The 72,089-nt window shown below is 37.3% G+C and overlaps 2 protein-coding genes across 4 annotated transcripts; one reads left to right on the top strand and one right to left on the bottom strand.

Moving 5' to 3' along the window:
* The first annotated feature begins 33,569 nt into the window (after positions 1 to 33,569).
* LOC105034058 (uncharacterized) lies at positions 33,570 to 50,572 on the top strand. Its single transcript, XM_073256692.1, has 3 exons — positions 33,570 to 33,757; positions 49,058 to 49,209; positions 50,328 to 50,572. The coding sequence occupies exons 1-3, from the start codon at positions 33,633 to 33,635 to the stop codon at positions 50,405 to 50,407; spliced, it is 357 nt and encodes a 118-aa protein (XP_073112793.1). The 5' UTR covers positions 33,570 to 33,632; the 3' UTR covers positions 50,408 to 50,572.
* Positions 50,573 to 52,032: 1,460 nt separating this feature from the next.
* LOC105034059 (putative E3 ubiquitin-protein ligase LIN-1) lies at positions 52,033 to 59,714 on the bottom strand. 3 transcript variants are annotated; one of them, XM_073256690.1, is made up of 9 exons: positions 59,467 to 59,714; positions 57,940 to 59,401; positions 57,297 to 57,497; positions 57,019 to 57,116; positions 56,192 to 56,845; positions 55,471 to 55,615; positions 54,046 to 54,264; positions 52,750 to 53,056; positions 52,033 to 52,350 (listed from the first exon to the last, which is right to left on the bottom strand). In XM_073256690.1, the coding sequence occupies exons 1-9, from the start codon at positions 59,496 to 59,498 to the stop codon at positions 52,238 to 52,240; spliced, it is 3,231 nt and encodes a 1,076-aa protein (XP_073112791.1). In that variant the 5' UTR covers positions 59,499 to 59,714; the 3' UTR covers positions 52,033 to 52,237. The 3 variants fall into 3 exon arrangements, with proteins under 3 accessions (XP_073112791.1, XP_019702422.3, XP_073112792.1); XM_019846863.3 differs by having other exon boundaries at positions 57,940 to 59,714; XM_073256691.1 differs by lacking the exon at positions 52,033 to 52,350 and having other exon boundaries at positions 52,888 to 53,070; positions 57,940 to 59,714.
* Positions 59,715 to 72,089: the final 12,375 nt, after the last annotated feature.

Raw genomic sequence — 72,089 nt, forward strand, 5'->3', positions numbered from 1 at the left:
TAATATTTTCAATCTAGAAAAAAAAAGGACCAATTCGTTGATGTAAATCTGATTCAGGATGAGATCTATGAGACTATTGACCTAGGAGAAGAAGATTTTGACTGTAATCTCTGGTCAGATTAAAAAATTGAAATAGCTTATGAAATATCTCCATCTAGTAATCAGAGAGTTCATCCACAATGGCAACCACCTGTCGAACCACTTGTGAGGATGGATGAACCTATACACAAATCATCGATTGAGGAAGCACCTAAACTAGAACTCAAAATACTCCCTCAGCATCTCAAATACACATATCTAGGTCCATCAGCAACCCTACCCGTAATTATCGCATCAGACCTAGATCAAACTCAAGAAGAGAAACTTTTAGCTGTCCTCAAAGAAAATAAGGAAGCCATAGGCTGGACCATGGCTGACATCAAAGGGATCAGTCCTTCAATTGTCCAACATCGAATTTATTTAGAGGAAGCCAAGCCAATTAGAGACCCCCAAAGAAGACTTAACCCAGCTATGAAGGAGGTAGTGAAGAAAGAAATTCTCAAGTTACTAGACAATGGAATTATCTATCCTATTTCAGATAGTTCATGGGTTAGCCCAATTCAAGTAGTGCCTAAAAAGTCTGGGATAACAGTGGTCCAAAATGAAGCAAATGAGTTAGTACGACTAGAGTCTAAACTGGATGGAGAGTTTGTATTGATTACAGAAAATTAAATGCGGCCACAAGAAAGGACCATTTTCTCCTACCATTCATTGATCAAATGTTTGAAAGGTTAGCTAGACATGAGTTCTATTATTTTCTTGATGGATATTCCAGCTATAATCAGATTCTTATAGCACCAGAGGATCAAGAGAAGACCACATTTACCTGTCCATTTGGAACTTTTGCCTATAGATGTATGCCCTTTGGTTTATGTAATGCTCCATCTACTTTTCAAAGGTGCATGGTCAGCATCTTTTCTGATATGATTGAAAGATTTCTAAAATATTCATGGACGATTTTTTTATCTTTGGCTCTACCTTCTCTGAGTGTCTACATCACTTAAGATTAGTCTTAGAAAGGTGTAAGGAGAAACACTTAGTGCTTAATTGGGAAAAATATCAATTTATGGTCAAAGAAGGGTAGTACTTGGCCATGTTATCTCAAAGAAGGGAATTGAAGTAGATAAAGCCAAAGTAGATTTGATTGCAAATCTGTCACCACCCAAATCAGTCAAAGAAATTCGCTCATTCTTAGGACATGCTGGCTTCTATAGGAGGTTCATCAAAAATTTTAGTAAAATAGCTCGACCATGACCAATCTTCTTGCTAAAGACATCAAATTTAATTTCACTTTTGAGTGCCTCGAGTCTTTTGAGCATCTTAAAAAGGCACTGACATCTGCACCCATCATTCATCCACCTGATTGGACTCAACCCTTTGAACTCATGTGTGATGCATCAGATCATGCCATTGGAGCTATTTTAGGATAAAGAATTGATAAACTACCATGAGTTATTTATTATGCTAGTAGAATCCTTAATGATGCGCAGCTTAACTATTCAACCACTGAAAAAGAGTTTTTGGCTATTGTCTTTGCTCTAGAAAAGTTTAGATCTTATTTGGTTGGGTCACATGTCATTATATACACGGATCACTCAGTCATTAGATATCTCTTGATAAAGAAAGATGCAAAAGCACGTTTGATCTGATGGATTTTACTTCTTCAAGAATTTGATCTAGAAATCAGGGATAAGAAAGGAACCGAAAATGTAGTGGCTGATCACCTGTCCCGATTGACTGATGCACCCTCTAATGAACCATCAATAGAAAATCTTTTTCTGATGAACAACTCATATCCGTGACCAAAGAACCATGGTATGCTGATATTGTCAATTACTTGGCCACTGGTAGGATTCCTTCTTATTGGAACACTCAGGACAAACACAAATTCTTTGCCCAAGTATCTTATTTGGGATGATCCATATCTGTTTAAACAATGTCCTGATCAAATCATTAGAAGATGTGTCCCAGACCATGAGATCAACAGTATCTTATCTTTTTGTCATGACCAAGCCTGTGGTGGCCACTTTGGAGCCAAGAAAACTACTGCAAAAATTCTTCAATATGGATTTTACTGGCCCAATTTGTTTAAAGATGCACATGAGTACTGTAAAAGTTGCACTAGATGTCAACAAGTAGGATGGATCATAAAAAGAGATATATGCCATTAAATCCGATCTTAGTTGTTGAGATTTTTGATGTATGGGGAATCGATTTTATGAGACCACTTCCAAATTCTTTCGAAAATGAATATATCTTAGTGGCTGTCGATTATGTGTCCAAATGGGTAGAAGCTATGCCATGTAGATCGAATGATAGCAAAATTATTATCAAATTTTTAAAAGAAAATATTCTCTCTCATTTTGGAATTTCTAGAGCCATTATAAGTGATCAGGGAACATATTTTTGTAATCGAACCTTTGCAACCCTGATGAAGAAATACAACATCACCCATAAATTGGCCACACCCTATCACCCCCAGACCAGTGGACAAGTTGAAGTTTCTAATCGTCAAATCAAACAAATCCTAGAGAAGACTGTAAGCACCAATAGAAAAGATTGGTCATTGAAGCTAGTAGATGCTCTTTGGGCATATCACACTGCCTTCAAAACCAACTTAGGAATGTCTCCTTACAGGCTTGTGTTTGGTAAAGCATGTCACTTGTCAGTAGAGCTTGAACATAGAGCTATGTGGGCCATCAAAAAGCTAAACATGGATCTAGATGAGGCTGGACAACATAGGAAGTTATAAATTGATGAACTTGAGAAAATCAGGAATGAGGCATACGACAATGCTAAGATATACAAAGAACGAACTAAGGTATTTCATGATCGAGCAATCCTTAGAAAATCATTCTCATCTGGTCAAAAAGTTCTTTTGTATAACTCTAGGCTACATTTATTTCCTGAAAAACTTAGATCTAGATGGACAGGGCCCTATATTGTAAAAGAGGTTTTTTCTCATGGAGATGTAGAAATCAAAATCCCAAGCAATGGTGCTACTTTTAAAGTAAATGGACAACGATTGAAACCATTCTTGGAATTGCCTACTAAAATTGAGGAGGCCATGGTTCTCCATGAGCCTATTTATTCTAATTGATTCTGTATCTCAGGTTCAGTCTGGCTGAAGACTTAAAACTTAGCACTTTCTGGGAGGCAACCAGTTTTTAGTTTTTGCTTTTACTTTCTTTTGCATTATGTTCAGGTTAATCAAGGCTTGCTTTGTATGGATTTGAAGGTAATATTGGCTAAAATAGGGGAAGCACCAATTTTGAAAAAAACTTCTGGATCTGGTGACATCCTCCTTTTTCTTTCTCTTTTTATGCACCTTTCATTTTTCCTACTCCATTGAGGACAATGTCGATTAAGTTGGAAGAAAAAAATATTTTTAAAATATTTTAAAAATATATATATATATATATTCAAAAGTCCTCAAGTAAGTTAGTATTTAGTATTTAAGCACCAGATTATATTTAAGAATTAAGTTAAACCAAGCATATTTTAAAAAAAATTGATGTACAGACTAGAGAGTTGTGAGATATCGAGGGATCAAGTATTAAGAAAACTCAATAAAGAGTTAAGTTTAGAACTTAAATAGTTTTCTTTGAGCATTTCTAAATTTTTCTACCAGCATCAAAGAAGAGTTAACTTCTTATGGACTTATGTAGGATAACTATATATTTCTTCATATATTTAAAAAAAAAAAAAGTTTGTTGTAAAGTTAGTTTTAACTCGTAGCCTATTTGATTCGAGCAAGTAGGTCCGAGGGGTATTCTATATCTAGTGCCCTAAAATCATCTGATTTGGGAGTCATTGGTTGAAAACTCGCTACATGGGTCAAACAGAAAGCTTAAGAAGTTTAAACATTCAATAGCGGTACAATATTAAAAAAAAGAAAAAAAAATATAATTAATAAATGAAAGACAGAAGTAACAATATACTTGTCCAGATGAAGGTTAACAATTTGGAGATTAAAGTAGCGATAATTTAGAAAAGTTCAGAAAAGATTTAGTGCTCTTAGTTTAACTCTCATATTGACTAGTATTAATACTCCAATAACATACCTCACTCATGTTCTATTGTAAATCAATGTCCTTTTTAAAATTGTTTGGTGAAACTTGAAATTTTAAGTTAAATGATACTTAAATCTAAATTCTTTCTTTACTCGAGGACGAGCAAAGTTCAAGTTGGAGAGTGTGATAAGTAGTATATTTTTATATTTATTGAAGGTATTTTTGATAATTTATGATGCTAACATCTTCTTAAAAACCCTAATTTCATGAATTTATTGAATTTTTCTAAAAAAATAAGTAATTTTGAAAAAATATAAAATTAGATATATTTATAAAAAAATAGATGTTAATTTAATTGAGCAATTTAAGCACCAAAATGAAGAAAAATTTTTGAGAAATTTAATGTATATTTTTTTAATTTTTTAGGTAAAAATCAAAGTAAAAATAGAGCTAAAATATCCTAAAAAAATAAAAAATATTACCTCCGATGCACGATGGACCGATCGATCGGTCCACAGAGCTAGGGTGCGATCCACAGGAATAGTTACGCAGTCCACAAGCATGGCTCACAGCGAGAGAAAGATCCTGGGTACGATCCAACGATTGAGATTTAATCCGATCCAGATTCGATGGTTCAGACTCATTACCGACTTTAAATAGGACTCGTTTGCACGATCCGACGGTCCAGAAGTAATCCATCATGCGATCCAACGGCTATTATCGCTCTCGACTGTGTTAAGGACTCTTTTGCACGATCCGACGGCTAGAACTTCATCAGAACCCAGATCAGATGGCTGACATTTGATCCGACCCTGATAAGGATTATAACTCTGATTTTTGAACTGATCTGGGTGGTCCAAGCTTAATCCGACGGCCAAAAAATTCCTAGAAGATTAATATGTTTTCTAAGGGTTTTAGGACTCCTTTTGTGATCAAAAAAATATGAAAAAATTACTTATAAATAGGGGGTCTAGGAATAAGTTTGAAAGAGAAAAAAATCAAAGAAAAAGCAAGAAAAAAATAGAGAAAAAATTTAAAGAGCTTTAGAGATCAAATATTAGGAGATTATGGAGCTAGAGAGCTTGATGCGTGGCTAAATCCCTTCAATTGAGGAATATGATGAAGCCTGTAAATAGATTTTTATTTTCTTCTTTTTGTATTTAATTTTTATGTAATAAAATTATGCTTTTATTTCATATCTTTTTACTGATATATTGATCCAGTCTACACGGCTTATACCCTCTATTGACATGTCGTGATCCGTGGATACGGTACATGCTTTGAAGAGATAGATCGTGGTATGTTAGATTGAATCTTAGATCTTGTAATTAAATTTAGATAGTTTATACTTCAATAGGATGAGTTGTGATCTACTGATACAGTTCGTATCCCTTAGAGATAAACTATACTAATACCATAATTACAAGAATTAAATATTATAATATAGAAAAAAAAAATAAATCTCTTTGCATGGTGGATTCAGAATTTTTGAATTATTTTTTTAAATTATTTTTTTCATAATTTAATTTACACTTTTGATTTTTTTTTGCTATTCTATTTCTTGTTAATCCTTCTACAATCAATTCTTTTTTTTATTTCTTCTTAAAAGAAAAAGATAATCACCCTAGATCTCTGTGGAAACGATCCCTACTCACCCTATCTATATAGTTTGAGTTGGTTTTTATTCTTGACCGCCTACGACAGCGATCAGGCAGCCTTGAAAAGAGTGGAGGACAAGGAGAAGAGAGGGTAAGGAGAAAGGGGAGGAAGAAGGATAGGTTGCCATGAGAAGATGTGAAGGTGGAGAGGGCCACCATAGAGGGGTAGGGCTCAAAAACGGGCGAAGGAGAAAGAGTAGGAGGAGGAGAAGTAGGTGAGGAGGAAGAGGAAGAGAGAAGGGATGGCTCATGGGTGGCTTGGAGGAGGAAGAGGATGAGGAAGAGAAATGAATGAGGAAGGAGAGGGGGATGTATGGGTCACCAACAAAGAATGATTGGAGGTGGAGGGAGCCATATGGAGGGAAGGGCTCATAGACAAGCTTGAAGGAGGAGAAGGAGGAGGATGAGGAGAAGTAGTGGGTGAGGAGGAAAGAGAGAAGGGAGAAAAGAGGTCATCGATGAAGAATAGATGGAGGTGGAGAGAGTTGCCATGGAGGAGAAAAAATAGATGAGGAAGGAAAGGAGAAAGGGAGAAGGAAAAAGAGAAACGTCGGTAATGGAGGAAGAGAGGATAAATCAGAAAAGAGGGAAGAAGGCGGAGGAAGAAAGTAGAGATAAGAATATTTTTATCATTTTATAAAATAATGATATCATGTGATGGTCATGTGACATCATTTTGTTAATGGAGATAGATAGCTCGACCGTATTCAAATATATAGATAACTAAAAGAGTTAGTTTGACACTTTTTAAAGTATATAGGGTGTGATTGGAATTGAATTAAAATTAAGGGATATTCTTATATTTTTAATTCTTTTTAAATAGGATGAGGATGGCTCATGATTATTTTATATTAGTTACAAACAGAGAGGGCTGTAAATATAGATAAAGGATAATATAAAAAATGTCACTAATACACATATTTTTAATAATATATTAGTACATTTAATTTTTAAATATTTAAAAAATTATAAATATTTTTACTTATAATTTGTTTCAACTGGTTGATACAACGGTCAGCTCACTAGCTTGGTTAGCTGATCCCTCGACTAGATTTGTAGTTCTAATTCAATGTTATAGCTTGTTATGCCTGTGGATTGTAAGTTAAATTTATTTGAAATTTTCTAAAATTTACATGAAATTTGAAGGTTAGTTAGAGTAAGGGAGGAGCATGTGAGTTTGTTTGGCTCACATGTCTTACCTAGAGGTAGGAATAAGGCCCTTATAATGCACCATTGTATAAAAAAAGAAGAGGATCCATGAAATGAGAACTGATTCTTTTCTCACCTCTCAGATCACCTTTCTTCTTCTCATTCTTTCTAATCTTCTCTCCTCATCTCCTCTCTTCTTTTACTATTTTGTTGATTTTTGCATCCTAAATTCTAATCGAGGATTCCTATCTGCAAGGGATCCATCTATGTGAGAAGCTATTGATTGTAGATCAGCTGTTCGATCCAATTTTGGGATCAATTATCACTATCATAGGCATCAAAAATAAATCACTAACTCAAAATTATATAGATAATAGTGAGTTAGGGTCGAATCTATAGGGATCAATGGGGTTATGTTCACTTTTAAGTAAAAATCTTAAGAATTTAAATTAGATTGCAAATAAGAAAGAATGAAAATTTGGTTAAAAGAAAGTAAAACTTCAAATTAAACAAAAATTGTAATTAACAAGCAAGTAATTAAGAAATGTATCTTAAGGTTTCAATTCAGTTTCTTTTAAAATATAAATTAATTCTTTATCATGTAATTATTAAAAGTATGATTGATCTTCGATCATAATCAATCTCGCTGAGTATAGATCGTAGTACCTTGATTTATCCCTACGTAGTCAAAGATTATTCTAAGTATCCAATCATAAAAATAAATAAAATATCCTATAATCAGATTTCGATCATAGTCTATCTCGCTGAGCATGAATCGTATCCTTAAATCATGACTCATCTCAACATAGTCATAGCCTATTCAAAGATCTAAATTATAGTTTAAACTAAAAGCATAATTCTTGAAGTAATAAAAAAAAATTATTCATGAAGAAAAGTCATTACAATCAAGCTTAATTACATAATAAAAAAATTAAAATATAAATATTAAAAGAAAACCTCATCTACTCTCCTGGAGACTCAAAGTTTAGCCGTGCATGGTGTTTGCAAGCATCATCTTCACGAAAGAAAGAAGAGGAAGAACCCTGACAACTACCCTCTTTTTCTCTCTCAAAAACCCCTCACAAAAACTTTAAAATAAAAAAAAATAAAAAAGTTGAAGATGGATGCTCTTTGCTGTCTGTTTGCTACTGCTCTCGTTTTTCTTAAATTCTTCATGGCCTCTTGGTTTTATAGATGAAAACTGGACTAAATTTGAGTAAGAATCAGACTTTTAATCATTGTCAAACTTGTAGACCCCTACCAGCCATTAGATCAGCATCAAACGGTCAACATCTCACGTAAAATGCTCCCAGATCCAGTCGGCATCACTCCCAACTATCAGATCAAACCGTAGATTGAATCCTGACCATTGATCAATGCATAGGAAGGCTTTAGAACTCTTCTAATAGTCAAAATCATCCTCAGCCATTGGATCTCTCTTGAAACCTACTGCTAGCTATTAGATCACGCTAATCTATGGGCCACCACTGCTAGATATGGTTAGGAAGAACCACAGCCATCTGATCGCATGTAAACTTCCCTCTCAACCATCCGATCACATCCAAACCTTCCACCCTCTCATGCACTGTGACGTGGACTGCAATAAAATTTTATGGACCGCATGCTTACACCTGTGGACCGATCGGTCGATCTACTGTGCATCGAATGCTATATTGGGCTTGGGTTCAGGCCAATTTGACTTGATTTTGGATTGATTTTGAGCCCAATTTGGTTTGAAATTGAGCTTGCCTTTGAGTCTCTAACTGGGATCTATTTTGAGTCTGATTTGCTCCAAATTTGAATCATTCTAATCTTTGAATCGAGCTTTTTACATTGACAACCATCTTTCCTGCAAAAGATCAATAGAAGCATCAATTCCTAAAAATAAAGATGAATTAATTAATAAATTGATGCTTTTATTAACTGTTTAATGTACTTATCATCAATCAGTTCTAATCCAAGTTTGACAAGTTGGTATCAAAGCCAGATGCTTCTACAAGGAATTATCCATAGCTGATGGCACTCAAATGAAGACTATGGAGGCATAGATCAAAGGGCAAGAGCAGGGCCTATTGCAACCATAGGAGTAGGTATAGACTCTTCTCCATGACATAATTGAGGTTAAGTAGTAATTATCAGAGCTAACTAGAATTCGACAGTGGTTCTTAGTATTTCTCAAATACTTAAGGATAGTTTTTACAACCTTCTAGTAGTTCTCCTTCGGATCAGACTGATACCTGCTCACTACCCCTAGTGAGTAGGAAACATCGATCTTGTATATGCCATGACGTACATGATGGATCCCACTGTCGAAGTATATGGAATCCTACTTATATGCTCTCTTTCTTGAGGGGTTGTCAGATAATTTCTCTTCGAAAGAAAAATTTTATGGTCTATTGGAAGATAGTCTTTCTTGAAATTCTCCATGCTGAACCTCTTCAGCACAGTATCGATGTACGTAGACTGGGATAATCCAAGCAACTTCTTCGATCTATCTCTATAGATCTTTATCCCAAGGATGTAGGATGCTTCTCTCAAGTCCTTCATAGAGAATTGAGATGATAACCAAACTTTTATTCTCTGTAATGCAGGGATAACTTTTTTGATTAAGAGAATATCATCCATATACAAAACAAGAAACACAACTATAGAATCATTTACCTACTTGTAGATATAGGGTTTTTTCTGTTCCTAATGAAGCCATATGTTTTGATTACCTTATCAAAATACATGTTCCAACTCTTGGATGTCTGCTTCAATCCATAAATGGTCTCTGAAGCTTGCACACCTTAGATTCATCTATGCATGTGAATCCTTTAGGTTGTATCATATATATCTCTTCTTCCAGCTCTTCATTCAAGAAAGCTAATTTCATATCCATTTACCAGATTTTATAATCCAGATATGCCGCTATCGCAAGCATAATTCAAATGAATTTGAGCATTATCAGGGAAAAACATCTTGTCATAGTCAATATCATAATGTTGACGATATCCTTTGGCAACCAAACAGACTTTATAGGTCTTCACCTTTCCATCTGCGCCCCTCTTTCTCTTAAAGATCCACTTATACCCTATAAATTTTTTTATTCAGGTGGGTCAACTAATATCCACACATCATTGACCTTCATAGACTCCATTTCGAACTTATGGCTTCAAGCTATTTATCGGATCGAGTCTCTGCATTGCATCCATGTAGGTGATCAAATCCTCATTGTTCTCATCGAGTTCAATAGGATCGCCATTTTGAACCATGAAATCATATTATCTGTCTGACTGATGCGGTACTCTATCAAAACTCCTCCATGGTGCATCTACAATGGGCTTAGGGTTTGATCCAATCAAATCCTGTTATGTAGGTTCACTAGATTGTGTCATTTCATCTATATGTCGAACTTCATCAAGTTCAATTTTAGAGACATTAGTTCCTTCACCAAGGAACTTCTTTTTTAAAAAAATTTTTAAAGCTGACGAACATCTTTTGTTTATTAGCAAGGTAGAAATAATATCCTTTAGTTTCTTTTAGGTACCATATGAAAATATACTTGTTAGATCTAGATTCAAACTTATTTATTATTAAATGCTTGACATAAGCTGGACACCCTCAGATCCTAAGGTATGAGAGAATCAACTTACGTCCTGTCCATATCTTATATGATGTTTTGCTCACAGACTTACTTAGAATCTTATTAAGTACATAGCAAGCTGACTCGAGTGCATATCCTTAAAAGAAGATCGACAGATAAGCAAAGCCCATCATGGACCGAATTATGTCTAATATGATTCGACTCCTCCTTTTAGACACACTATTATACTGTGATGTCCCAAAGGAATCTATTACGAGAGAATCCTATTCTCTTTTAGATATGCTAAAAACTTGTTGGAGAGGTATTCACCTCCTCGATCAGACCAAAGAGGTTTAATACTCTTTTAGTTTATTTCTCTACCTCATTATGAAATCGTTTGAATATTTCAAACGATTCTGACTTGTATTTCATTAAGTAGATATATCCATACCTAGATAGATTATTTGTGAACATAATAAAATAGTAATCTCATCTCTTGTACTAGTATTCATAGATCGACACACATCAATATATATTAGACCTAGAACATCACTGGCTCGTTCACCTTTTTCAATAAAAGATGATTTAGTCATCTTCCCAAGAAGACAAGACTCACAGATAGGCAATGATTTGCAATCATTGACTTCGAGGATTCTCTCCTGAGTCAACATGTTCATCCTGTTCTTATTAATATGATCTAGCCTATAATACCAAAGATAGGCATCCATGATATCATCTATCTTAGGGTGTTTATTTGATGTGTATATTATATTAGGCCATGATACAATATAAATACTATTATTTAATTATCTATTCATCACACTAACACCATTCAAAATGACATTACAAGAACTATTCTTTATTGAAATCTCATAATTTTTCTAAGCTAAAAGGTCTACAAAAATTACATTCAATAGAAATGAAGGACAAAAATGACAATCACAAAGAACAACAACATAAGAATTGAATACAAACTTGATAATTTCTAAAGTTAGAAATGGAACTGATCTTCTATCTCCAACATTCAGAAATCTCTCGCCATCCTCAAATCTCCTACTAATATGAACTTCCTACAATGAATTATAAATATTAATAGGACTACCAATATCTAATACCCAGATCATAATATCATAAATAAAAAGTTGCAAGGTGCTATCATATAATTATCTTGCTCAGCAACCACTCGCTTCTTCTTATTCGACCTCTTCAGGTCAAGAAAAGCTATGTATTGAGGACAGCTCCTCTTTCAATATCCTACTTCTTATAGTAGAAGTACTCTGCCTAACTCTGATCGGACTTGGACTTCTTGATCTGACCTCCAGCATATTGTACCTTTTTATTTTATTTATTTATTTTTTCTTAAAGGGATGATACCCCATCGAGGATCCTCCCACTATATTCAATGTCTCCTTGTGGAGCTAGTGATCATTCTCAACAATCTATAGCAACCCCAGCAAATCATGGTAATTACTATAGGCTTTGTCGTTCTATAATGATTAAGAAACGGTAGATAGAATTTTGGCAAGAAATTTAGAATCACATCTTTTTTAAGCTGTTCATGCAATGAAAAGCCAACTTTGCTTAGATCCTCGATCTGTTCGATCATGTACAATATGTGATCGATGACTGACACCCCTTTCCTCATCCGGGCATTGAACATAGCACAATTAGTCTTATGTTGCTCAATGTCATCGAGAGTGTCAAAAGACTCATTCAACACTTGAAGCATGTCCTCAACTGAGCATTCTCAAACTTGTGACTGAACTGGTCGTTCATCACAGCACGCATAATACAATTCACCATGATGCAGTCATTGAGCCACTTCTGATAAGTTTCTTATATCACACCACATGCATTCAGGGTAGGCTCCTCTAATACCAGATCTGTCAACATGTACAAGATCCACTCGTGTTTCAAGATGATTTTCATTTTTGATATCAGCTATCGAAGTTAGATCCCGTCAATTTGTCACTATCCAATAGTGATCAAAATGACAAGATGGTGGCCATAACTGTGGAAAAGAAAAACTAAAAAATCTAATCAGTATATAAATTGTTAAGCCTAAAGACATGGCTTTAGTCTAAAGGTTCTCCCATTATTTTTATTGAATTGGTGGCCTCTACTCCGATTCAAAGAATTACACTATTTTTTAGCAGGTACTAGATCTATACAGACTACATACAAGTCTGACTTTGGCCAGCCCACCCATGTGCATCTATGGATAAGTTTTAATCAATTATTTTTTCAAATAATTTTTAATAATTAATTTTATCTGAGAACCTAATCAATAGGCTTTGGCCTTCATCGTAAGATTCTAGTTAGGTTCATCATTAACATGACCACTCTCAGGAATCTAACTAACAAATGATTAGGTCCGACTTTGATCGGCCAACCTAACCACCCATCAGAGAGACTTGACTGAGCCATCATATTATGAATGATAATTCTAATAGCTGATAAGCACCAGACCTTTAGGCCTCTAATGATTATTAAACTAATGGACCCATAATCATCCAACTTAATGAGAGGCTATGATCTAATTATCATCATAACTATCTCATTTTTAGGATCTAATAATTTAGAAGATTTGGTTGACACAATTTAAGAGAAGAAAGAAAGTTGATCAGTTAAACATAATCCTCCCACTGACTTCATCAAGTCAAATCAAAGAAGACTAGATTCAAACCAGTCCTGATGCCTAAATCAGTCATACTAATCAACCTATGCAGCATGGGTTAGCACAAACTAATGAGAAATCAAATCAAAAGCTGATTAACCATATTGGTCAGGTAAGTGAGATTAGTGGGAGGGATATGTCATTAACTTGTCATAGACTTAATCTATGCAAGTAGCTTCCAATTAATGACCACTGATCAAAACTGTCAAACTTATCTTAGACACCAATTGGTTCATCAATTTCAATTTGATTTATCTAAAGACTCTAGCTCGACCACTGAGCCATGATCGAGGTCCATCTTGATCTAATCAAAGACATGGGCTGACCAACTATAACTATTGTATTGGTTCTAGAGAAATCTTGATTTAATCTAGTTTAACTTTGGATTAGATTTAATCAATTTCTCTACTAAGTCCATTTGATTCTAATCTTAAGTCTAACCCAATTAAGAGAACCTAATCAAGCTAACCCATAGATCCATATTTTATGTGCATATCATTAGATCTTTAATTCATAATTCTAGATCTAATTGATTCAACTTAATTCTCAATTAAGTGTATGATTTACAAGGATTGGCTGTTTAGATTTGAAACATTTTTAATTTTGTAAATAATTTATAACTGATTTATGCAAAAATTTTCTATTATGAAACTGGATCGGCTCATTTCTGGACTGAGTCGCTAACATCAGTGGGTCGATCAAGTCTGCTACTTGATCGGTTAACTGATAATAAACAGTAACTATTACTGTTCATCCTGCCACAATTGGATCAGCTTAGTTAGTACTAAGTTGACTAAATCAGAGGACTGGGTTGGCCCAATTTGCATGCCAGCAAATTTTTCAGAGTTTCAGCACTTAAAAATTTTGCATAATCCATAATAAGATTAATCAAAAAATGAGTTTTTAGATCTTATCTAAATATTTTATGATTTTAAATTTTATTTTTATAATTAAAATAATTTTAATCACATAGATTAGATAATTTTATTTTTTTTAAAAATAATTATATACATACAATAAATCTTAGGATCTAGGATTTTGCAGAAAAATAAATTTTCTTTCTTTCATATTTCATCTTCATGAACAAATAGCACTCTTACACGCCATAAGAGATCCTATGGAATGGGAAGAGAAGGTCATGAAATCTTACTTTCTCCAATGATCGACGGCCAAAAAGGTTCAATCTAATTATCTAATCTAATCTAATCATGTCACATATGATAAAATTTAGATCTAATCTAAATCATATTAGATCTAATCAAAATTAGATCATAAGCATAAATATTATTCAAATCTAATCTAAATAATAGAAAATTAGTTCTATCATGCACATATAATCATGTTATATCGAATCTAGGCTATAATACCATTGTAGAAAAATCGACAGATGCATAGCATATATTTTTAAAAATTTTACGCAATAGAAATATGATATTAAACAATTTAATCTATAAAACATACTTAAGATATTATCTTAATGCCTGCCTAGGATCTATAACATATCATATATGCATACAAAGATCTACAAATATATTCAGCATGCAAGATCACATCTAGACATGCCCTAGTAGATCACATCTACAATATACATTATATGTATATCAAGTATGAGTTCAAAACTCATTATCTTAGTGCGGATAGTAGATCTTCGCATCTGACTCTCATGGACTTGAGGGTTGCTTGTAGCCGCATAGGGTGACTGGCCTCTACGGTTGATCTACTCGAAGCCCTATGCTGATCTATTTCTCCAGAGTATTAGCTTGCATAGAAACTACTGTATATGGCAGATCTGCTACTTTCTTTGGATCCCTCAGACTCCTCCAAACCAAAGAAAGATAAGAAAGATCTAATGATAGAAGGAAGGAAGAAGACTCTCTTCTCACTTTTGTTTTCCTCACCCAAAAGCTCTAGATCTGATCTAGGTATCTCACTAAAGAGGAGAAGGTTCTCCTCTACACTCACACACCTAAGATGGCCGCCCAACCCCAAGACCTCACACCCAAACCCTAGTCTTATGCAGGAGAACTCTCACAAAAATCTAATTTTTGTCACACAAAAATTAGGATCTTTCATAGATGGTGTGGATGGAGAGATAAAGATTAAGTTCGAATCAAATTCAAACTCAGATAAGATTCAGGTTCAAAGTTAAACTCAATCCAAATTAAATTCAACCAAATCAGAACTTATCTCATCCTCTTGAGATGGGGCGACAAAGATCCTTTTGGCATGGAGAACCCTCATGCAAATCTCATATTTGCATTGGGATGTGGGTGGCAACATAAGGGTGGTTGGCTACTAGGAGAATCCAAGCTGGTTTGGACTCTTAGGATTTATCCAAGAACTCTCCAACCTAATCAAATTAGGTTAGATCCAATTGAATAACTTGAATCCAATTCAATTAGGTTTCAAATCTGATTAAATCAAAATTTAATTAGTCCCAATTTTTGATCAAATTAGAAATTAATCATTCTTAACAATTAGGTCAATCTAATCAAATCTAATTCAATCAGACTTGAACCAATATTACATTGCTCAATCAAATTGAGCTTATTAGCAATCCAATTGCTTATCAATCCTCCTTTAATTCACTAACTATTAGTGAATTAATTTATTATAATTTTTGTATGGATTAATCATCAATCGAATTGACGATTAAACCTTAGAATGATTCTCAATCATTAATCAGCCACTTGATCAGACAGAAATTTTTTTTGAGTGTGATCCCATAGATTCGAACCTAAATCGATAGCACAGGAATAACTTTCTAAACTAATCGATATAACCATCTAGCAATGAGATTCGACATTCAGATAGATCGAATGATTGCAAAGCAACATTTAAAAACCTACTGACATATAGTTACCATATAATTCATTCTTTTGATCCTAATGCTCAATGTGACCTAGGGTTTAACTATCAATCCTGTATAGTTAACCATATTATATTTTAACCTTTCAAATCTATCATATGGATTATCCTGATCAAAATTTTACTAAATTAAAATATGATGCATTAACTCCTACTTATTCAGAGGGGTCAATCCCATCTTGACTCACACATCGACTTAATAAGTACTTGACTATATCCAAAAATCTTTCATTACTGAATTAAAAATTCAGGTAGTCTGACATCAAAATACAGTGAGTTGCTTGCAAGTCACTATGGTGATCTCAGGTTGGAGAGACACTTATATGCATATCCTTCGCAAGCTACTCTTGACAGTAAAGTACTCCACAATTGGTCACCTTCAGTGCAAGTGTACTCCTATACTTCATCTGCATGCCATACTAGTGTCTCCATATTCTTTAATTAAGAGGATAACCAACCCATATGGCACTCAACGACCTATACTTGATATCGCTATCATCTTATAAATAACGTATCGTTTGGTCGCAAACAGATTTAAAAATTAAATGATAAATACTTCTTTATCTATTTTAAATAGTTCTAAAGACTTCATCACAATAAAAGAGTTCATATAGAAGATGTACAAAAATTTTATGATAAAAAAGCTAAATAATTTTTATTATTTAAAATTTATATATAATTATAAAATGAACACAATCGTCAACAGACTGATGATTAACTTTGAGACACAATTCTTAAAAAGTATCCAACTGGGTAAAAGAAGTAAGTAGTCATATCTCCAAGATGAACAGCTGTTGGAGCTCATTAGTGCTCTTTCCTTTGATAAAACAGTCCATCCAGAGTACTCCTACAAGCATTATGGGCCCTTTCCAATGATACAAAGGATAGGTCTGGTGGCTTACGAGGTTCAACTACCACCAAATAGTTCCATTCGTCCTGTGTTTCATGTGTCCCTATTGAAGAAGGTGGGAAACAACGTAAGGGCTTCAACTACATTACCAACCGCAGACATAGAGGGCACCCTCAGAGTGGAACCTCAAGTGATACTGGATAGAAGAGTGAAGAGGTAGGACAACTCAGCTGTGACTGAAGTACTCATTCAGTGGACCAATCTGCCACCTGAGCTAAGCACCTGGGAAGACTGCTGGTTGCTGAAGCAAAAGTTTCCAAATTTCGATCCTTGAGGACAAGGATCACCTTCAAGGGGGAGGTATTATTATGCCCATGGATTGTAAGTCAAATTTACCTGAAATTTCCTGAAATTTTCTAAAATTCACATGAAATTTGAAGGTTGGTTAGAGTAGGGGAGAAGCACGTGAGTTTGTTTGGCTCACATGTCTTACCTAGAGGTGGAAATAAGGCCTTTATAAGGTGCCATCGTATTAAAAAAAAAGAGGAGGATCCATGAAATGAGAATTGATTCCTTTTCCACGGTCGAGATCCCCTTTCTTCTTCTCATCCCTTCTAATCTTCTCTCCTTATCTTCCCTTTTTTTTTTACTATTCAATTGAATTCTGCATCCTAAATCCTAATTGAGAATTTCTATCTGTGAGGGATACATCTAGGGCTGGAAGTTGGCTCGGGCCGGTCTAGGCCCATTGGGCTAGGCCGAGTTTCAGGCTCTACCCAAATCAATCAGATCGAGCTTAGGCCAAAAAAAATATCCATTTTATTTTCGGGCTGGGCTCGAGCCTACCTTTGGCCCGGCCCGGACTCGGCTCGAGCCTAAGCCTGAAAGTTTAGCCCAATTATGAGCCCAAATATCAAGGGCTTCATTCTATCTTTCTCCCTTCCAAGTCTGAGTCCTGATTTTTGCCATCGAGGTGCCCTGGATCCGTCCATCGACTATTGCTGTCCTCACTCCTGATTCTCCCTGCTCTCCCACCGACCGTCGTGTTGGAAATAGTGTCCCAAAACCAATCGTCAGTCTATTGACGGTTGTGCTCCTTTTGTATTAGTACATGAATTATAAATAAATAAAAGTTATTTTGATATTTTTTTATCACAAATATTTCATCTTCTAATGAACTCCTGTGTTGTGGTGAAGTCCTTAGGACTATTTAGACTCGACAAAGGAGGATTTGTCGCTTAGTCCTTAAACCTGTTCGTGACTAAATGATACGTTGTTACCAAGGATGACAACGTTTATCGAGCATAGGTCGTTGTGTGCCATATGGGTTGGTTGTCCTCATAACCAAGGAGTGTGGAGATACTGGTATGGCATACAGGTGAGATGTAATGGTACATCTGCACTGAACGTGACTGACTCCGAGCTATTTCTGCTGTCAAGATTTGCTCCGATGGGATATGGGTATAAATATCCCTCTGACCTGAGACCGTCACGGTGACTTACAAGCAACTCACTGCACTTAGGCACTGGACTACCTGAATTTCTAATTCAGTGACGAAGGCTGCTGGGTGTAGTCAAGTACTTGACTTGTCGGTGCGTGTGTCAAGATGGGATTGACCACTCCAGTTTAGGAGCTGTGTACAGTCGTGTTTCAATTTAGCAAAACCTTGGCCAGGGTAGTCCTAGTGAGGAGTCACAGGACTAATTGAGTTGAGCACGATTCGGATGATCTCATCAGGGTTGACAGTTTAACCCTAAGTCATCCTAAACACAGGGGTCAAAAGGGATGAATTATACGGTAACCATATTCACGTAGATTTGAATGTTGCGATTGTGACTATTCGACCTATCCGATCGTCAGGTACCATTGCTAGATGGTCACTTCGATTAGTACAGAAATTGATTCCTGTGCTACCGGCTTAGGTTCGAACCTGTGGGGTCACACACATTAGAGGTTTCTTTCTGATCTGATGGCTGATTATGAGTCTTATGTGTCTGAGACTCTATGATTGAGAATTATGATTCTCTGATCATGAGTTCCACACATTTTGGGTACCGGGTCAAAATTTTGAATTTCAAATTTTGAATTTGAAATTTGAACTCTTTGATCAGGGTTTCATATCGATGGTCTCTGATGCCTAATTGCCCATCGGATTTGGACTCAATATTTATGAGAGATTTAATTAGTGATTTGATCGCTAATTAACTCAATTTAATTGAGTAATTATTTTTAGATCAAGTCCAATTGATTTAGATTCAGTTTGGATTGACCCGATTAGGTTAAGTGTTGATCTAATCGCTAAGGTGGTTTAGTCCCTGATTTGATCAGGGGTTATGCTTAGTTAATTCTTAATTTGATTAAGATTTTATTGAGCCTAATTAACCTAATTGTGTTGGATTTAATCTGGTCTAATTGTGCTTAACCTATTTTAATTAGGTTGGCTCAATTTGAATCAAACCATCTTGTTTTAAATTTCCTGCGCCACCCAACTTCCTTGCGCCCATTTGAATTCACGAGAAAAAATTTTCTCATGAATTTTCTCCCACGCAAAGCTCTCTCACGCCCATGTTTCTGTGCGTCAATTATTTGGATTAACTTGGTTTGTTACCCATCCAAATTCAAAGGGGTTTTGAATTTGAATGGATAACCAAATAACCATGCGCCAGCTTATCCTCTTTTGTGCGCCCCATATTCCACACGAGAAATAGTTTCTCGTGAAAGTCTCCATGCACAAAAAAAGAAAAAAAAAAGGCCATGCCATCTTTTCTTTCTCGCACAAATGGATGAGGATAAGATTGGTTGACACTTGAATTCAAATTTGATTTGAATTTAAGTGAGCAACCACCTCTTCTTATCCACTCACACGCTTTCAACATCTCTTGCGATGTTTTATAAAATGAGAAAGGGAGGGGGCATGGGCAATGAAAAGAAAGAAGAGATAAGGGGTGTGGAGAGGTTCTGAAAAAATTTTGAAGTGCTCAAAATCTACCGAGAGGAGAGAAAAAGGAGAGAGAAGTGGGCGTAGGGTTTTTGGTGTGTACCCTAGAGTTTCTACCTAGGGTTCGGGAAGTGAGATTGGTGTGCCACGAGTATGTGAGTCCACCAATTCAAAAAAGATCCATCAGCCTCTCAACCAACCGTGTAGATGATCTGGAGCATCCGAGAGTTGGCACACATCGATCGAAGGAGTTCGATCAACATCAGCCATCAAAAGGGTGAAATCACAACTAACATTCGTGAGGAGCCGATCAGACGGGAGCTTCGTGTGGATGATCTGCAGAGGTAGACACTAGTGTAGCTGTGACGTGATGATCAGAGCCTCCGACGGTGATCAGATTGCGGTGATCGGCTACCCGCAAAAGGTGATGTGTTCTGAACACAGTACAGTAAAAAATTTACTGTTTCAAATTTGAATTTCAAATTTAAATGCATGCTGTTGTATCATATTTAGATCCTAGTGTAGGGTTAATTAGTATTAATTAATGAGATTAATTAATAATTTCGCTGTAAAATAGTAATTTTGAAAAAATTTTAAAATTACCATTTTACCCCTGCACTGAATTTTTGCTTCAAATGGTATCAGAGCATGGTTCTAGAATATGATATACATATGCATGCGTAGATTAAGGTGTAATCTATAAGTTTAAATTTGAAATTCAAAATTCCAAAATTGAAATTCAAAATTCAAAATTTAAAATTCAAAGATTGAAAATTCAAATTGAAATTTGGTTGAAATCTTAAATTTAAAATTTAAAATTTGAAATTTAAAATTTAAAATTCAAAATTTAAATTTTAAAATTGTATATTTAGATATACTTGATCCAAGTAGCAAGTAATCTAATTGGGTTGGTTGCCATGGCCGTCCGGTCATAGGAGAAAAGTAGGATTTAAAGGCCCTCTCTTCCCATTAGATGGGGTCTCCTATGACGGTAGGGGTGCCGATGCAATTATATCCCATGCCGATGAAGCAGTGAAAGGACTTAATTATAAAATTTATCATGAATGTGTTAGATTAGATCTAATAAAAATTTATGATTTATTTTGAGTTATTTTCTGTTATGAAATGAGTAATAGGATTGCTGTTTATGAATTGTGCTGACCCATTTGTGAAATGAGTTAACACATTTGGTGAACAGAAAATAAAATCTTTCAAAATTTAAAAATTATTTTCAAAATGCCAAACCCTGACCCATCAGCCCAAGTACTTAATTAAAAGAATTAAGTGTTGTCTAGTAGGTCTAGAATTGTGAATTAAGATCTAAGACAATTGCATAAACTTGTGGGTCAATGGGTTAGATGAATTAGGTCTATAATTGGGTTAGACCTAAGGTTAGTTTAAAAATAGACTAAACAGTAATTGGTCAAATCTAATCAAAAGTTAAATTAGATTAGGTCAAGGATATTCTAGAATCAACTTCAATAGTTATAGTTGAATGGGTCCATGTCTTTAACTAGACCAAGATGGACTTAATTCATGGCTACGCGGTGGAGCCCTATTTACTAAGTTGATCAAAATTAAAACTAATGAACCGGTTGGTGTCTAAGGTAAGTTGGCAGTTTTGACCAGTGGTTCTTAAGCGGGAGCTACTCGCATTGATTCGATCATTGACGAGTTAATGGCAAATCCCACCACTGATCTCACTTACCTGGCCAATCTGGTAAGTTAGATTTTGATTAGATCACTTGGTGATTAGAGCTCACCCATGTCATTAGGTAAATCAGTGTGACTGATTTAGATGCTCCTAATGCCAGCTTTAATTAAATCTTTTTTAATCTGACTTGGTGAAGTCAGTGGGAGGATTGAAATTGGCTGGATGATTTCTTCTCTACTATCCTTTAATAAAATCCTCAAAAATTATTAGATCCCTAAAATGATTAAGTTATAATGATAACTAAGTCAATGCCTCCCATTAAGTGAGTGATAATGAGTCCATTAGTTCAATGATCATTGGAGGCCCAAAGGCCTGGTGCTCATTGGCTAATGGAATTATCATTCATAATATGATAATTTGGTTGAGTCTTTCTGATGGTGGTTAGGTTGGCCGGCCAAAGTCGGGCCTGATCATTTATTGGTCTGATTCACCAAATTAAGTCATGTTAATGGTTGGACCTAACCAGATCTTTTCAGTGGAGGCCAAAGCCTACTGATTAGGTTTTGGGGCAAAATCAATTATTAGAAGTTGTTTAGAGAAACAACTGGTTAAGAACCTATCCATAGATGCACATGGGTTGACCAACCAAAGTTGGGCTCGTGTGTAGTCTGTGTGGATTCTAGTACCCATTAAGAATTAAAGTAATTCCTCGAATTGGAGGTTGAGGCTACCAGTTCGTAAAAATATTGAGAAAAATTTAGACTAAAGTCCAAGTCTTTAGTATTAATTTATGTACTAATAGAGGTCTGGTTTTCTTTTATACTGCTATGGCCACTACCCTGTCGCTCCTGTCATTATTAGATAATGACAAGCTTATGGAACCTAATTTCGATAGCTGGTATCGAAAATTGAAAATCGTCCTTGAGCATGAGTGGATCCTTTATGTAGTAACGGATCCTGCACCTGAGGAGCCAGCTCCGACGCTAGTAAGGCGATCCGAGACACTTACCAGAAGTGGCTCAATGACCGCACCACCGTCCGATGTATTATGCTGGTAGCAATGAATGACGAGTTAAGCCGTAGGTTTGAGAATGTCCAGCCACAGAGATGCTTCAAATGTTGAATGACTCCTTTGACACGCCTGACGACGTTGAAAGGCACAAAACTAGTTGTGCATTTTCAATGCTCGGATGAGGGATGGGCCTCAGTCACTGATCATGTACTGTACATGATCGAGATGACTGAGCGCCTAAGCAAATTGGGTTTTTCTCTGCACGAGCAGCTCGGTGAGGATGCGATCCTTAATTCCTTGCCCAAGTCCTTCCTCCCATTCCTTACTCATTTTCGAATGACAAAGCCTGTAGTAAACTACCATGGGTTGTTGAGGTTGTTGCAGAACTTTGAGAAGGATCACCAGCTCCATAAGGAGTCGGTGAATGTAGTGGGAGGGTCTTCTTCTCGTCGTCGACCCTTTGGAAGGGGAAGAAGAACAAGAAGAAGAAGAACAAGAAGGTGCAGCCTCATGCTGGGATGATTGCATAGGGTCAGACCAAGAAGCGTAAGCCCGACCAGAGCCAGGCGGAGTACTTCTTTTGCAAGAAGCAGGGGCATTGGAAGAGGAACTGTCCTCAATACATTGCCTCCCTGGACCCGAACAGGCCGAAGAAGAAGCAAGGTAATTATATGATAACTCTTTGGAACTTTTTCGATTTGTGATACTACTGCCTGGGTATGGATACCGGAAGCCCTTATCATATTTGTAATTCGATGCAGGGTCTGCAGGTCAGTAGGAGATTTGATGAAGGCGAGAGGTTCCTGAATGTTGGAGATGGAAGCAAAGTTTCAGTTATAGCTTTAGGAATCATGAGTCTTGTAATCAATTCTCATAATATAATTCTGAGTGAATGTCACTATTGTCCAAGCTTTTTATTAAATATTATTTTTGTAGGCCTTTTGGCCATGTACGGTTATGATTTTTTAATAAAAAAAATATTTGCAATATCATTTTGAATGATGTTACAATGTTTGTTGGATAATTAAATAATGGAATTTACTTACTATCACAGCCTGTTAATGTGGTTCAAAACTTCGGTAAACGCCCTAGAATAGATAATGTGTCAGAAGTCTACCTTTGGCACTGTAGGCTAGGTCATATCAATAAGAACAGGATAAACAGGTTGGCTCAAGAAGAATTCTTGAACTTGGTGATTGTGAATCACTTCCAACCTGTGAGTCTTGTCTTCTTAGAAAGATAACCAAGTCACCTTTTACTGAAAAAGGTGAGCGAGCCAGTGAACTCTTGGGTCTGGTACATTCTGATGTATGTGGACCTATGAGCTCAAGTGCAAGAGGTGGATATTTCTACTTCATAACCTTCACAGACGACCTATCGAGGTATGGGTATGTCTACTTAATGAAGCATAAGTCGGAGTCGTTTGAAATGTTCAAACTATTTCGAATGAGGTAGAAAAATAAACTGAAAGTGTATTAAAATTCTTCAATCTGATCGAGGAGGTGGATACCTTTCTAATGAGTTTCTGACGTATCTAGGGGAGAATGGGATTCTCTCTCAGTGGACTCATCCTGGAATACCACAGCATAATGGTGTGTCTGAAAGGAGGAATCGGACCTTATTGGACATGGTTCGATCCATGATGGGGTTTGCTGGTCTGCCAATCTCCTCTGGAGATATGCGCTCGAATCGGCTTGTTACCTTCTAAATAGAGTTCCGAGTAAGTCTGTAGCCAAAATACCATATGAGATATGGATAGGACGTAAGCCAGTACTCTCGCACCTTAGGGTTTGGGGGTGTCCGGCTTATGTTAAACGTTTAATTACAGATAAGCTTGGACCTAGGTCTGACAAGTGTAATTTTATAGGGTACCCAAAAGAGACCAAAAGGTATTATTTCTACCTTGCTGATGAGCAAAAGGTGTTTGTCAGCCTTAAGGCAATTTTTTTAGAAAAGGAGTTCCTTAGTGAAAAAATTGTTGTCTCTAAGGTCGAACTTGACGAAGTTCGACAGGTGGAAAAACCAACACATGTTACTGAACCTGAACCGGATTTGATTAGATCAGATCCGGAGCCCATTGATTATGCACCCTTAAGGCGGTCTGGTAGAGTACCACATCAACCGGACAGATACTATGGTTTCTTGGTCTGGGATGGTGATCCTGTCGAACTTGATGAAAACGATGAGGATCCGATCACCTACATGGATGCAATGCAGAGACCTGACTTTGAGAAATGGCTAGAGCCATGAAATCCGAAATGGAGTCCATGAAGGTCAACGATGTGTGGACATTGGTTGACCCACCCGAAGGAGTAAAACCCATAGGGTGTAAGTGGGTCTTCAAAAGGAAGAGGGGCGCAGACGGAAAGGTGGAGACCTATAAAGCCCGTCTGGTTGCCAAGGGATATCATCAACGTTATGGTATAGACTATGATGAGATATTTTCTCCTGTGGTAATGCTCAAATCCATTCGGATTATGCTTGCGATAGCTGCCCATCTGGACTATGAAATCTGGCAGATGGATGTGAAGACAGCTTTCCTAAACGGAGAGCTGGACGAAGAGGTGTATATGATACAACCTGAAGGGTTCACATCCACAGATGAGTCTAAGGTGTGCAAGCTACAGAGGTCCATTTATGGACTTAAGCAGGCATCTCGGAGTTGGAACATACGTTTTGATAGGACGATCAAAATGTATGGCTTCGTTAAGAATGGAGAAGAGCCCTGCATTTATAAGTGGGCTAATGGTCCAGTAGTAGTATTTCTTGTATTGTATGTGGATGACATTCTCTTAATCGGGAATGATGTCCCTGCATTACAGGGAATAAAGATTTGGCTATCGTCACAGTTCTCCATGAAGGATCTGGGAGAAGCTTCCTACATCCTAGGGATGAGGATCTATAGAGATAGATCCAAAAAGTTGCTTGGCTTATCTCAGTCCACGTACATTGATACTATGCTGAAAAGGTTCAGCATGGAAAATTCCAAGAAAGGCTATCTACCGATAGGCCATGGAATTTCTCTCTCGAAGAGGGATTGTCCGACAACACCTCAAGAGAGAGAGCGTATGGGTAGAATTCCATATGCTTCGACAGTGGGATCTATCATGTACGCCATGACATGTACACGATCAGATGTGGCATACTCACTAGGGGTAGTGAGTAGATACCAATCTGATCAGGGGAGAATCACTGGAAGGTTGTTAAAACAATCCTGAAGTATTTAAGAAATACTAAAGACCAGTGGCTTGTATATGGTGAATCGGACTTGAGACTTATAGGGTTTACAGACTCTAGTTTCTAGTCTGATCGCGATGACAGCAAGAGTGTGTCAGGATTTATTTTTACCTTTAATGGTGGGGCTGTCTGCTGGAAGAGTTTCAAGCAGCATACTGTGACTGATTCAGTATACGAGGTGGAGTATATTGCTGCATCAGATGCTGCCAAAGAAGCGGTGTGGCTGAGAAAATTCATCATCGAGCTCGGAGTAGCACCCTCCCTTGTTGGTTAAGTTTTGCTCTACTGTGACAGCTTTGGAGCCATTGCTCAAGCGAAGGAACCGAAGGCACACCAGCGGACGAAGCATATTCTGCGCCGCTACCATCTCATCCGGAAGATCGTGGATCGAGGTGACGTCGACCATCAGAAGATCGACAGGAAGGAGAACCTGGCCGACCCATTCACTAAAGCCATTGCGATGAAGGAGTTCAACGACTACAAGTCAAAGATGGGTATTAGATACTGCACTGACTGGCTTTAAGCCAAGTGAAAGATTGTTGGGAATAGTATCCCAAAGCCAATCGTCAGCCTGTTGACGGTTGTGCTCCTTTTGTATTAGTACATGAATTATAAATAAATAAAAGTTATTTTGATATTTTTTCATCACAAATGTTTCATCTTCTAATGAACTCCTGTGTTATGGTGAAGTCCTTAGGACTATTTAGACTCGACAAAGGAGGATTTGTCGCTTAGTCCTTAAACCTGTTCGCGATCAAATGATACGTTGTTACCAAGGATGACAACGTTTATCGAGCATAGGTCGTTGTGTGCCATATGGGTTGGTTGTCCTCATAACCAAGGAGTGTGGAGACACTGGTATGGCATACAGGTGAGATGTAATGGTACATCTGCACTGAATGTGACCGACTCCGGAGCTATTTCTACTGTCAAGATTTGCTCCGATGGGATATGGGTATAAATGTCCCTCCGACCTGAGACCGCCACGGTGACTTGCAAGCAACTCACTGCACTTAGGTACTGGACTATCTGAATTTCTAATTCAGTGACGGAAGGCTGCTGGGTGTAGTCAAGTACTTGACTTGTCGGTGCGTGTGTCAAGATGGGATTGACCACTCCAGTTTAGGAGCTGTGTACAGTCATGTTTCAATTTAGCAAAACTTTGGCCAGGGTAGTCCTAGTGAGGAGTCACAAGACTAATTGAGTTGAGCACGATTCGGATGATCTCATCAGGGTTGATAGTTTAACCCTGAGTCATCCTAAACACGGGGTCAAAAGGGATGAATTATACGGTAACCATATTCATGTAGGTTCTGAATGTTACGATTGCGACTATTCGATCTATCCGGTTGTCGGGTACTATTGCTAGATGGTCACTTCGATTAGTACAGGAATTGGTTCCTGTGCTACCGGCTTAGGTTCGAACCTGCGGGGTCACACACATTAGAGGTTCCTTTCTGATCTGATGGCTGATTATGAGTCTTATGTGTCTGAAACTCTATAATTGAGAATTAAGATTCTCTGATCATGAGTTCCACACATTTTGGGTATCGGGGTCAAAATTTTGAATTTCAAATTTTGAATTTGAAATTTGAACTCTTTGATCAGGATTTCATATTGATGGTCTCTGATGCCTAATTGCCTATCGAATTTGGACTCAATATTTATGAGAGATTTAATTAGTGATTTGATCGCTAATTAACTCAATTTGATTGAGTAATTATTTTTAGATCAAGTCCAATTGAATTGGATTCAGTTTGGATTGACCCGATTAGGTTAAGTGTTGATCTAATCGCTAAGGTGGTTTAGTCCTTGATTTGATCAGGGGTTAGACTTAGTTAATTCCTGATTTGATTAGGATTTTATTGAGCCTAATTAAGTCTAATTGTGTTGGGTTTAATCTGGTCTAATTGTGCTTAACCTATTTTAATTAGGTTGGCTCAATTTGAATCAAACCATCTTGTTTTAAATTCCCTGCGCCACCCAACTTCCTTGCGCCCATTTGAATTCATGAGAAGAAATTTTCTCATGAATTTTCTCCCACACAAAGCTCTCTCACGCCCATATTTCTGTGTGCCAATTATTTGGATCAACTTGGTTTGTTACCCATCCAAATTCAAAGGGATTTTGAATTTGAATGGATAACCAAATAACCATGCGCCAGCTTATCCTCTTTTGTGCACCCCATATTCCACACGAGAAATAGTTTCTCGTGAAAGTCTCCACGCACAAAAAAGAAAAAAAAAGGCTACGCCATCTCTTCTTTCTCGCATAAATGGATGAGGATAAGATTGGTTGACACTTGAATTCAAATTTGATTGGTTGACCTTTTCTTATCCACTCACACGCTTTCAACATCTCTTGCGATGTTTTATAAAATGAGAAAGGGAGGGGGCGTGGGCAATGAAAAAAAAGAAGAGATAAAGGGCGTGGGGAGGTTCTGAAAAAATTTTGAAGTGTTCAAAATTTACCGAGAGGAGAGAAAAAGGAGAGAGAAGTGGGCACAGGATTTTTGGTGTGTACCTTAGGGTTTCTACCTAGGGTTCGGAAAGTGAGATTGGTGTGCCACGAGTGTCGTGAGTCCACCAAATTTTAGGAAGAGATCCATCAGCCTCTCAATCAATCGTGCAGACGATCCGGAGCATCCGAAGAGTCGGCACACATCGATCGAAGGAGTTCGATCAACATCAGCCATCAAAAGAGTAAAATCACGAACTATCATTCGTAAGGAGCCAATCAGACGGAAGCTTTGTGTGGACGATCGGGAGAGGCCAGACACTAGTGTGGCTGCGACGTGACGATCAGAGCCCCCCGACGATGATCAGATTGTAGTGATCGACTACCCGCAAAAGGTGATGTGTTCTGAACACAGTACAGTAAAAAGTTTACTGTTTCAAATTTGAATTTCAAATTTAAATGCATGTTGTTGTATCATATTTAGATCCTAGTGTAGGATTAATTAATATTAATTAATGAGATTAATTAATAATTCCACTGTAAAATAATAATTTTAAAAAAGTTTTAAAATTATCATTTTGCCCCTGCATTGAATTTTCGCTTCACGTCGGTCTCCGCCGTCGCTCTCCTCCCATTCTTCAGTGGCATTGGGCTCCCCTCTCCAATCTTCCGCAAGTGCTCTCCTTTCCACACGTCTGCTTTCGTCGCACCCATTCTCCCTGGATCGCCGCTCCCTCGAGCCTCGACTGTCACTCCCAAGCTCCTGTCTCCCTCCGACCACTACTCCCAAACCCTCGTCTCCATTCGATTGCCGCTCTCTCGAGCCTCGACTGTAGCTCCTAAACCCCCATCTCCCTCCGACCGTCGCTCCCAAGTCCCACTGCCCAATGTACCTCGACCACCTCAACCTCTCTCAGAGAATCCGACAAGCTCTTAGACGGTGTCGGCAAGGTCTGCGGCCGGTCTCGCCACCTACGCCAGTCTCGACTGTAATCGCTGCCACCTGGCTCCTCACCGCCCATGCCCATGCCCATGCCCTTGAGATGGGCGTCATCTTCATTGAAATTGATGGCACCACCCATGCCAAGCTCGAGCTCCACGAGCCAGGAGATCGTCGTCGTCACCAAAGACCTTGCGGGCTTCGTCATTGTCGTGACTAGCCATCGAAATGGGTTAGGGCTTATAGGGCTTTAGCCTTTTTTTTTTTATTTTTAATAAGAATCAGGAGTGATGTTGGCGATGGGCTAGCCTGATCTGTTCGGGCCGGGCTCAAGCCCGAACTCGAATCGGGCTCGAGCTTGGGTCTTTTAAAAATTTTCGAGCCTAAATCGATCGGAAGCTCGATAAAAATTTCGGGCTGGGGTCCGGCCCGATCTGGCCTGGCCCACTTCTAGCACTAAACACATCTACGTAAGGAGTTGATTGTAGATCAGCTATTGGATCCAATTTCAGGATCCACCGATTTAGATCCAGATTTGACACAGTGCATGTCTTCAGAGCAAAACACGTGCCAGTTAGTATTTGGGAATTTTTTTTTATTATTTTTTATTTATTTTTAAAAATACCCTCTTTTCTAACTTATTTTCAAAACTACCATCCACACGTGAAATCGCCACTTCAAGTGGCCATTTCACAGCCACCTTAGCCCACCTCGAGCCCAGCTGGCTAGATGAGGTGGACAAAATTAAAATCGTCGCTTGGACCCATGATTTCACTGAAATTGCTGCTTGGGCTAGTGATTTCAATGAAATCACCGCTTTGGCCTGCGATTTCAGGCCAGCCCCCATTTCTCTTCTCTCCTCTACAATTTCACACATCGGGTGCACACCGAGGGGCCGCAAGGGCAGCACGGGCGGCCGGTGGGTGGTGTGGATGGCCAGGGGATAGTGCAGGGGGCCATGGGGTGGTGGGGTGTGGGGGACCGAGGGGGTGGGTGAGGACGACAGTGCGGGTGGGTTAGGATGGCGATAGAGGTTGCTGCGGAGGATGCGGGGTGCGGGTTCACTGAAGGGCTAGGAGGTAGTGCAGGGGTTGGCACATGCGGTCGGGGGGCAGCTCGGGGGGCCGTGGGGGGTGGGGTGCAGAGGACCGAAGGGGTGGGTGAGGGTGGCTACGCGTGTGGGTGAGGGTGGCGATGGAGGCCGCTACAGAGGGTGCGGGGTGCGAGTTTGCCGGAGGGCCGGGATTGGTGTAGGGGTTGGCACGGATGGTCGGGGGGCCAGAGGACGGTTCAAGAGAGGCGACAAGCGTGGTGCCGTGGAGAGTAGGGTGTGCAGAGCAGGGGGATGTAGCTTACGGGAGAAGAAGAAAGAAGGAACAAATAATAAAAATAATAATAAAAAATAAAAAATATTAAATAATAATAATAATAAATTATTAAAAAATATTTAAAAATAAAATTTTAAAATAATGATAAAATATTATTTTAAAATTTTTAAAAAATAATTAAAAAATATTAATTTTAAAAGATAATTTTGAAAAATACGTGGAAGGGAGGAACAAGGAAGATTTTTAAAAAATAATAAAATTTTATTTTTAGAATTGCCTAACCAAAAGAGAAATTAGAAAATCAATAGTTAATTTATATATTTAATTTAAACTTTTATATTTTATTATAATTATTATTGGGTATAAAATACCCACAGCCGAAGTCCTCAGCAGAGTCGACTCCAGGAGAACTCCGCCCGGACTCCTACGGGAGCCGGGCTTCGTCGCCAACGTCAAGATCCGCCTGGACTCCTACGGGAGCCGGGCTCCGTCGCCGACGTCAAGCTCCACCCGGGCTTCGTTGCCAACGTCAAGATCCGCCCGGACTCCTACGGGAGCCGGGCTCCTTCGCCGACGTCAAGATCCGCCCGGACTCCTACGGGAGCCGGGCTCCGTCGCCGACGTCAAGCTCCGCCCGGACTCCTACGGGAGCCGGGCTCCGTCGCCGACGTCAAGCTCCGCCCGGACTCCTACGGGAGCCGGGCTCCTTCGCCGACGTCAAGCTCCGCCCGGACTCCTACGGGAGCCGGGCTCCGTCGCCGACGTCAAGCTCCGCCCGGACTCCTACGGGAGCCGGGCTCCGTCGCCGACGTCAAGATCCGCCCGGACTCCTACGGGAGCTGGGCTCCATCGCCGACGTCAAGCTCCGCCCGGACTCCTACGGGAGCCGGGCTTCTTCGCCAACTTCAACCGTTAGTAAGATTTGTCCGGACTCCTACGGGGGCCGGACTTCGCCTTTGACTTTAATTGCAAGAAGATTCTCCCCGGACTCCTACAGGGGCCGAGCTCCGTCACCAACTCCAACCGGACAGGCTGTAGTAACGGCCATGATTCTGCCCCACTCTCTGCGGCCATTACTCCCTGACAGGCTGTAATAACGGCCATGATTCTGCTCCACTCCCTACGGCGGAGCTTGTGCGATTCCGCCACTCCCGGATAAGTAATGACAGCAGATACTGCTCCACTCCCGTAACTGATCCCATGTAGCGAGCCACGGCGACAGCCATGACCCCACTCCACTACTCTACGCAATAAATTTCTCCTGACTCTGAGCGGTCCACGACCAGACGGTTACAGATGTCGCTATCAGGCTACCGCTCCCTCCGCCTATAAAAGGGGGTCCCAGATACGTTATTCATAAGCTCTAATCTTTCATCTAAAAACTCTGCTAAATTCTCCGTTCGAGCACTCCATTCTTGTTGAGGCAGAGAACTGACTTGAGTGTCGGAGGGTCTTGCCGGAGCAACCCCACCTCCGGTTTAGACTTCCTTTGCAGGTCCCGGCGGCGACCGCGACTTCTCCGACTCTAGATTCTCCGGCGCAAGCGGATTTTTGCACCAACAATTATTATCATATAAATTAAAATAATAAAATTATGTATATTTCATTTTTTATAACAAAGTCATATAAATATAAATTTTTATTCAAAAAAATATAATAATAATAATAATAATAATAATAAATTATTAAAAATATTTAAAAATAAAATATTTTTTTGTAAAAAAATAAATTTTTAAATAATAATAAAATATTATTTTTATCACTGGCACATCGGTGGTCCCTCCCCAACCCATTAATGGTAGATGCTGTTACTATTAGTGAGGAGCTGATGTCACATAGGAGTTGATTTTTCTCTTTTAATTTATGTTTATTAATTTTTAATAATAAATATATATTAAAATAATATTAATAATCAAATAATAATAATAATTTATTATTAATCAAATAACAAAAATAATAAAATAAATAAATAAAAATAAAAATAATAATAAATTATTAAAAACTTAACAATAGAAGGTTATTTTAATAAAAATAAAGTTTTGAAATAATGATAATTTTTTTAAAAAAAATAATTATAACTAAAAGATAATTTTGAAAAATACGTAGAAGGAAGAAAGAAAGAAGATTTTTAAAAAATAATAAATTTTATTTTTAAAATTACCTAACCAAAGGAGTGCAGGAAGAGAAGAAATTTTTTTTTAAAGTATTATTTTAAAAATAAATTATTTTTAAAAATAATTTAAAAAAATTATTTTTAAGAAGAATTATTTTTTAAGAATTATTTTTTTAAATTAATAATTTATTATTATTTTAAAAATCTATTTTGAAATAAAAGATAAGGAAGAAAAAAATAGATTTTTAAAATAATAATAAAATATTACTTTTAAAAAATAATATTGAAAAAATGATTAAAAATAAAAAAAATATGAAAAATTAAATAATAAAATTAAAAATTAAAAATAATAAAATAAAAGAAAATAAAATTTTTAAAAATAAATTATTTTATGTAATGAAAAAAATAGGTTTTCAAAATAATGATAAAATAAATTTTAAAAATTAATTTATTATTTTTAAAATAAATTAATATTTATTATTATTATTGTTCTTTTTCTTTTTTTTTTTCTCCCTCATTTCTTCCTTCCCTTCCTCCCACCCCTCCGGTCGACCTTTCTTTGCCGGCGACCGACCCGCACCCACTCCCCTCCAATGCGCCACCCACCTTCCCACCCCGCGGCTGTCCTCCGCGCAGTCCGCCATGGGCCCACCCCCGGTCCGCCCCGCTGCCATGCCCCGGCACCACCCGCAGCTCGTCTGCCTGCCGCGCCTCCCCCTGCACCGTCCCCTCTCCCCCGCCGTCGGCTCTTCTGCCCGCTGCCTACAGCGCCTCCCACCTGTGCCGCCCCCCCTCTCCCCTGCCGCCATCCCGCGACTTCTCCGTGCCACCCCCCGTCGACCCCCAAACCCCACCTCCGCCCCTCGGGTTGGGTTCTCCGCCGCCCCTTCATTCGCCCAAAAAAAAAAAAAAAAAAAAACACGTCAGGACCAACGTGCCCGTGAAATTTTCAGTCGATGGTAATTTGGAAAATAAGTTGGAGAAAGGGGTATTTTTGGCAATAAAAAATAAAAAAAACAATGAAAAAAAATCCAATGTTCTCCATTATTATATAATTTCAATTTAATCTTAATTATCTCTATTATATCATTTCTAGTGGCGTTCCTCTCCCCTCTTTACGCCCTGTGGCTACAATGTTCTCCATTTCCCCCACCTTTGCTTTAGGGCCTCGACGCCCTGGCAGCCTCCGGAGCGAATTTTCCGTCACCGCTCCTCTCTGGTCTCCCGCGACCGCTCGTCCTATTGGCCTCGGCTTCAGGTACTCCCCTCAGTCTCATCAAATCTGTTAATCTTCTATAAGTTTTTGCCCTTTAAAATCCCTGGATACCAGCTTTGAAATGTTTTCAAATGTCTGAAATAATAGAAAATTACAATAGCATCTAAGAATTCCGTGACGCTGAGTTTCTTGAAAGCCATTGAATAGGATCCAAAGGGAATGGAGTTGGCTCTCAATAGGTAAATCTGTTAGTAATATGATTTTATGTAGAATGGTTAATATTTGTTTCTGTCAGATTTTTTATGTCAATTTTTTTACCGAAACATCTAAATTTACTTGGAAAACTGTCCAAAAGGAATACAACTAAGAAAACCTAAAACTAGTAAGATACATTATATGTGAATATTATCAAGTTTCAAATATGTGTTTGTGTTATATCAAGCCCATGAAATCTAAGTTCTAATTTAGTAAATCAAAGACAAAACAAGAACGCCAAATTCTTGTCATTTATTAGTTCTTGGAGCAATATTCAAGATTCTTCCAAGCAGTAGATTGAGTAATTTAAATGCAATCTGTTGATAGTAAAAGAAAGTGCCCTATAAGCCAATCGCAAGTATGTTGCGATGGGACTTTCTTTACAATTTTTCAACTCATGAAATGATATTTATTATTATTTGAGGTATTGATTCATCGTATTAGCTGCATCTTATTATGTCTCAGATTATGATGAACTCCAAAGATTAGGGTAATGATTTTAGGAGACATGAATTAGTCATGCTAGTGAGACCTAAAATCCTAAAATCCTAATATGGAATATTCCTGGTCGTAGGAGCATTGAATTGGAGATCAATGTTCCGGAGAGACTGGTACATTCTATGTATACTCAATGGAGAGGGTGGCAGATCTCACTAGTCACTTGTGTGAGACACTAATACAAGGATGTAGGTGCTCATTTGAGAAATGAGTCCACTGAATTGACTCGACGAAAGAGAACATCTTATGGAAGTCTTATTCGCATGTCAAAGATGGTTCTCTAAGTGGGAGTTGTATAAGTGATCTTTAGATCTGAGACCATCATGGAATCTTGTGCACATGAATTCATATTTTGGTTTATATCCAGGCATGGCATTAAGACATGTACGGGGTGTTTTGGATATGGTGGAGTGTGTATGGAGGTTGTGAGTAGGTCAATATGAAATCAATCACTCCTAATAAGAGGAGATCGTATCCTGTGTATTCTCAATCCTAGATGACTCGAGAAAAATCTTTTGGTCAAAAGCAGGAAGGAGATTAGAAAGAGTTTCTAATGCTTCTTCATTGGAGTCATCATTGGTTAATTGAGAATCGATATGAATATGTGTTTGAGTTTGACATAATTCCATATTCATGAACATATTTAGGGTGCAAGGATGATCGAAGGATTTAATTGCACGATAATTTGCCACTGAAGGGTATATTTGGTATTTTCACCAAATTTCACATCTTCTGGATAGTCATAATACATTGTTAGATGTCAATCTTGACTTGTAGATTTTTGATTGAATTAAAGAGTTTAATTCGATTGCCAATTAGAAAGGATTCTAATTGTTGAGCTCGGGTTAGCTTGATTGGAGCTAAATTGATTAGATTGAAATCTAATCAAATTTGATCAATTTATATCCAGACCTACTGCCGGCTAGATGTGGAACCCAATGGGTCACACACATATAGAAATTGGCCAAAGATCCTTTTGAAAAAGGTTGATTGAAATTTTGGATTCAATCAGGGTTTTGGTAAGCATGCTAGCACGTATGGAAACCCTTGCTCCTTTGGAGACCAATTTGGTCCCATCCCTTGCTAATTAGCTAGTCCAATTTGGTAGACATTTGGGTCAGGTCGTGATACCTGGAAGCAGTCCAAATTGGAGCACCACATCTCATGTTAACGCCAATTATGAACAGTCTAAGTTGTGGTGGACTCTTGGTGCAAAACAGATTCTGCCTACAAGTGTTGGCGTCGGCAGAAGAAAAAAATTATTTTTCCATGGGATTAAAATATGTGTCATAGCCCACATCATTCTCCATCCTCTGGCACACATCTCGAAGCATGATATATATTTTTTCTGGAATTTTTGGGGAAGAGAAAAAATTGGAAAAAGAAGGATGTCTCGCGCGCGCAGAAGCGTCGCGTCTCTCCGCGATTTGGAGAGTCCTTCTCTCAATCAAATTCTTTTAGATTGGAACAATTTTTGGTGATGACGTTCTACATTTGATAATTTTTCTAGAATTTTTTGTAGACTTATCTGGATGCCAAACGTACGTCATAAATTCGTCCTAATGTCTGCACGTGCAGAGATTAGCACTCGCGTGAAGAGGTGCGAGAATAGCATCCTTCCGTGAGAATTTTATCACCATTTTTAATTTTCTAGAATCTAGATTGAATCCCCTATCCATGTGGATTTTTGAGGATTTTTCTAATTTGAGAAGGGACGTGAAAACATTCCTTCTTTGGTTGCACGCGCGCATACCAGGGTGCTGATCGACGTATCATGGATAAAAGTCCTTCTGCTTAAAGGAACTCTTATCTCTGATAATCAGATCAGATATGCCTTTTGGATAAGGCATGTTTCTCTCTTTTGGCATCCCTCTGGTGGCTATAAATAGGTCGGGGCACTGGGTATCCGATGAATCTAAGAGGGATTTCCAATTTCTCTTCTGTTGCTCTCCTTTCTTTCTTACAACCTATCTTAGTTTTAGGACAAGGCTTTGGGATTTAAGATAAAGCCTTATCTGGTCCTAACAAGGGTTGTAAGAGTCCTAAAGAAGGAGAATCAGAAGTCCAGAGGAGGTTCTAAGAGGACGAGGTTAGGTTCTTGAAGAAACTTGACCGGTACGAGGCTAGTCGAGTTCTAGGGGCTAGAACTCTTGAAGCAAGGTGAAGAAGGAGCGCTGTCTTTGGTTCAATTTCCGTGTGGATCACTATTGGAGGGTGGACACTTGGACGCCTTGTGAAAATTGAGATTAGCGCTACAGGTATTCTTCTTATCCTAATTTATATTTATTATGCTTTGATTATTATAGTCAAGAGTTTCTGGATATTAGGGCTTCCGGTGCATTGGGTGTTTTGAATGAAAATTTTAAACACCTAACCCTTTTGCTGTGCCATCGGAACCCAATAGATAGATGAGTTTGTTATTTATTTATTTAATTTTATTCTTTGGGTTTAACCTAATATAGAGAAACACCTACTATAAGGAATTCAAAATTTCTGTCCTCTGGAGAGTTGCACTCTTATTCTTGGAGGAACTTTCAAGCATCTTCTAAGCACCTACAAGAGTAACTGGTAATGTATCATAGGTTTAATGAGGTTTGCATTTTTTTAATTGTTTGTGGGGCTAATTTTCAGTCTTTAGCTTTCTTTGTACAGTTTTGATTTTTAATTTTATTTAATGTATTTAATTATCTCTTTTTTAGAGGATTTGTGGTGACTTTAGGGGTTTTAGATGGGTTATTTTGATAAAAACAGGCATCTGATTGATAAAAAGCTGACCTCGAGTTTAGATGGTCTTGATTCATAGTATTTATCCATTTTTTAACATGTGGGTGCTAAATTGTACCAGTCTAATTAGCATTTATGGACCCATTGTTACTTAAAAGAGAAGAAAAGGGTTTTTATGCTCCTCTTTTTTTACAAAGAGAAGAGGGGGTGTTGGGGCCTATCTCTAAATACTGAAAGTTCCACGGCAGGAGAAGAAAGGGGGGGCTTGCAAGAGTCTTGTTTTTTTTTTCTTTTTTTTCTGGGTGGGGTGTTGTAACCATCATTAAGATGATAGTTCAGCATATGTTGGCCTCATTATTATTTAAGAGAGAAGCTAGGAGATTTTATGAAGGTTTAAATACCAGTACCAATGACAGTACCATATGTTACCAATTCATAGTGTATTGACTCATTGAACAACATTAGATATCACTGCATTGCACCTTTTTTTACTTTTTCATTTTTTTTACCTTTTTGATGTCTAAAATGAATGGTAAGTTATTTTTATTTGGTTATTTCTATGCATGTGGGTTTTGATGGGTGTGCATGTAATGCAGAGTGTTGGTATTGGTATCAAACTCATGGTTTCTTAAGGGTTTGAGAAACCAGCAACAAATAGAAGTGATATAGGAGATATTATTCATAATATTGTAATACGATAATGAGTTTGAGTAAGTCATCCAATTCACTTTCAATTCTAGGTAGTGTCTATGGTGCTGAATGTAATTAGGACCTTAGATTTGATACTTGCTATTCTCAATCTATCTTTTATACTTAATCTAAGTTATTATTTTTAATAAATTTATATAAAATATTAATGAAAAATTATAGAGATTTTAAAGTTAGTTTTTAGCATTTTGGATGCATCTTCCATTAGTACTACATATAACTTTCAGCTTGTGTTTGCTAGGGGTTATAACTATGGAATAAGGGACTTACTTTGTGGTATTCTTGTCAAACACCAAATTGGGGGCTCATCATAGGCTCATACCTTGACAAACAGCACAACCCCATCCTATGGAGGGGGGAGGTAGAATAGCTTTTACTATTTTCCTCCAATTTTGGGGCATTCTTATTTGTCTCTATTTCCATATTGTCCCTCTTCTTCAATTCAACTCTTCCTTTCATGCATCCTCACTCTTGCCTTGCACTGTTGCTGCTCCCTCACCAAATCCAAGGCATCTCCAAGTCTTCCAACTACTAGTGAGCCCATTCATGTGGGTAACAACCTGATCCACTCATCCAATCGGCTCATTTGGGTTTGTTCTTGGAGTTTGAGAGTGGAATGGCTCTTTGGCACTGAATAATCTTCTTCCTCGCTCATTTTTTTCTCATTTTTTCTCCTATTAGCTGCTTAACACACCACAGGTAGTGTGCTCGAGTGCCGAGGAGCATCATGCTTACATGGTGCTTGGTTGTCTTTGTTTTGCTCTTTGTTTCCTCCATTGCTAGTGTATGATTCCCAATGCCCATGAATTGCTTGATTTGTCCTTTTTAATGGATGTCAATAGACAATGAAAACATTGACCTTTTAGGTGACAGGCCTTGGCATAATGGTAAGATTGCTTTATTGTGACCTAAGGGTTATGAGCTCAAAATATAGAAGCAACCCCTCTACATGTGGGGGTAAGGCTGCATGTATATGACCCTTATTAGATCCTACAATGGTGAGAGCCTTATGTTTCTACTAGGATGCATTTTTTTTTGTTCCTCTATTGGTGTGTCTACATTCTGATTTATTGAAAGGACGATGGCATCCTCTACCCACAACATGCTCAATAGAAGTCTCGTGAGGACTATGGATGGATGATGGTGCTTGATGATGGATTGGTTTTTTCATGTTTTATACCCATGTAGATGGGTTTACTTCATGATTTAACATGCTTTAATCCTTGGTTTGCCTATTTCTTCCATGTATGTGGTGTTTGTTCTGGGTTGTTCCTTGCATGCAAATATGTATGATGCATATTTCGATGTGATTAAATAATATGCATATTTTGATGTGTAGGCTGTCGTGGGAGGGCATGTGATATTAAATTTTATAGTATTACAATAATATTCAACTTATACTGCTGTGCATTAGGGTACATTAAATCCAATTATTTTAGAGTAATCAAATTCTTTCTTAATATTAGACAAGTATGATAGAGTTTTTGGCCGACAGGTTGAGAAAGGCGACTACTTTAGTCTAGCTTTAGCTTCAACTAGCATGCATGCATCTGTTATGATTCCATTTTGTTTTGTGAGTGTTTGTAATCAATGGCATGGATATTGAATCATATGAAATTTGGTTAAGCTAGTCACCCTAATGTAGATCATAATCTAATGTCTAATGGGATTTTCATTATGATGTCACCATGAATCACAAATCATAACTAGGAGAATGCCAACTGGATCAAGGGCAACCACGTGAGGGAACAATTACAATATGGACATGTTGTTAAATGGAGCACATATGGTCAAATGCTTCATCATGATAATGACAATGACAAATCAGTGAGCTTGGTATCAAGTAAATAAAGTAGGGGGCTATCATAACAGTACCACATTTCAGTATACATCCATATTCAGCCATTTCTAAATAAACAATATATTGACAAAGAATCAAGGTTTGTTGTATTGTGCCGAACAAGATTGTACATGGCATACTTTGCCATACCGGTTTGATACCGATATATGATACGGGCAGTGTACTGACACTCTGTATGCTTAACTTGCCCTGTATTGGCACAGTAATAAATTGGCATTGATGCAGGGCTTGATACTGAGACGGCAAACCTTGCAAGGACTTGGGTGTGATGGGTCCAAAACATGGAAGCAGCTTCTCTGCACGTAGGGGTTAGACTGCATATATCTAACCCTTCTCAAACCTTGCAGTGGTTGGAGCCTTGTGCATGGGGCCGCCTTTATAACGCCAGGGTGTGGGCCATCTTGTAGGGGGCTAGCAAGTGGTTATGCCCACATTTGACCATACTTTATTGTACTTGGTCATTTTTTTATACAAATAGTGGAACGATAGCTTTGTCCATACAAAAAGGCTTGTTTGGATATTCTTATAGGATTGGGCTGAAAATTCTATGGGAATCGGGCTTGGTGGCCCATCTAGCTTGCATTTTTTTCTAAGAGCCTATCCAAACCTAGCCTAAATTCTAGCCTTTGTGTTGCAGGGGAAAAAAAAACTATGGAGGTCCTTTTTTTCTTCTTGCAGGATTTGGGCTAACTGGAGTTTCGTTGGTATAGAGCTATGCTTAAATGGATAGCCCAGTCCATGAATCTTACAGGATTTTGGGTCCAATCTTGTAGGAATAGCCAAACAAGCCCTAAATAATGTCACTTACCCCAAACAACATGATGACAGCATAACCCCGTAACAAATAATATCCTATTCCATGGAATTATCTTATCCCACGAAACTTATCAGGATAGCTTTCCCTTATTCCTATGAAATTTATGTTGCAATCTAACACTACCTCCGTGGATAAATAGCAGTCTTTTTTGGTTGTATAATTTCAAGCTGATCCCAATTTTGGGATTAGGCTTTGGTGCTCCTGGACATGCTCAAATTTTTTCCAAATTGTGCGATGAATTTGTAGTATGTGCATTAATAATGCACACATGCTGCAAATTTTTGCTCCCCAATATTTTTTATAATTATAAAATTGATTTTGTCCAAAAAAGCAATTTTATAAAAAAATAAATTTATGTTGAAAGAAACAAAAAACGCGTATAAGTTGATGTCCACCCTACAGCATAGTTGAATTTCATGCCACATAGAAAAGTTTTTGGCATCATTTTTTCTATTTTTCTCTTTATTTTTCTTTTTCCAAACTAGTGGGCAAAAAGAAAGTGTGACATGAAAGCTCACTAGATTTGGTGGGACTTAGGTGTGGAGGTACGGAAAATGGGTGGAAGGGCCGCAAATCTCTTCTTCCCTTTTCCTCTCCTTTCTTCTTTCTCTCTGAGGTGGCAAGCATGAGGTGCCAGTTCAATAGATAAATATAAGGTGTAAACCATGAGTTGGTAGTTCAGCAAATAAGTATAAGCTATGGAACATGAGGTGCAGTTTAGTGCATATGTATAAGGTGGCAAGCAAATGGTGTCTTTTCGATGGATAAGTATGAGATGACAAGCATGAGGTGGCATTTTAAGGGATAAGTATAGGCCAGCAAGCACAAGGTGTCCTAATCCTTTGGAATTTGCAATTAGTCCTTGTACTTTTCTTGTTTGCCTTTTAGTCCCTAGAGTCCTTTGTATTCCCCAACTAACCTTTTATAGAGCTTACTCCAAGTGGATTCTAGGACAGGTGTGATGTTAAGATGCTGCAATTTGCACAAAATTCTACTACTTACTAAAAATTGGCGAATGGAAACCTAGTTTAAGACTTCCCTATGCCAAAATATCCCATGCTTCACCATCAATGCTCAAATTTAGTCTTAGTAGATCACATTACTACAGCCCTTAACAGTTTCTGTTTCTAGTATCTGGATCCACATGAAATATTCTAGCTGAAAGCTGATATAGAGTGACTGTCCTTGACCTGAAATCATAAGCCAGAGTCATGGCAACTTTTGCACACTAATAGGGTTCTTCCCTACAGGTATGCAAGGCATCTAACCTGTAATTTGATCAATCGATATATGTGTGTGTGTGTGTGTACATATGTATGTATGTATATAGAGCATAATCAGTGCAAACAAGTTCAAAATCTTATAAGAAACCACAGAAAATATTCATAAGAATCTGACTCCATCAATTCTCCAAAAGCTAAAAGTCCAACATGATCACAAAAGGAAATTGCATAAAGCAATTCCGATAACTACACTAAAAATTATAAGACCAATTCCAAGCCACCCTAAAAATATGCTCTCGCACCTGGTCACACTCTGTAATGGTATCTTGCTATCTCAAATCCTTTGGCTATGTAAAGGAGGGGAAAATGAAAATAATGAACTTGATAGCCCAATAAGAAATAATTACCTTATCTAGTTTGTTTAAGTAGAAAAATAACTTTCTTTGCAAGCATTTAAACATAAAGGCAAACTCCTTACATCTAAACAAGTAAATTTTATAATAATTTTTTTTAGGTGCACTTAAGTATTCATATTCATAAGAACAATTCATATCTCAACGCAACAACCTATGAGGCTATGGTCACGGTCACATTGAGACCCTATGACAGGGCAAGAGAACCACATTTAACCACAATACTACATTATAACTTGTAGAGTAAGCTAGAATAATATAACTTCGAAACAGACAAAATGCTAAAATTTGGAGATCTAGGTGCACTTAAGTATTCATATTCATAAGAACAATTCATATCTCAACGCAACAACCTATGAGGCTATGGTCACGGTCACATTGAGACCCTATGACAGGGCAAGAGAACCACATTTAACCACAATACTACATTATAACTTGTAGAGTAAGCTAGAATAATATAACTTCCAAACAGACAAAATGCTAAAATTTGGAGATCCAGAACATCATCAGGTTGAGAGTCAAAATTTGGAGCATATCAAAGATCCTTGTAGACTATATCGATGTCAAATTCCAAAACAAAATATTCACATTTGTCTCAAGATTTCTAAATAAAAAATGTCGATAATTTTGACATGATTCTAATTTATAAAAAATTTCACTACTTGACTTGATTCACAAATATGCATAACATTAATAACAAAAGCAGAAGTAATACTTATAATTAAAATATGTGTTTTCCATACAAAATCATAATTTTAACATAGTTGCATAAAATCCAAAAGATTTTCTCATTTAGCAAAATTGTAATATTAGTCAATTTATAATTTGTTTTGATCAAATATTTACCCAGAGATAATAAAATAGAAATCTCTAAAAAGGGTCAATCATTACTTACGTCACAAGCACAAACACCAAACAAGTTCACATAATCTAGAAAGATCACTCCAGGAACTAATATCCTAAGAGTTAATAATTTTGTCAAGACATGGGTGTGCTGGATTTTCATTAAAATTGTAAAATCTTCAATATCCCTGGTTAATTTGTAAATATATTTCCATGGACCTATACAGTTTCAAGACCATAGAGGGTCATGCTCAGCCCCTCTCAACCCCAGACGAGGCCTGACAATTGCCGAAAGCCAACAAGCTCCCTAGTCTAGCCTAGAATTACCTAAAGTTTGTCACAAGGATACTACTAAATTAACTAAATTAAAATTGTGAAATTAGGAAACTGAAATAGCAGAATTTCTGAAGATTTTAGAATTGGTGAAACCAAACTATTTTAACCACCTGATGGGTTGTTTCTAGAGGTTATCACAAGCCTAGGCTTCGAGACCTCAAAGCTCTCAGAATGCCACACCAACTACCACAAAACTGTTGATAGAATCTATCAAGTGCAAGGGTTCCATGTGCATGATGCTCATTGCTGGAAACTCACCGAGGGAATTGGAATGAACAAGGCCTGCGGCATAGGTTCTTCTACATCTGCCCATGATGTAGCCACTGAACCAAACAAGTTGGAACTTTGAGAGCAAAGTTTACCATAAATTTCTTAATGATGATCTCTTGATGAAAGATGGGTCTTCCAACTTGCTTTCTGCTCCCAAGTTCTTGGCTCCTCTCTGCAGCAAACAAAATCTTTGAGGTTTAGTCTAGGGAAAGAGAGAGAACAGATTAGAGAGAGGGGATAGAGAGCTTATGAGAGAAAGAGAATGGAAGGAATGAGGGTGTGTGAGGGAGATATATATAGAGAGAGAGAGAACAGGGGGATTGATTGTGCATAATGTAGAAAGAAAGAGGGAGGGGTATCTCTTGGTTTATCATGGAGAGAGACAGTAGTGGGGTGCTGGGTTTCTCATGAGAGAGAAAGAGAAGAGTGATAATTGGGGCATGCACTTTAAGCATAAAGCAGGCCCTCCAAACCGAGGACTTGGTTGACCTGTGAACCAAGCTTCTCATGACCTTCTTTTTGGTTATTATAGTGAGATTCGCCTAATAGTTGATATGTTGTTTGTGCCATATGTTTGTCATGGTCTAAATACCCATGTTTTCTTATGGTAAAAGTTCTTGCAAATGTTTTAAAATGCGGTGCATATTGCAACTTATGTTCTTGTATATGCGTATGAATTCCCTTGACCGCAGTGTATCATCAATATGCAGTTATTATATGCGGTCATATGATATATGGAATAAAAAGGCAGTCCACTTAGCATGGTGTGGCTACATGTACAGCTTGCTTAGTATTCTAGGGCTGCGTATGTGAACTGGTTAGCATTATGAAGCCATAAATGCAGCCAATGCATATCTGGGCTCTGCATGCGAAGTGATAAGCTGATGTTTAAGTTTGATGTGGGCTCAGTAGGGGTATTAATAATGTTACAATGTTGACTACAATTAGGTATTTATGTACTAAGCTATAAACACAAATTCTTAGTTGCAATATCGTAACTGCATATGCACCTGCATATGCAGTTCACATACCACATATGCACTATGCAAGCTCTTAACCACCTGCTTTCTGCAACCTCCTTTAAAACAGAAGTTTTACTCTTCATGTGTTAGAAATTTTTTTAAACCTTAATCACCCCACTAGGTCATTTATTTGTAATGTATAGTCAAATGGTTTGGACGTTTTGGGGTCAAACCTATGATTCACTTTTGGACATTGAAATGGATTATTAATGAGGGTAGTTACAAGAAAATTTGACTAGAAAAAGCTAGAGGAGAAAGCAACTACCAAGAATTTGTTAGCAAGTTTACTTTGTCCATATGGGACTATTTATATGTACTCAATAAAAATATGAGCTTGATTTTCATTCTTGTGTTTTATAATATGGTTAGCCTAGTTAGATATATCTAAGCATTCCTTGACATTTTGTCTGCTGACATGTTAATTGATTCTGGGTAAAATTTATGGGGATGGCAGTACAACATCATGGCTCTGTGCCACATTCTCACTTTTGATTAATGTGCGTATGCATATCTAATGCCTTTTGCTTCATCTTCTTTTATCACTTTCACTTTTTCACCATACTAATATTTCTCTCTTGAATTTCATCCTTGTATTTCAAGACTTTGTGGTGTCTGATGGTTAATTCCCTGGGCCTAATTTGCAATGTGGAGTCCAAGAAAGTAGCAGGATTTCACTATAATATGGTCAGAGTCCTATCAAAAACCAATTAAGTCATGCATTCCAGAAGTCTTTCTAGTAAAGGAAATTATTATGGACCATGATAGAGATAGTGATGCATGATAAATTGGTTAACCTTCAGGTCAGTGGAATGGGTATTATGAATAAATGCAATTGCATAGCTTAATGCTATATCTGATGGCAAGTCTATCATAAACCCTTGTTTTGTAGGGTTTGGAAGAGTCACAGGTTTTCTTATTTCGCCATTATTAATTTTCACTAGATGGATTCCACTTCCAAATTTGATCAACTTTCCTCTGACTTTGCCTTTACATTTAATGCACATAGAAAATTCCTGAATTAGTGTCTAAGAGTTGTCTTCACACGTTCAATGGGTGAAATTATTTCATCGCTTTTGAAGTTCTAGCAGCTACATTATGAGACAGTCTGAAACATACTGCCTATATTGCTTTGCTTATGAATTATTTCTTCCAGGGATGCTCTAGCCACAAAGCTAAGGTGTATAATTCGATTAAATATTTTCATTACCCTAGATTCATGATCCGGACTTTTTTTTTAATAAAGAAATGTTAAAAATTTTGTTTGGGAGCCCTGAATCTTTAGATTGTCAAATGCAAGAATGGATTCAGGCATAGGTATGGGGAAACATTTCTCTCTTTGTCCTTCTGTCTGTCTATCTCTCTCTCGCTCTCTCTCTCTCTCTCTCTCACACGCACACACACACACCAGCAGAAGGATCATAGAAAAAGGAAACACTTAGGAAGTGAGTGGCTGGATGAGTTTCAAAAGCCGGTAAGCCACCCAAAATAGAGTTTTTCGGGTTGCTAGGTCTCATTAATCTCTCAATGCCTTCTCTCAATGGTTGAAATGTATCCAACAAGACATTGCTGAAAGTGGCAAAGTGTGGTAAACTAGGATGGCGCAACAGGACTCTAGAATGAATGGCTTAAGAGAGAGTGATAAATGCAAGTTTTTGTTTAATAACCATAACCATCAAATCTTGTTCCAACAATTTTCTTAGACTTCTGAAATACTCATTCGCGAAGAATTCTTATTGATGTTGTTTTTTTTTTTTTTTTGTTACATTCTTATTAATGTTGTTTGAAGCTTTTCAATATCCTATCTCAAAACTTCCATTAGTGTTACCTTAGATCTTCCTCCTTTTGTTCTAATTCCTTTAATAAAGCATTGAGTTCCCCCCTTAATGGAGCCTCTTAAGACATGTATACTACATGACCACGTCATCTCAATTGGTATTCTATCACTCATCCTTAATTAGTGAAACTTCCAGATTTCTTTCAATATCTTCATTCCTTTTGCTGTTCTACATGTATCAAATATGCATCTAAATGCTCCTTTTGTCATGTTCATCATATTTTCTTGGACCTTTTCTCTTTCTCCTTTTTTTTAAGAAATATTTTATTAGTGTTTCTGAACCCAACATTTTGAGCTATAAAACATTTTGAGACCAGTAAAGATATGCTGTAGTTCATATTTTCTAGAGAAACTTTTAGTGATCTTTTGATGATGGAAAAGAAAGCGTATGTGTGCAGAAAGAAACAGAAAAAGCTAATAATTTTAATCATTGACTAGCTTTAATAGGACTACAAGGTCTAAACAAAGAAAAAGTGTAACTAAGACAATAATGTCGGAGAGAACTTGCATAGCCAATTTGTAGGTCTCCTATAGTTCCTCGGTTTGGTAGCCTGTAAAGCGCCAGTTGATAAGGGTACATATTGTAGGAAACTTGTGTATTACACTAGCTGTGCTCCTAAGCAAATGCTTACATCATAATATCAATTTTTAGTGTTTCTATTTAGTTTTTCCCCCCAATATCTTTTGAAAATATTAGGTTATCGTAATACTTTTTTTAGTTCTGAAACATGAAGCAAGAGTATATCAGGCATCATTATCAAACTTGGATTACCACACCCAGTGGAACTGGTGAAAAACGCTATACTGGCCCCTTCACTTATCAAGTGATTAGATTGTTTATGCTTATTATCCATTTAAGACCACCCAAACTGGTCGAGCTTTTGCTGAACTGGTAACCTGAATGTGTTTTAGAAACTAGTTGATTCCCCAGAAAGGTTTGCTTGTCCTTACTCATTTTCCTGCAATTTTTATAATATTTATGGACAATTAGGTCTTTTCAAATGTTAAATAAAAACAATAAAAGGAAAACTAAAATGGAGCTGGATGACTTGGTCTCTGCTTGAAATGAAGTGCGCATGCGCTCGCACACACACATGTGCGCGCGCACACAGACACACACACAGAGAGAGAGAGAGAGGCACTGCCCCTTCCCCTCGTGGTTCATTACAACTTCTAATGATGGTCTCCTGTCTCCATCTTCATGGTTCTTATTCAGCAATTTGGTGGAGGGATCAAGTTGTATCACTCAATGCCCAGTTCTTCTGCCTCAAACAATTTCTAAGATTTCTCATAGTTTATATTTTTCTTTTGAATTTTTCTAGCATGATATCTCAGTCGAGTGACCTGACAGTTAAACCAGTGGCCTGACCCTTGGTCAGTTGATGTTTGGTCAGGTGTGATCAGTTGGTACAATGTTCTGTAACATAGATGCTTTGGTAAAATGTCCTTTTGGGTAGCATGAAAATCATTATGATGTTGTTGAATAATTAGAAGATGGAGGTTTGCATATGTGATTTGACCTCTATTTATTTTGAATTTATGAAACTGCATCCATATATTCATGCATGGGATTTCTATTTATTCCAAATTATGAAATGACAATCATATATACATGCATGTAAGCAAGAATGGGAACCCAACATTAAATACAGTCAGTCAGTTTCATAGGGCATGTAAACTCTTGTTGTCTACATGAGCATGTAGATTTAGCATGGTTATTGTATGGAGTAGCTTTCCAAATTTTGATTGCAGTGTGCCCTAAGTCCAGTCAGTTCATAGGGCATGTAAGGTCTTGTTGCTTACATGAGCATGACATTTAGCATGGTTATTGTATGAGAGTAGGTTTCCAAATCTTGCTGTAGTGTGTACATTAGTATATTTTTGCCTACACAATTACATACTTAAGGGATCTCTGCCAGTCCTCCACTTATGACTCTATTGTCGACAAGTTCACCATACCTACTCTTGTTGGTAGAAACCTGTGTTGCTGCTGCTGAAAAATATTTAGGTGTCTTTATCATAGAGAATAGAACATTTCTAGGTGGAAACTGTAGAATTTTGAAGTTGTGGCTGCATATGATGCGTGGTGAAGTTCTGCTTGTTTATACAGTAAATAATGTGATGGGCAGGTATTTTCATTAGATGATGCTTGCAGTGAGTTCCATGCCTAGCAGGTGGCTATATTTGCCCAGGCTTCTCCTGTCCTATTCTGATGACTACTAAATATCTTTCTGTTACATGAATGTGAAAACGTGTTTCATCATCTATATTTTCACCGATATATGCAGTGTATTATTGATGCAATATGTGAAGACTTCAAAAGTTAATTTTTTGTTAAAATTCAATAAAATGGTTCTTTTAGATGTCATCAAGAAAATATTCATTTATATCAGAAGTACTGTACAACTGCATGTTCTGTAGTACTTTGGAATCTCTTTTCCTTTTTCTTTATTGTGCATGTTCTGTAGTACTTTGGAATCTCTTTTCCTTTTTCTTTATTCAGTCATTAGGTTCGTCAATGTTAAAATCTCTTTTCAGGTTTGGGAGTGCTGTTAGCTTGCTTGTGAAGCGCAGGGTTCCAATCGTTCTTTCTTCAGGTTCTTCTAATCCAGAAACTACTTCCAAGGACAAAGCTGATAGAAGCAGCTCAGGTGTTGCAAAGAGCCCTCCACTCCTCACCATCTTGGCAGGTCTTGTTGTTTTCCTACTTGTGTGTTGGGTTGTTGGGTCTATTGCCATGTGGCTTATTGGATTGGTTGTCAATGTACCTAAGTAGATATTCTAATGGTGTATAATTCCTCATGCTTATCATATGCTTGCTACCACCATCCCCAATTATAGTGCTTTCTGTGTACTGGATCTCATTAGGTGATATAACAGTAAAATTACGGATGAACTGCTACATGGCGAGCTCCACAAAAAGGATGATTCTAATGACGTTTCATAAACTATAGTTAGAATTCTTTTTTTACCATGATGGTTACTCAAAACGCTAGAAGACCTTGTGGTTTAGATCATCTTAACTTAGGGGAAGTGCATGTTGAGCATAAAATATACAGTATGGGTTGCATCTGATGCATGATTGAAAGCACCAAGTGTCAAGGGCTGTAATGCCATCTGACAAGTGTACTATTAAGTAAGAGCTAAACTAATGGAGATGTTCTCTAATTGAAGAAAGGTTGTATAGAACATCAGTGGAGAAACACAGGATGGTAGTCCAAAACTGATGAAGGTTTGAGTAATTTCTGTTACAGTAGAGGAGATGGAAAGTGGAGCGCGTCCGTAAGGTCTCTTTTGGTACATGTCATAGAATTCAGCTAACATTTGGATAGTCTTCATTTGATAAATCATCAGATGGGTGGATATACGTGAGAAATTCTTTGTGCACCATGGGCAGTGCAGCTAGGCCGCACCACCAGCGGTGATTGGTCGGCGCTCGGGTTTGGAGGAAAAAAAATATATTTTTTTGTTTGGGGCCAATGCTTGGGCCGGTGCGCCGACCAATCACCACAGGCGGTGCGCTCCGAGCTGCACCACCACAGTGCAGAAAGAATTTCTCAGATATACACATTTTGTGTGACAACAATTTGATGGGAGATCTCACTCGGCAGCTGATGGGTCTTCTCTGCAGCAACATGGCATTGGCTTTAAGGAAAAACTTCTGCATGTCATTTAAAATATTGAGTTTCAGTCTCAATGTCATTCCTGTTAAAAAATGCACAAGCTGCAATGCATTTCCACCACTCTTCCTGATCCCTGATATTGATATTCTAAATTTTACGTGATGTAACATTTTATCATTAATCAGCATTGGAAAGCTGCCTCAAGATCCTAAAAGGTCCAAAGGGCGGCAAAGGATCGTGCTTCTGCAAAGAGGTTGTTGTCTAGTACTTGTAAGAAAATGAGGTTATTATCTAAGACTTGTGAGAAAATGAGAAATAAAGGATATGCCCTTTTTTATATATTTATTGTCCAATTATAAGATAAAATTACGCTTGTAATGAATCAAAGGCTATTATATTAATCATGGATGATAACTCAATTGCCTTTTTTAATCTCTAATTCTCAGCACTTTTGGACCATGGTGATGGCTACCGATGGTATATAATTGTATAGATCTACACATAAAATATTCAGTCTTGGTTAAAGCACAAACCATTGAACCATCAAAGTTAGAGATCTACATCATTGATTGAGATCTACAAGATAAAGTGCATACAAATGAAAATTCTTAGGATTTGAGCATTGACCTATGTATTAAGTATGTGCAAACGTGGATAGTCTTTGTTTTGCTTCAATATTAAAAAAGTAAAATGGAGTATTTAAAATGAAATTTCATTTCATTGATCATGACCTACATATCTTGAATATGCACTGGTTGAACTTCAATAGTTTTTGATGCTTAGCATAGTTACAATATTTCCATATCATTGAAAAATTCTGAATTACTCAGCTTTTCTCCTAGCCAAATAATTCTCTAAATAATTCTCCAAAAACAGATCAATTCAGAATCATCCAATTATTCTCAAATTACACACAAAAAAAAAGAGATTTATTCACTAGTTGTTCATGACTGGTTTAAGTAATTTTTATGTGTCCAAGATTAATGATACCATATATTGTCACTATCAGTGATGTTTTTTAACTATCATTTGTTATTGCTTGCCTCTTCTGTACTTGTTTTTAAGTAAATAAATTTACAAGTCTGGTACAAAGTCTATATTTTACTAAGTTTGCTATGTTTTTCTAGTTCTTGGTTATTCAAACTCTTTCTGAACTTATGATAAATTTGTCAGATTATTTCTCAATTCCAAATCATCATGTCTAGCCAAATTATTCCCAAATGCCAAACTTGTGGCAATGATGCTTAAAGCATAGCAAAATATTTTATCGTGCCATCAGAGTAGTTTATTTTTGCACCCAATTGATGTATAGATAAGAGACCACCAAAATCTATGAATTATGATTTCAAGCCATTTTTTATTTAGTCATAATAAATACTATCGATATCCAATTTGGATAGCAAATCATTGATCTGTTTTTTTTTTTTTTTTTTCTTTTTAAATAAGCATCCAACGTTGATATCTTTTATGCACTTCAACTTTATGATTGCTTAGGCATAAGATTTTGGTCATCATATATACAATCATCCCAGTTAAATTTATAGGATTGCTCTTTGAAGTGCCTTATGCCTTGGTCCCCATTTTGTCCCTGAAGCTTCTGTCTAGAGTGCTTCCACATCTCTGAAAATGGTTCACTTATTTGCTTTAGCTTATACTGCATTTCATATAACAAATTTTGCATTTGTATAAGGATTTCAGAGATGGAATTTCTTTAGCTTTTCAAAAGAATAACATCAAGAAGAGAAGCTTATGGCAGATGTAGAGAATTTTTTGCGTATATCTGAAATTTGCTCATCTCAGATGAATTTGTTGCATATAAGAAAAGCAAATAAATTGTAACAATATTGATGACTCCATCAGTACTTAACCAACTATAGCAACAGAGTCGAATGGTTATGTGAAATATGAAAGAATATTTAACTACCAATGAATCATTCTACGTAGCTTGTATGGGTACAATTAAATATCACTAAATTGCAAATATTTACATCAGCAAGTGAATGAAGATGGTTTCACTTGATTGAAGTCAGCCAAAATGACAGTCTCCTGTAGATAGGATGAGATCTATGCGTGTGTTATATGATGCCTATAGATTTTAGAGTTCTCCAAAAATGGTAGCATAAAGTTGCTTCGCAGTCCAAGTTATGTCCGAAAGGTTTTTCAGAGGATTCTGCACCTCATCTGCAAAACTCAGAAGGACTCTGCATTCTGCAGGCATCCATGAAGGGGAAAAAGAAAATCAGAAAAGCTCAATTCTAATGTCAGAATAATTTCTCATGCATTAATATGCATGTTTGAGGGCAATAAAAACTTTACAAGTCCTGTCAGCTTGTTGAGAAAAAATATGCATAGATCGGCATGGTAGTGTAGAAAAGTATAACAAGAAATTGAATACAGATTCTTTCATTAATGAACTATTTGTCCTTATCAAAATAAAACTATTTGAATTTTGATCAAGAGAATTGCGTCAAAGGTGGTTCCACACAGAGTACGGAAAAAACAGTTTTACATATTTCTGTGGAAATGCAATTGTCTGAAAACTGAGGATGGTAACTTCATATTTAGTCCATCTACCAGAGACATGTATTCAGCTTTGGATAAGCTTACCCATAATCTTGCTAAAATTGAACAAAGCTATTGAAGCTAGTACTCTGTGCTCAATCTGCTCATAGTTCTCTATACTTTCTTTCAACCGAGGGATGAGAGCTGCGAATGCAGAGAGCTGGTGCCCAGCAGCAGGCAGGGATAAGAGTACATGGCTCAACCAAGCAACTGTGGCCAGGCATGCCCTCACTAATTCTGGGTTCCCATAACCTAAACACTTTGACAGAGTCTCTAGAAATGATCTCTTTCCACTGTGAAGAAGGGCCAAAGTCACATTTTTCAACCATTTCTCCTTTTCTTTTGCTTCTTCCTGAAAACAGTAAACTGAAACTTTTCAACTGAAACAGCATTCATGGAAAATGCCCAACTCCAAAATAAACAAAGAAAAGAGGGGAAGACAAATTAAAACATTTTGAATTTCAGTGAACAATATAGCTTGTATCTGATGACCAAGAGATGCCTTAGCAAATTCCTATATCACATAATCTTGCAAAATTGTGGGTATTTCCAACTGCTGGTTGGGGAAAAGCTCATGAATATGGGATTTGTTCATGTGGACATCATATTACAAGGAAGGATCAAAAAAATAAAGAGAAAATGAAAGATAATGCAAGAAAGAGCTCATATAGAGATTCAGGACAATGAAACATTGCATACCATACACTAAATTCATTCTTCTCACTTTCTTGTGAACAGAACTTGTTATGCAATATGACTCAAACATTACGATGTACTAACAATGTAGGATGCAAATGCATGTATGGCATGATATTAGAAGCAAAGAGATAAATGAGACTAAATATCTTATCCATGGCCTAGATAGTATGAGAAAATGCTCGGAGTGCTACTGATAATAAAAGCCACTCAACTACAAAACGAATCAAGGATAATGCATTCAGCTGTATTAGTAAAATCAATGATGCAATCGGCAATGTGTCATCTGTATGATCAACTTGATGTCAAACACAGATCAGAAAGCAGTAGGGGTGATTTGTTATGGAGCTTTTGAATGGCATCAAGTTATGTGTATATTTCCATGATATAACCATTACAATTGAGGATTTGTACTTGAGCGTCATAAAAAAGCCATTCTAAGCTCCATTGTTCTAACCTCCGTAAAAAAACACATGCTAAATAGCAATATAGTAACTTTCATTGAACAGATGAATCCAAATCCGTAAAAGACTGCTCCTCAAACAATTTCTGAAGCAAATAGCAGCCAACTGGATTTAATTACTATGTGAAGTACATAAAATAACAGATGAGAGAAAAATATGGCTTCATAAGAAATTGACATACCAATGTACTTTCTTCAACCCCACCATCAGAGTATCCTGCTTGCTGCAGCAACCAGGCCTCTGTCAATATTTCTCCAGATGAGGAGAAGTAACCACCCAGCATGAGAAGAGCCCTCCGAGAATATGGTATGACTTTCTGGTCAAAGGAACAGCAATTTAGAGCTAGCGTTATGCCATCCAGAGCCTCTTCTCTGTATATACTATACCTGCATGGTTCTACCTGCAGCACAAATGTCTTAAAAGTTTGAATATCATTATGACTAATTCAGGATATGATATCTTGGACAAAATGGCCCATAAGGTTGTGTATGGAACCGCCCTTTCAGGACATGATTGAAAGAACTAATGACAAAATTAAATCATTGGCTACATGGCTTTTATAGGCAATCCTAATGAAAACTTGTTATCTAAAGTGTGTCAGTACTTTCTGGCAATTCTTTTTGTATTTGCAAACAATGCTACCAGAGTAAAATAATTTTTTGCTACCAGAGTAAAATAATTTTCTATAGTATCTAGGACTTATTTGATTTGCAGGAAGAATCTCCTCTCACTAGAATAATTTTTCTAGGAAGTTGATATCTAGGTATATGATGCCTGTGAAAGTGATTTTGCATGTTTGGTTGACCATGGGAAGATAGTATATTCCAGAGTGACTTATATTCGGTTGAGCATCTATTTTCATAAAATACTTGCTATGCCCTAAATAAAAGAAAATTCTTATCCATTCTATCTAAAGGCTTAAAAGCTCTCTTGAAAAAAAAAAAAAAATCCAATTTATAGTTAGTGGGAATAGAACTTTCCCATATTCCACATAGATTTTTCTTTTCCATAAAATGCAGAAATCTTATTTCAATGGAAATGCTACTTTCCCATCTCTTTCCTTTAAAAATTACAATCAAATATGAGGCATTTCTCTATTTTTCTATGGACCATACTTTTCTCCCTCCTCTTCCCACAACCCAAACAAGTCCTAAAAGTATTCAACTGTAAAGACAACCAAAAACAAATATTTTCCTTTTGAGGGCAATAGATGTGGTAAACGAATAACATACTAGCACTAAATATTTCTATAATATTGCATAAACATTTTATATTCCGAAAAATGTGAAAATATAAATGATGTAAAATAAAGAGCTCCAAGCACAGGATCAACTTCAGTATGTGGCCAATTTAGATGGGAAGGTATTGATACAAAGATTATATTGGATTTTAGTTCAACTGAATGTCAAACTTAATTTACATGGAACACTGGCTTAGCAGGGGTGGCAACTATCTGCAAATTAGCTCTTTTTAACTTTGATTGCTGCTCAATATGGTTTGTATAACACATACGACAGATATGGAGGAGTAATTGGGGGCAAAGTGATAGATTGGTTCTAGAAGGTAAATCTAGTTAAATATATCAAAATGCCAGGAAGAAGAATACCACAAGATCAAATTGTAAAAGAAGAACAGCAACCAGGACTCGCTCTTCGGGTGGCGAGGTCTGAAGATGCACAAGCAGTGCATGCATTGTATTCACAATTGCATCAGTTTGCAGCCCACTTAAGAACAGTGTGATTGCTGTCCTTCTGTGGCACCCAAAACAAGCAGTTAGTAATATATGGAGGTAAAATGCAATACGATAATAAAATTTGAAGCTCTTAATTTGAGGATCAGATGAACCAAACCAGCTATTTATGAGTGAAATGACCTAGACCAACCAATACACAATCTTTTAGAAGGAAATAATAATATTATGAAGAGAATACATTGCACTGATAATTCTCTAAAGACATCTCTTTGACACGATAGAACAAAGTAAGAATGTTATTCTGAAAATATGTGTTGAATGAATTTATGTTCTTTGATCTAGTGATAACCATTAAACATGGAGAATAAACAAAAAGACTTCAAATTGTATATTTGAAAGGTTTACGAGACATATTTCTTCACCTTACCCAAACAATTTTAGATAGGATATTTCTCCTGGTCTAATGGAATCTAGTTAAGAAATGAAAAGTTGTAAGTAATCCATCTATAACAAAGGCAAGGTCACTATCATAAAATTTATAAGAAAATTTATAAAATTTCATGAACTATAACACATAAAAATACTGCAATAAATACCAGCAAGAAAAAGAAAATACTTAGTATAACATACAAACCTTTCTAGGCAAATCAGTTCGATTAACAGCAGCACAGCATTTGTTCTTGATCTAAAATGGTTGCTGTGGAGAAGATCAAGAATACACGAGCTCTTTAGATTTAGTGCCAAATAGCTCCTGCAACAGCCATTTGCCTTGATACAGCATAACAGAAGTCCAGCAACACATGTTTTTTCCTTTAAATTTCCCTGTTCCAACCTATGTATAAGAAAATCTAAACCACCAAGAGCGATAAGGTGTCTGGCGTTTTCCATTTGTTCCTCTGTGCTAAAACCAGTAAGAAGCTGCTCTATTATGTACAAAGCTGACTCATCTTTGGATTTACGATCTTGCTTTGTTGCATTCTCTGCTATTTGGGTGGCAAAAATGAGGAGGTTTTTACAACGTTCTGATTTCCAGGCATCAATTAAGCGCTTCAACACAAAATTCATAACTGGGACAGACAAATATTTCAGTTCTCGTCCGGTAACAGGACATGTTCTATTCCCTTGATCAAACCATTCTTTAATGGCTGCTCCCTCAAAGGTCTGCCCAGTCTCTAGTGTTACAGGATCCTTGAAAAGCTGTCTTGTTAAAGGACACATAAAATCCTTTGGAATACTAGAGAAAAAAGAGCCTCTGTCAACATCATCATAATCTTCAATTGATTCTGCACTGAGAAACAGATCCTGAGTCATTCAACAGTTGTCTATGATAAAGAAATGCTAGACTATGCAAAGTCTAGGAATAGCAAATAAACCTATGAACTTTAATGAATACAACCTCAGAGCATACAATGAATGCAACACACTAGGAGTTCATGAAGAGAATGGTCATGGGTTCTGTACCTTGAGCTTAATGCAGCTGAGTTTCTATCAGAATTCTTAGACAACAACCCAGAATTCTTCACCTCGGATCCTGTACTTTCTACACTGCCCATCTGTACCTGAAGTAGGCGGTATAGAGATTGACTAGTGAGAATCCATAACATTGTGCACTTAGATGAAAAAGAAAACTGAAGGTTTCCAAGATGTAGTTAGATTATTTTGGTACATATTGTAAACTGGAAAGTTTTTAACACACCTAAGAAGGATAGAATCATTATATAATGGAAATAATCAATCACCTGTGGTTTGAAGACAGCTTGTGCCAATTTTCTAAGAGTAAGCTCATTCTCTTTTGTCTGTGGAGCAAGATAGGGGAAACAAGCGCATCCCAAGATGGCAGGACTAGATTGGATGCCATGGCATTCAACAGTGGGGTTTTTTACCCGAAAATCATTCACTTTGCATGCATTGCAAGACTCGTTAGTTGTCCATTCATCTCCCTGCAAGGTTAGAAATATTTTGAAAAATCAAAGATGCTCAATCTAGATAGAAAAGACAAAAGGAAACAAAATAGTGAACAAGATTCAGGAGGCCCATTCAAAATGTAAACCCATAAATGTTTCAAGCTTCCAAAAGTATATATAATATCCTTCCTCTCAAATATGTATATAAAATATCCTTAGGGGCACATGATCAAAGGTTAGACAAAGGCCACAAGATGGCCAGACAGCAACACCAATAACGTCTAGAAAATGGTTCGTACATGAAGTTCTTTTGCCGACATGGTGTTTATATTCGGAAAAATAAAAAATAAAAATAAATTCATGAAACCTAAATGCTTGATAGTTCTTCACACATGTTTTGTACTGCTTAGAGAATTTTAGCGAACAACAAATAATCAAAACGAGAAGATAGAGGAAGAATTTATTTTATATCCCTTACGTTAGATGATTCCTTTGGCTCTTGAGAGCTAGTGTTGTTATCTTCTTGTGTTTGTATGACTGAATTAGGAGAGTATTCCTCGTATTCTTGTATTGGGCTTTCAGAGCTTCTCGTATGAACAATGAACTGTTCCTCTTCGATCTCCTCCTCTCTTCCTTTCAATTCTTCAGCTTCTTCCATTTTCTTTGTTTGACTGAAAACAGATTCATACAATCTTCTGCTTACCATTGGCTGAGATGAAGCAGGACTTCTTGCACTAGAAACTACAGCTAAATCAGTTGCATTAGAACCTTCTCGTCGTGGATAAGATGAAGAAGGGACTGGAATTGAAGGAAGTGCAGGAGATCCATTCTCCTCCATAAGCCATTCTTTGTAATAATCTGCAATTTGATAAGTACCCATATCCAGTATGTCATTGTAGACTTTTCCCAGAAGCTTTGTTTTCTTCACCCTACTCGACGTTCTCGGTATGAATTCTGCTTCTTTGTCATACCATTCCCTCAAATGAGAGAAATGTGGAAGGAAAAGGCGGTCCCACAAACCTGGCAACAAAATTGTCCTTGCCTGATATGGAGAATTGCAGAAGACCTGGAGGAGATGTTTGGCTGATACTCTGTTCTTCTTGTGAAGCTTATAAATTACACCAAGGTAGAGATGTGCACATGCTGCGACAAGCGAATTGGGAACTCCAGAAGTAAATTTGTCCTTCAAATCCACCGAGTTTAACCCTGTTACAACACTAAGCTTAAGTGAAGCTTTCTTTAATTCCCCTGTATCTCGACCCTCTTTAACAACTCTTTCTACAGCATCAATGGCATCTGCAAGACTGGCAAACACTCCACCATCTTTTTGATGGTTCTTTTCTGCTAAGCCCAATCCAAGGCAAGTTGCACAACTATGACGAACCGATGCACGGAAGTTTTCCTCTTGGAAGAAGCGTCTGATATAACCAGTTAAGATCGAAATAATGGCCCGACTTGCGGCATCACAAAGTGACAGTTTGGTACCAGGATTCTCAAGATCATCATCCCTTCTATTCTGAAGACCATGATTAAAGCTTGGCCTCGAGCCAAAATTCCTCGCATTGTCAATCTTCTCATCCTCATACAAATCATTGTCATAAGTATATTCACGTATCTGTTTCTCCTGAACCTTTTTACCAGAATTTTGAAACCTTGGTCTTTCTCTGTCTTGAATTGTGTCGCATTCATGCATTTTAAAATCTTTGACACCATTTGCACGATGAGCTCGGAGTCTTCCATTGAACGCCTTAAATTTTTCAAAATCATTACACTCACTTGATTCAGAATCCTCGAGTGATTCTTTCTCATACCCATCCATAGAGGTCTCTCTTCGCATGCGAGAATTCTCCGACCTCCCACCTCGAATTGCTCCATCTTCCGACCACATGGATTGCGATCGCCGACAAAATACATCAGACCTGGCCCTCCCCCTCTGAAACCTGTAATCTGGATTACGAAACGAAGGATTCCATTCATGAGCAGTGCGGGGTGACGGCATACTGACAGCTCTGGACGTGGCGTAGCCTCTTGACCCATGCTTCGTCTTCCCCTTGAACCCTTCTTTAGAAAGAAGCTCCTCCAGTGATGCCATTGCCACCGCCAAGAAAGAGGTATTATTGTTGATGCTGCAGCTCGATATCGATCCCTAAATAGAGTTTCAGAAAACCACACAAGGAAAGAATTCAAGAGTATCGGGAAATGGAAGGTGGTGGAGGAGATGGGAAGGGGAGTGGCGCAGAGTGGAGATTGTTGAGTGGTTGGATGTGGACGAACCGGAGTCCATTCTAGTGGAGGTCAGCGAGGAAACGAAATAGAGAAGCCAGAGGGAAAGAGGACGAGAGAGAGGACAAAAGAGACGGTGACAGATGGGGAGAGGAGGTGGCATTTTTCCCCGGCCGGCAGCTTTGTTTTTTTTTGAGGAGTTCGAATCGCCGGCTTCTTCCCACAACTCCAACTGTCTACTTGCCCTGCTTTGGCGCACGCGGCGAACGAATTTATCGAAGAAGTCAAGAGGGACAGGCGGTTGTTGGTCATGTGAAATGTTATCGTAAACGACAGTATTTAGAAAAAATCATGGAAATATTCTTCCAACTGTAGTCCACTTTATTTATGTTATACTTTCAAAAATATCAGATTAGACGTAAAATATTTTATAATAATTTTATTATTTATTTTCATCCATAGAATGATATGGCATGATTATAGCATGGTAGCAAAAAATTATATAATGATCACATTATCTTAAACATAGATTGCTAGTGAGATGTAAGTTTTGGCACCAAGATGTCCCAAAACATGTGAAGTATCGTGTGATCTTGAATGAATTTTATTATTTTTATTTCAAAAAATCTTAGATCAAGTGATGAAGAGAAAAATTTTTTAAATCAAATGGGAAAGACTGTAAGAGGGAGAGATGCATCTTAATCAATTTTTTTTATTATTTTGTTCTTTCAACCAAATGATCGCTTTTGAGGATCTCACAGATCATTAAAAATCATAGCTGGTATTTCTTTATATGTAAGATGTTTGAGGTATATTGCTATTTTTTTATTTTTGGGTTTATTCTCTAATTTTTGACTTGAATGCCTAGCCTCAATTTACTGTTCTGGATCAATGAGGGCCTTGGTTATCTCTTGCGGCAAAATCCATCTTCAAATACAAGGGACAATGACATTATTAATAGGCTCTTGCAATAGAATAGGAAGCTTGAGGCCTAATTTTTAAACTGCAAAAGAAGAATCAAATCGACTCTGTTCTGTATGCTAGCGTCCTGTGTTGTTTTGGCTTGATATTTTATGGTGTCTCAATTTTAAATGTGTTAAGGATCCCACGTTGAATGTTTGGGATTTTGGGAGTGTCCTAGGCTTGGTGTTTTGGGGTTTGTCTCACTCTGGATGTTTTGTTTTGGGGGCAATTCTAACTTGTGTTGTCATCTCTAAACTATTGATATAATGAGAATGATATTTTTGCCTTAAATAAATGTCTTTATCCTATCAACTAAAACCAATTTTTGCATTGGAAGCATTCCAAAGGCTTCCTATTCCAAGTATATTCCAAATGCCCAGCACAGTTGAAGTTGAAATGCATACAAATATTCACTAAAAAAATATACCATGATCTTTCAAGTTGTACCGATTACACCCCCTACATATTTTTAAATGTTCAACTGACACCCCCTTCCTCATGTTCTAGTTACACCCCCCACTCCTTTTAATGTGTTGCAGACATACCCTTGTAATATGAAAGAGATAAATAGAAGTACCCTAGCAAATGTAGATTGTGGGTACCTGTAACTTGAATACCTGCTACATCATCCATTAATGCCTAGCAATTCAAAAAAATCATAAGAGAATAATCAAAATATAATTAAAACGACTGATATATCTTTCACTGGTACCTGCTATTTCACAAACAATTCAACAGAAAGGAATCAAATTTGTATTTTACAAACTGATACACTAACAGATACAATCTGCGGGTACATATCTATATGATTACACATATCTATACCTAAATAGAATCAAACCATAATGTATTACAATGTATCATAATGTACCATAATATATCACAATATTTCATAGTATATCATAGTGTATCACAATGTTTCATAATGTACCACACTATTTTGCAATAAATATCAAAAGTATCACAACAAAAGTAGTACTATCACGCACCAAATCCATGACGTAGTACGATCAAGCTACTGAGAGATATCATCCTTGATAACATAAAACCTAACAATCATAATTAGTTAAAATCTTCACAAATAAAATATAATAAAGATTCAATTTCATTATTCATTATGTGAATAAATCAAGATTGGCCCAAAACTTCTAAATCAAAATCAAATATCAAATCCATATCTCATAATTTATAAATAATTGACTACAAGTCTATAGTCATCCAGTAAACTAGGTTTGAGCTACAAAATCCCCAAGCTTGCTACATAGATCCCCAAGCTTGGATTCTTTATCGATCTTAATCTTATTCCTCTATAAAAAAATAAAAAAAAAATGATATGAGCTATACTAGCTCAGTAAGTAAAATCTATGCTTCCTTATCAAATCAAATATAAATTTTTTCATGATAATACAATATTTAAAAAAATTAGATATTATAAAAATTAAGTATTTCATAGAGCATATAACGAAATGAGACATAAAGATAATTATGCATGCATGCATAAATCATAAATATTTCGTAAACATAATATATATAAATTATTTTTATTTGATATTTATATTATGTTTCAAATCATTGCTCATAGATATTTATGGTAATATTACTTTATATCGGTGATGGGGTCATATTTCTTAATTAACAGAATTCTTATTTCGTATGTCAACTTTATATCTATTGGTGAGGCCATATTTCTTATGGATGCTCACTTTGGATGTCAATCTCCTTAATATTAGAGATTCATTCATAGCTATCTGAGAGTCTTTGAGATCTTTATATCTTTTTTTTAATATATATATATATATATATATATATATATATAGGTAGATAAATAATAAAATTTATGCTTTATAAACATACTATGTTCATAAAATATATTCATAGAATCAATGGTCATCATAAAATATGCTTTTTATATCCATATGCTAATATTTATTTTATAAAAAATATGATTTCATCAATAATAGATTATTTGCATAAAAATATGATAATTTAAAAATAAATAAGGAGCGTAAGATTCACTTACCTTATTCGTCTTAGATCTTCAGACTTCATTAGATGAATCAGATAATACTATTTAAAATATTTAAATTATAATCAATTTTTATTTCATAAATTTAATAAAATTAAATAATAAAAAAAGATCATTGATCAGATGATCGATCCGATGGACCATCAAAGCACTAAAGCGACTCAGGATCATCTTAATAGAGTCAACATAAATCTTTGGAAGAGGAAAGGATGGCTTAGTACTGGAGTTCTTATGTCTTCTTAGAGAGAGAAAATGGAGAAAAAATCTTCATATCCCTCAAAATAAGAAACTATGATTGAAAGGGATCATATCAAGATGACTCAATAGGGGTTAATAGTGATCAGATGCTATGAATTTCTGATAAAGTCTGGTTATGATCGGGATCCTACCTAGTGCATGGATATCAAAGTGATTTCAGATCTTTTTGAAAAGATCATCTTAGGTTCATGGATCAGATAGAGAGAGAAAGAGAGCAGGTGGAGAGAGAAAAATCATAGAGAGAGAAGGAGAGAGAGACATTCTCTCTCTTTTTCTTTTTTTTTTCTTTTATCTATTCTTCTTTGTTTCTTCTTCTTTTCTTTTTTTTTTTCTTTCTTTGGCCGAATAGGGAAGGGATAGGATGGTAGTTCATGCTTCGATGGGGTGTGGCGGCATAGCCAGAGGTTTGATAGTAGATAGCTGATGGTGACAGGGCAAGGGATGGCCGGCGACAAGTGGCCGACCAACAAAAAAATAAGAAAACTCAGAAAAATAGGGACCCATCCCTTTTTTTTTATTTTTTTATCATTGGCCAATCACCAATTACCAAGACTTGTAGGGGAGGCAACAGACCAGTGGGGCATCTGAAGCGAAAATTTAGTGCAGGGGCAAAATGGTAATTTTAAAACTTTTTCAAAATTACTATTTTACAGCAGAATTATTAATTAATCTCATTAATTAATACTAATTAACCCTACACTAGGATCTAAATATGATACAACAGCATGCATTTAAATTTGAAATTCAAATTTGAAACAATAAACTTTTTACTGTACTGTGTTCAGAACACATCACCTTTTGCGGGTAGTCGATCACCGCAATCTGATCACTGTCGGAGGTTTTTGATCTTCACATTGCAGCCACACTAGTGTCTGGCCTCTGCGGATCGTCCACACGAAGCTCCCGTCTGATCGGTTCCTCACGAATGCTAGTTCGTGATTTCATCCTTTTGATGGCTGATGTTGATCGAATTCCTTCGATCGATGTTGCCAACTCCTCGGACGCTCTAGATCATCTGCACGATTGGTTGAGAGGCTGATGGATCTCTCCCTGAAATTTGGTGGACTCACGACACTCGTGGCACACCAATCTCACTTTCCGAACCCTAGGTAGAAACCCTAGGGTACACACCAAAAACCCTGCGCCCACTTCTCTCTCCTTTTTCTCTCCTCTGGTAAATTTTGAACACTTCAAAATTTTTTCAGAACCTCCCCACACCCCTTATCTCTTCTTTCTTTTTTTTTCCATGCCTCTCCCTTTCTCATTTTATAAAACATCACAAGAGATGTTGAAAGCGTGTGAGTGGATAAGAAGAGGTGGTTGCTCACTTAAATTCAAATCAAATTTGAATTCAAGTGTCAACCAATCTTATCCTCATCCTTTGTACGAGAAAGAAGAGATGGCGTGGCCTATTTTTTGTGCGTGGAGACTTTCACGAGAAACCATTTCTCGTGTGGAATATTGGGCGCACAAAAGAGGATAAGCTGGCGCATGGTTATTTGGTTATCCATTCAAATTCAAAATCCCTTTGAATTTGGATGGGTAACAAATCAAGTTAATCCAAATAATTGGTGCACAGAAACATGGGCGTGAGAGAGCTTTGCGTCAGAGAAAATTCACGAGAAAATTTCTTCTCGTGAATTCAAATGGGCGCAAGGAAGTTGGGTGGCGCAGGGAATTTAAAACAAGGTGGTTTGATTCAAATTGAGCCAACCTAATTAAAATAGATTAAGCACAATTAGACCAGATTAAACCCAACACAATTAGGCTTAATTAGGCTCAATAAAATCCTAATCAAATCAGGAATTAACTAAGCCGAACCCCTGATCAAATCAGGGACTAAACCACCTTAGCGATTAGATCAACACTTAACTTAATCGGGTCAATCCAAACTGAATCCAATTCAATTGGACTTGATCTAAAAATAATTACTCAATCAAATTGAGTTAATTAGTGATCAAATCACTAATTAAATCTCTCATAAATATTGAGTCCAAATCCGATGGGCAATTAGGCATCAGAGACCATCGATATGAAACCCTGATCAAAGAGTTCAAATTTCAAATTCAAAATTTGAAATTCAAAATTTTGACCCCGGTACCCAAAATGTGTGGAACTCATGATCAGAGAATTCTAATTCTCAATCATAGAGTCCCAGACACATAAGACTCATAATCAGCCATCAGATCAGAAAGAAACCTCTAATGTGTGTGACCCCGCAGGTTCGAACCTAAGCCGGTAGCACAGGAACCAATTCCTGTACTAATCGAAGTGACCATCTAGCAATGGTACCCGATGATCGGATAGGTCGAATAGTCATAATCGCAACATTCAGAACCTACGTGAATATGGTTACCGTATAATTCATCCCTTTTAACCCCTGTGTTTAGGACGACTCAGGGTTAAACTGTCAACCCTGATGAGATCATCCGAATCGTGCTTAACTCAATTAGTCCTGTGACTCCTCACTAGGACTACCCTAGCCAAGGTTTTGCTAAATTGAAACACGACTGTACACAGCTCCTAAACTGGAGTGGTCAATCCCATCTTGACACACGCACCGACAAGTCAAGTACTTGACTACACCCAGCAGCCTTTCGTCACTGAATTAGAAATTCAGGTAGTCCAGTGCCTAAGTGCAGTGAGTTGCTTGCAAGTCACCATGGCAGTCTCAAGTCGGAGGGACATTTATACCCATATCCCATCGGAGCAAATCTTGACAGCAGAAATAGCTTCGGAGTCGGTCACGTTCAGTGCAGATGTACCATTACATCTCACCTGTTTGTCATACCAGTGTCTCCACACTCCTTGATTATGAGGACAACCAACCCATATGGCACACAACGACCTATGCTCGATAAACGTTGTCGTCCTCGGTAACAACGTATCATTTGGTCGCAAACTGGTTTAAGGACTAAGCGACAAATCCTCCTTTGTCGAGTCTAAATAGTTCTAAGAACTTCACCACAACACAGGAGTTCATTAGAAGATGAAACATTTGTGATGAAAAAAATACCAAAATAATTTTTATTTATTTATAATTCATGTACTAATACAAAAGAAGCACAACCATCAACAGACTGACGATTGACTTTGGGATACTATTCCCAACAATCTCCCACTTGGCCTAAAGCCAATCGGTGCAGTATCTAATACCCATCTTTGACTTGTAATCGTTGAACTCCTTCACCGCAATGGCTTTAGTGATGGGTCAGCCAGGTTCTCCTTCCCGTCGATCTTCTGAAGGTCGATATCACCTCGATCCACGATCTCCCGGATGAGATGATGGCGGTGCAGAATATGCTTCGTCCGCTGGTGTGCCTTCAGTTCCTTCGCCTGAGCAATGGCTCCAGAGCTGTCACAGTAGAGCAAAACTGGACCAACAAGGGAGGGTGCTACTCCGAGCTCGGTGATGAATTTTCTCAGCCACACCGCTTCTTTGGCAGCATCTGATGCAGCAATATACTCTACCTCGCATACTGAATCAGCCACAGTATGCTGCTTGAAACACTTCCAGCAGACAGCCCCATCATTAAAGGTAAAAATAAATCCTGACACACTCTTGCTGTCATCGCAATTAGACTGAAAACTAGAATCTGTAAATCCTATAAGTCTCAAATCCGATTCACCATATACAAGCCACTGGTCCTTAGTATTTCTTAAATACTTCAGGATGGTTTTAACAACCTTCCAGTGATTCTCCCCTAGATCAGATTGGTATCTACTCACTACCCCTAGTGAGTATGCCACATCTGATCGTGTACATGTCATGGCGTACATGATAGATTCCACTGCTGAAGCATATGAAATTCTACCCATACGCTCTCTCTCTTGAGGTGTTGTCGGACAATCCCTTTTCGAGAGAAAAATTCCATGGCCTATTGGTAGATAGCCTTTCTTGGAATTCTCCATGCTGAACCTTTTCAGCATAGTATCAATGTACGTGGACTGGGATAAGCCAAGCAACCTTTTGGATCTATCCCTGTAGATCCTCATCCCTAGGATATAGGAAGCTTCTCCCAGATCCTTCATGGAGAACTGTGACGATAGCCAAATCTTTATTCCCTATAATGCAGGGACATCATTCCTGATTAAGAGAATGTCATCCACATACAATACAAGAAATACTACTACTGGACCATTAGCCCACTTATAAATGCAGGGCTCTTCTCCGTTCTTAACGAAGCCATACGTTTTGATCGTCCTATCAAAATGTATGTTCCAACTCCGAGATGCTTGCTTAAGTCCATAAATAGACCTTTGTAGCTTGCATACCTTAGACTCATCTGTGGATGTGAACCCTTCAGGTTGTATCATATACACCTCTTCGTCCAGCTCTCCGTTTAGGAAAGCTGTCTTCACATCCATCTGCCAGATTTCATAGTCTAGATGGGCAGCTATCGCAAGCATAATCCGAATGGATTTAAGCATTGCCACAGGAGAGAACATCTCGTCATAGTCTATACCATAACGTTGACGATATCTCTTGACAACCAGACGGGCTTTATAGGTCTCCACCTTTCCGTCTGCGCCCCTCTTCCTCTTGAAGACCCACTTACACCCTATGGGTTTCACTCCTTCGGGTGAGTCAACCAATGTCCACACATCGTTGACCTTCATGGACTCCATTTCGGATTTCATGGCCTCTAGCCATTTCTCAGAGTCAGGTCTCTGCATTGCATTCATGTAGGTGATCGGATCCTCATCATTTTCATCAAGTTCGACAGGATCGCCATCCCGGACCAAGAAACCATAGTATTTGTCTGGTTGATGTGGTACTCTACCAGACCACCTGAAGGGTGCATAATCAATGGGCTCCGAATTTGATCTAATCAAATCCGGTTCAGGTTCAGTAACATGTGTCGGTTTTTTCACCTGTTGAACTTCATCAAGTTCGACCTTAGAGGCAACAGTTCCTTCACTAAGGAACTCCTTTTCTAAAAAGATTGCCTTAAGGCTAACAAACACCTTTTGCTCATCAGCAAGGTAGAAATAATACCCTTTAGTCTCTTTTGGATATCCTATAAAATTACACTTGTCAGACCTAGGTCCAAACTTATCTGTAATTAAACGTTTAACATAAGCCGAACACCCCCAAACCCTAAGGTGCGAGAGTACTGGCTTACGTCCTATCCATATCTCATATGGCATTTTGACTACAGACTTACTTGGAACTCTATTTAAAAGTAACAAGCCGATTCGAGCGCATATCCCCAGAGGAAGATTGGCAGACCAGCAAACCCCATCATGGATCGAACCATGTCCAATAAGGTCCGATTCCTCCTTTCAAACACACCATTATACTGTGGTGTTCCAGGAGGAGTCCACTGAGAGAGAATCACATTCTCCTCTAGATACGTCAGAAACTCATTGGAAAGGTATTCACCTCCTCGATTAGATCAAAAAATTTTAATACACTTCCCAGTTTGTTTTTCTACCTCATTTCGAAATAGTTTGAACATTTCAAACGACTCCGACTTATACTTCATTAAGTAGACATACCCATACCTCGATAGGTCATCTGTGAAGGTTATGAAGTAGAAATATCCACCTTTTGCACTTGAGCTCATAGGTCCACATACATCAGAATGTACCAGACCCAAGAGTTCACTGGCTCGCTCACCTTTTCCAATAAAAGGTGACTTGATCATCTTTCCAAGAAGACAAGACTCACAGATTGGAAGTAATTCACAATCACCAAGTTCAAGAATTCCTTTTTGAGCCAACCTGTTTATCCTGTTCTTATTGATATGACCTAGCCTACAGTGCCAAAAGTAGACTTCTGACACATTATTTATTCTAGGGCGTTTACCGAAGTTTTGAACCACATTAACAGGCTGTGATAGTAAGTAAATTTTATTATTTAATTATACAACAAACATTGTAACATCATTCAAAATGATATTGTAAATATTTATTTTTATTAAAAAATTATAACCGTACATGGCCAAAAGGCCTACAGAAATAATATTTAATAAAAAGCTTGGACAATAGTGACATTCACTCAGAATTATATTATGAGAATTGATTACAAGACTCATGATTCCTAAAGCTAGAACTGAAACTTTGCTTCCATCTCCAACGTTCAGGAACCTCTCGCCTTCATCAAATCTCCTACTGACCTGCAGACCCTGCATCAAATTATAAATATGATAAGGGCTTCCGATATCCAATACCCAGGTAGTAGTATCACAAATGAAAAAGTTGCAAGGAGTTATCATATAATTATCTTGCTTCTTCTTCGGCCTGTTCGGATCCAGAGAGGTAATGTATGAGGATAGTTCCTCTTTCAATGCCCCTACTTCTTGCAAAAGAAGCACTCCACCTGGCTCTGGTCGGGCTTGCACTTCTTGGTCTGACCCTGTGCAACCGTCCCAGCATGAGGCTGCACCTTCTTGTTCTTCTTCTTCTTCTTGTTCTTCTTCTCCTTCCCAAAGGGTCGACGACAAGAAGAAGACCCTCCCACTACATTCACTGACTCCTTATGGAGCTGGTGATCCTTCTCAAAATTTTGCAGCAACTTCAATAACCCGTGGTAGTTTACTGCAGGCTTTGTCATTCGAAAATGAGTAAGGAATGGGAGGAAGGACTTGGGTAAGGAATTAAGGATCGCATCCTTATCGAGCTGCTCGTGCAGAGGAAAACCCAATTTGCTCAGGTGCTCAATCATCTCGATCATGTACAGTACATGATCAGTGACTGAGGCCCCATCCCTCATCCGAGCATTAAAAATGGCACAACTAGTTTTGTGCCTTTCAACATCGTCAAGCGTGCCAAAGGAGTCGTTCAACATTTGAAGCATCTTCTGTGGCTGGGCGTTCTTAAACCTGTGGCTGAACTCGTCATTCATTGCTGCCAGCATAATACATTGGACGGTGGTGCGGTCATTGAGCCACTTTTGGTAAGTGTCTCGGATCGCCTTACTAGCGTTCGGAGCTGGCTCCTCAGATGCTGGATCCGTTACTACATAAAGGATCTGCTCATGCTCAAGGACGATTTTCAATTTTCGATACCAGCTATCGAAATTAGGTCCCATGAGCTTATCATTATCTAATAATGATCGGAGCGACAGGGTAGTGGCCATAGCTGTATAAAGGAAAATCAGGCCTCTATTAGTACATAAATTAATACTAAAGACTTGGACTTTAGTCTAAAGTTTTTCCCAATATTTTTACGAACTGGTAGCCTCAACCTCCAATTCAAGAAATTACTTTAATTCCTTAATGGGTACTAGAATCCACACAGACTACACACGAGCCCAACTTTGGTTGGTCAACCCATGTGCATCTATGGATAGGTTCTTAACCAGTTGTTTCTCTAAACAACTTCTAGTAATTGATTTTGCCCCAGAACCTAATCAGTAGGCTTTGGCCTCCACTGAAAAGATCTGGTTAGGTCCAACCATTAACATGACTTAATTTGGTGAATCAGACCAATAAATGATCAGGCCCGACTTTGGCCGGCCAACCTAACCACCATTAGAAAGACTCAACCAAATTATCATATTATGAATGATAATTTCATTAGCCAATGAGCACCAGGCCTTTGGGCCTCCAATGATCATTGAACTAATGGGCTCATTATCACTCACTTAATGGGAGGCATTGACTTAGTTATCATTATAACTTAATCATTTTAGGGACCTAATAATTTTTGAGGATTTTATTAAAGGATAGTAGAGAAGAAATCATCCAGCCAATTTCAATCCTCCTACTGACTTCATCAAGTCAAATTAAAAAAAAAATTTAATTAAAGCTGGCATTAGGAGTACCTAAATCAGTCACACTGATTTATCTAATGATATGGGTGAGCTCTAATCACCAAGTGATCTAATCAAAATCTAACTTATCAGATTGGCCAGGTAAGTGAGATCAGTGGTGGGGATTTGCCATTAACTCGTCAATGATCGAATCAATGCGAGTAGCTCTCGCTTAAGAACCACTGGTCAAAACTATCGAACTTACCTTGGACACCAACCAGTTTATTAGTTTTAATTTTGATCAACTTAGTAAATAGGGCTCCACCGCGTAGCCATGAATTAAGTCTATCTTGGTCTAGTTAAAGACATGGACCCATTCAACTACAACTATTGAAGTTGAGTCTAGAGTATCCTTGACCTTATCTAATTCAACTTTTGATTAGATTTGATCAATTACTCCATTTAGTCTATTTTTTAAGCTAACCTTAGGTCTAACCCAATTATGGACCTAATTCATCTAACCCATTGACCCACAAGTTTATGCAATTGTCTTAGGTCTTAATTCACAATTCTAGACCTACTAGACAACACTTAATTCTTTTAATTAAGTACTTGGGCTGATGGGTCAGGGTTTGATATTTCAAAAATAATTTTTAAATTTTGAAAGATTTTATTTTCTGTTCACTAAATGTGTTGGCTCATTTCACAAATGGGTCAGCACATTTCATAAACAGCAATCCTATTGCTCATTTCATAACAGAAAATAACTCAAAATAAATCATAAATTTTTTTTTAGATTTAATCTAACACATTCATGATAAATTTTATAATTAAGTCCTTTCGCTGCTTCATCGACATGGGATATAATTGCATCGGCACCCCTACCGCCATAGGAGACCCTATCGAATGGGAAGAGAGGGCCTTTAAACCCTACTTTTCTCCTATGACTGGACGGCCATGGCAACCAACCCAATTAGATTACTTGCTACTTGGATCAAGTATATCTAAATATACCAATTTTAAAATTTAAATTTTGAATTTCAAATTTCAAATTTCAAATTTCGAATTTCCCATCTTTGAATTTTAAATTTTTGAATTTTGAATTTCAAATTTCAAATTTTAAATTTTAAATTTTAAATTTGAAATTTCAAACAAATTTCAAATTCAAATTTTAAATTTCAAATTTCAAATTTCAAAATTTAAATTTTGAATTTTGAATTTCAAATTTGAAACTACAAATAAATTTCAAATTTTAAATTTTAAATTTTAAATTTTAAATTTTAAATTTGAATTTTGAATTTCAAATTTAAATTTATAGATTATACCTTAATCTACGCATGCATATGTATATCATATTCTAGAACCATACTTTGATACCATTTGAAGTGAAAATTCAGTGCAGGGGCAAAATGGTAATTTTAAAACTTTATCAAAATTACTATTTTACAGTGGAATTATT

Source organism: Elaeis guineensis, chromosome 4, assembly GCF_000442705.2.
Source record: "Elaeis guineensis isolate ETL-2024a chromosome 4, EG11, whole genome shotgun sequence".
In the NCBI taxonomy this organism is placed as follows: Eukaryota; Viridiplantae; Streptophyta; class Magnoliopsida; order Arecales; family Arecaceae; genus Elaeis; species Elaeis guineensis.

What these genes read in the sequence shown, in the direction of transcription:
- LOC105034059 (XM_019846863.3), bottom strand. Translation starts at nt 59,553, where the DNA reads ATGGCATCACTGGAGGAGCTTCTTTCTAAAGAAGGGTTCAAGGGGAAG. An exon ending in AAGCTGTCTTCAAACCACAG is followed by an intron (nt 57,117 to 57,296) that starts GTGATTGATTAT and finishes CGCCTACTTCAG; the next exon opens with GTACAGATGGGCAGTGTAGA. An exon ending in CAATTTTAGCAAGATTATGG is followed by an intron (nt 52,351 to 52,749) that starts GTAAGCTTATCC and finishes GGATGCCTGCAG; the next exon opens with AATGCAGAGTCCTTCTGAGT.
- LOC105034058 (XM_073256692.1), top strand. Translation starts at nt 33,633, where the DNA reads ATGTTCTCCATTTCCCCCACCTTTGCTTTAGGGCCTCGACGCCCTGGC. An exon ending in CCTATTGGCCTCGGCTTCAG is followed by an intron (nt 33,758 to 49,057) that starts GTACTCCCCTCA and finishes ATCTCTTTTCAG; the next exon opens with GTTTGGGAGTGCTGTTAGCT. An exon ending in ACTCCTCACCATCTTGGCAG is followed by an intron (nt 49,210 to 50,327) that starts GTCTTGTTGTTT and finishes ATCATTAATCAG; the next exon opens with CATTGGAAAGCTGCCTCAAG.